General features: G+C 34.4%; 3 protein-coding genes across 16 annotated transcripts; all 3 read right to left on the bottom strand.

The window, feature by feature from the left end:
* Positions 1-17,620: 17,620 nt before the first annotated feature.
* Positions 17,621-18,259, bottom strand: LOC108325807 (protein SMALL AUXIN UP-REGULATED RNA 12-like). The gene has a single exon (XM_017558886.2). The coding sequence runs from the start codon at positions 18,201-18,203 to the stop codon at positions 17,835-17,837; it is 369 nt and encodes a 122-aa protein (XP_017414375.1). The 5' UTR covers positions 18,204-18,259; the 3' UTR covers positions 17,621-17,834.
* A 4,526-nt stretch (positions 18,260-22,785) lies between these two features.
* LOC108326325 (uncharacterized) lies at positions 22,786-29,792 on the bottom strand. 14 transcript variants are annotated; one of them, XM_052874620.1, is made up of 11 exons: positions 29,613-29,792; positions 29,433-29,475; positions 27,891-28,040; positions 27,585-27,658; positions 26,547-26,646; positions 25,928-25,980; positions 25,598-25,685; positions 24,416-25,014; positions 23,489-23,704; positions 23,364-23,417; positions 22,786-23,189 (listed from the first exon to the last, which is right to left on the bottom strand). In XM_052874620.1, exons 3-11 carry the CDS (start codon positions 27,943-27,945, stop codon positions 22,989-22,991), a joined length of 1,440 nt encoding a protein of 479 aa, XP_052730580.1. In that variant the 5' UTR covers positions 27,946-28,040; positions 29,433-29,475; positions 29,613-29,792; the 3' UTR covers positions 22,786-22,988. The 14 variants fall into 14 exon arrangements, with proteins under 14 accessions (XP_052730580.1, XP_052730579.1, XP_017415248.1 ...); XM_052874619.1 differs by having other exon boundaries at positions 23,489-23,713; positions 26,547-26,640; positions 29,613-29,791; XM_017559759.2 differs by having other exon boundaries at positions 23,489-23,713; positions 29,613-29,790.
* Positions 29,793-41,730: 11,938 nt separating this feature from the next.
* Positions 41,731-53,528, bottom strand: LOC108326517 (BRCT domain-containing protein At4g02110). Its single transcript, XM_017560069.2, has 10 exons — positions 53,349-53,528; positions 53,159-53,248; positions 52,969-53,073; positions 52,307-52,408; positions 52,125-52,209; positions 51,900-51,969; positions 51,723-51,767; positions 43,046-45,598; positions 42,659-42,875; positions 41,731-42,456 (listed from the first exon to the last, which is right to left on the bottom strand). The coding sequence occupies exons 1-10, from the start codon at positions 53,430-53,432 to the stop codon at positions 41,890-41,892; spliced, it is 3,918 nt and encodes a 1,305-aa protein (XP_017415558.2). The 5' UTR covers positions 53,433-53,528; the 3' UTR covers positions 41,731-41,889.
* Between the last annotated feature and the right edge of the window lie 7,226 nt (positions 53,529-60,754).

Raw genomic sequence — 60,754 nt, 5'->3', positions numbered from 1 at the left:
GGTAGAAGGCATGACCAAGACCGAATGGTAGAAGGCATGACCAAGACTAAACGGTAGAAGGCATGAATGAGACCGAGCGGTTGGAAGGTGAAGTGGTGGTAGAAAGAATTGAACCTGGCAACTGAGCAAAGGCATGCCTGAGACAGAAGAGACACTCATAGAACCGAACGGAGTTGAACATTGGCCAAACTCAGTTGAATATCGAATGGTCACTAACAATAAAGGTCGAACAACGTACATTAGTTAAAGGGTGAACACTATTCAAGACCGAATGGTAATCATTAGTTGAAGACCAAACAGTCGTATCAAAAAGGCTGAACGACGTATAGCATATGGAGGCCGAACATAGGCTAAACGCAGGTCGAACAGTTAATGACCAAATGGTGTCGAACACAAGCCTAACACAGTTACAAACCAAACGACTTTGTAAAGAAGCCGAACGATATTGAGTCCAAACACTAGAATAAAATGAAGTGTTGAAAGGTATACGAGACATAAGCCGAGCGGTGGAAATTTGTGTGAGAGAAGAAGAAGGTAACCGAACGATGGAAGGCAGTAAGGAATCAAACCAAGTGGTGGAAAGCTATGGGAAAGACCAAGCGAGGTATGACCAACGTCAAGCAGTTAGCACCGAACGCTGGAAAGTTGTAAAGAACCGAGCCGAACGGCAGAAGGTGATAAGGGGTTGAACCGAACGACATGAGGCTGTGTCGAATCAAACCGAGCGGCAGAAGGTGAAGAACTGGAGCCGACCGGTCGAAGAGTTAAATATCCTAACCGATTTTTACTTATAATAATCGATTATCACTGGCAGTTGGAATGCGTCTTTTCATTTTCAGACCAGTAGATTATAAATGGCTTTGCCAGAACCTTTCAAAGAGAAATTTGCGAATTTGAGAATATAATGTAATATGAGGAAGTTCTCAAGTGCTAGTTCTTGCTCTTGTCAAGTCTGGTGAATAGGAGAAGCTTGAGCTTTGTGTGTCAAAGGTCGGAGCAGTTCTCTTCAAGTTGGCTAAGATTTTGCTTCCGGTTCGTTTGTCGAAGGAAGCTCTTCCAGTTCGTTTGTCGAAGGAAGGTTCTTGCTGCATTCTTCCGGTTCGTTTGTCGAAGGAAGGTGTTTTTGTTATTGTTATTTTCTATTCACTTTCATTGTAATTGTGAAACTGTTTTAGTGAAAAAGTTAATCACTATTCATAGTGATTAACGACTGGACGTAGAATCTTTTGATTCGAACCAGGATAAAAATCATTGTGTGATTTTTCTACTCCCTACACTCGTATATTTTTTTCCCATCAACTGTTTGATAAAATTTTTATAAGAAAATTAAAGGAATCATTTTTTAAATTGACTGAATAAGCTATTTGCTTTTAACAATCTGTATTGTACTCTGTTTTAATATTTTCGATGTGCAAAATCAATACCTGTAAGATGTCGACAAGTGTACCGAATCTATCAAGTAATATAAAATGGTAAGACCAACTATCGTATCTCAATGACTCACGACACTAAACAGTTGTGTAATTGCTTAACTAATTAAGACTTAAGAAGAACAATTTGTGAGTTTTGAATGCAAAATAAGAAAGTAAATATGAATGCAAATTGATCAATTGAGGCTAAACACTAGAATGAATGAATGAAGTTGAAAATATGAGATGAGTATGTTGTTGGGGTTTAGATTTCACCTAGTTTACTCTCATGCATATAAGAATTCATCTTCTTCATTCAATTCTGAACGTCACTTTCTAAAGTACTTAAAACCCGATCCCTCGGCAAAGAAAGTCTATCCTTAATTACTAGACCAATATCCCTTGCATCCCTAATAATTAATTTTGCATTAAGATTAGAAGCTTAAGATGACCAATTCTCCTATCCCCATCTCTGGGCAATATTGCTCTTGGGAGAAATTCTCCAGAACCTGAATTGTAAGATACCTCCCGGTACTCATTAAAACCATACATCATGCCATGAATGAGTTAAACATAACAAGCATGGAGCGAAGAAGAATTACCCTAAAAATTAATGAAAGAAGCATATATAATTAAAACCAATTCAAATACATGAGAGTTTAAAGGTTACATCTTCCCCAACAACAAATTGAATTTAGTTCCCCCTTGTCACGGGGAAACTAGATGAATAATAGAATGAAAGAGATAGAAAAACCCTAAAAATTAAAGAGGAGAGCTCCCACATCCCCAAATCTGCCTCCAAGGGGTGAAAAATGTGTTTTTGTGCTCAAGCCATCAAGAGATACCATCCCTAGGACGTCCAAGTCCTTAAATAGAACAGAAAAATAACAGAAAATAGGTCCAAGTCCACGTCGCTGATGCTCAACGCCCTAAGTGGGGAGCCCGGGCGAAACTACGAGAAACCTGGCGCTCAGCGCCCCTGGAAGGACGCCCAGGCGTGATGCGGGAAAAAAAACTGGTACTCAGCCCTGGCGGTAGCATTCCAAAACTAAGTTTTTTTGCTGTTTTGCTTGCTTTTGTGACTGATTCAGCTCTATACAGCTCTATATATTGTTGGAGATTCTTCCAGGCACATTATTAGCTACAGAATAAAGGAAATTTAGTGATAAAATCATAAAGTATAACCTCTACTCACTTATTTGCAAAACTAAAGTAAAAAATGAGTTCAAGCAAGTTTCTAAGTCAAAAAGGGTTGATTTAATATCAAAATTGAATCACAGATAACAGTATATTTAACCGTTATAAGTACCGGTTGTTCCAACAGTTCTACCTATTGACTCTTGAACTACTAAATTAATTACAATACACAGATTACAAGTCTTCAAAGTATTTTCTGAAGCCAAGCACTTTTTTAATTCTTCAACACTTCTCGATGCAACATCATCATCAAATTCCTTTATTGAAGCAAGATGTCCATCTTCTTCTTTTTGCTAACAACTCTCAATATTTGTTAGCATATTCTCTAAATCAGAAACGAGTTCACATAGATGATCATGTTGAGTCACTTGAAGATCAAGAAACTCTTAGTGCCTTAATTGTAGAAGATTACACATCTCCTCCATTCTTCTTGTTAGATTGGCAAAATTTTCTTCCATAGAGGAAGAAGAACTTGTAGGAGCATGTGAGGGACCAACATGTGAAGGGCCAACTACATTGACAAAATCAATCATCTTAGTATCTTCATCATCTTCATCATCATCAACATCCTCTTTGTAAGATGTTCCCTCGTGGGATAAAACCCATCTGCTTCAAAGTACCTTGCCCAATCTTGTGTAAGGGCAAAACATGAGAGACCTTTCCTTCAATAGTATTTACGCCTTTGTATTCACAAATTCTAGAGACAAGTAAGGCATATGGAAGATTGTATAGCGGGTTTCTTTTAGCCTTCAGCCTTGTGTCGATGATCAAAGCAGGTCAGTCTATTGTGATGTTGTTTAGAAGCCCGTAGATGATGAGGAGGTCTTGCTCTTAGCACTAGACATGGTTGCTGGCCCAAGGGGAAAGAAGCCAATCAAAAAGATAGTGGATGAGGCATTCGTCCATCTTGAAACCACCCACAAGCAATTGCTTGCGTTCCTGTTGTTGTTGAGAATTGAAAAGGATTGGTAAGCTAGGATCTTGTTGAAGCCCTCTACTATAAGATGAACCTTCAAAACATCCTCCGTAATGGGCAAGCGAGCCACATTCGCTTAGATATCATTATCAAGGATGATATTTATGCCTTTTACCTTAATGCAAGCAATCTCATTACAAATTTTGAAATTGAAAAAGAAAACTTGCACCAAGTCTTGATAATAAACACTGCAAAGCTCCACAAAATGTTGAAGTCCTTCATTTTCAGGAGATTAGGAAACTGGAAGCCGTCGTTGGCAAACCAGTTTAGAGAAATCTATTTCAGAGCTACTAGCTTGTGCTCCTTCCAGAAATTTATGAATCCCTTATGCTTTTCAGAATCTGTGACCCAACCATCAAGATTTGTGAATCTTGGAACCGATAGAGGGGGTGCAGAAGAAGGAGCATTACTTCTCCTTCTTATGGACATTTTTCTTCTAAAAGGTTCAGCCATTGTTGAAAGAGAAGTGCAAAATGTAGAATTTCATAATCAAAACACTAATACAAAAACAACGTATAGCGTCACGCGTCCAATGTCAAACTACTGAATATCCAACGTTAAAAATGACCGGTATCATTTTTGTAAATAAATGCAATTATTAAACGTCGTTTAGAATTGTAATTCGACGTAAAAGGATATAAAACGTCGAATGCCCCAGCGTTAGACGTTAAAAGGTTAGTGAATTCAATAAAAAATTGAGCGGGAGATTGAAAATTCATTCACTCTATCTTAGCCTGCGAGACCCTCTTCTCTTCTCAAAATTTTCTCGAACGAAGTTTGGCGACCATCACATGTAATCTTTCTTTCATTTGATACAAATGCATGTTAATTAATTACTTTATGTATGATTTTCGTTTGTTTTGACCGATTATTTTCGTGCTCTTGTCCTTCATAGGCGCATTCTGCATTCTCTGTCACTGGTGACGACACTTTATTCCGACGAACCTATCTTTTGAAGGTTAGTTTTCGTTTTCGTTTTAAAGAACTTATTTGTTGAACTTGTTTGTTGTTTTTTTGAACTTGTTTGTTGTTGTTTGGTTGAACTTGTTTGTTGTTTTTTTGAACTTGTTTGTTGTTGTTTGGTTGAACTTGTTTGTTGTAGTTTGATTGAACTTATTTGTTGTTGGTTATTGTTGTTTGTTGTTGATACTACACTACATGTTCATAGTTCTTGCTTTATAAAATACCAAAAACTGAAATTTGTTGTTTTTCTGGTTTTCAAGTCTTGTAGAGTTGTAAAAAAGGATCACAATTAATTAAAAAAAACAAAAAAAATTATTAATGTCATATATTGACAAAATTCAACGTTAAGTTAACGTCGTATATTTACAAAATTCGACGTTAATTTAACATCAAATTTTTTAAATTCGACGTCAATTTAACATCTCCTGATATGATGTCGTTCGCGAATTCGCCATTAAAAGCTCAAAATATTCGACGTTGTACGAGATTTTTGTACTAGTGAAAGAAATGAATATAAAGACCACAAGTGTCCAGAATTTGGAGAAAGGGTGTAATAATCGATTAAAAGGTCATATATACACACCCAATGATCCATAACGACTCTTTTAAGAGGACTATAGTCGTTTATAGTCTTTACAACAACTAGTTTTTTTACTTATAGTCACCCAATGACTCGTGATAATCGATTATTACTAATGATAATCGATTATCGTTTCAAATTAAATGCCCAGAATTAAAAGATAATCAATTATCAGTTTAGGATAATCGATTATTACCTCAAGAAGAAGAGAGTGTTAGAGAAAAACTTAAGATAATCGATTATTATTGTGATAATCGATTATTTCATAAACGATTATTACTTTTTGTAAAATCTGGAGATAATCGATTATCATATGAGATAATCGATTATTCCAGAGCCGAAACCCACTTTCTTAAGGACTATGATAATTGATTATCAGCTTGAGATAATCGATTATTAAGCGTTAATTTCCGAAAAAAACGCAAAATTTGGCTAAGCTTTTATCCTAGAACATATCTAAAACTCCTAAGTCTTTTCTAAGCTCAAAAAATCTTTACTTAGGCAAGACTTTGGTGAATATATCTGCTAATTTATGGATAGTATCTATGTCCTCTATGACAATCACCCTTTTGTATGTGATCTCTTAGAAAGTGATGTTTAATTTCAATATGTTTAGTCGTAGAGTGCATTATGGAGTTCTTTATCAGGTTAATAGCATTAGTGTTATCACTTCATCAGTGTTTAGTCGTAGAGTGCATTAATGTTTAGTCATAGAGTGCATTAATGTAATTTCATAAGAGTTTTTATGATATATAATGCATTGATCGCTTTTGAAAGTTACCTTAAGGACCCTTGTTGCATAATTGACTTATGCTTAGGAGGTTGTGCTTTAAACCTTCAACATATAGAATGTCTTTGATGGTTAAAGTGTCCCCTCCTCCAATGTCTCTAATTCCAAGGATTTTTCCTTTATTGTTCTCCCCATATGTGACAACGCCTTGTTTCTTTTTCTGAAAATTGATGAACCTCTTCTTGTCACCCGTCATATGCCTTGAACATCTACTATTAAGATACCACATAGAATTTTTGGACATTGAAGATCACTACAAAACAAAGGAAACAAGCTTTTAGGTCCCCAATCATCTTATGGGTCCTTGGCATTAGTAATATGGGAAAAATCACTTCATCACTTGAACCCAAGCATGTTTTCCATAAGAAACACCATAGAGCTTTATATTGTACTTATTAGAGGTATGTCCCTGTTTCATACAATACAATTTTTAACCCAAACTCTACGAGTTATTCTAACTTGATTATTCCTTTTATACACATTTTTGTTTTTGGAAATGCTTTTCTCTAATCCATGTTTTTCAAAAGATGCACATTTTGTAGCCTCTAAGAGTAGATTTTCTAATATGTGATTGTCAAACATATGGCTTTTTCAAGAAAGACACTTAACAAGAGATTCAATAATTGTAGACTCTTTCATTTCTAAATTGTAGATTTTATTTCTCAAAATGAATTCTTCATCTAAAGCTTTTTCATACTTAATTTGAAATTCTTTAAAATTGTTCTTTAACTTTGGGGATTTTGGGATTTTTCAATGCCCAAAAGATGGAAGAAAGATCCAGCTGATTATGAACTTCCTTTTATTGCAGCGAAAGAAGACAAATTATGATGATGATAATGATCGAAGGAAGCAGAGACTCTAGAAACCACTCTTCAATTGGTGTTCGGTGGCTGGATTGGTGTAGATTAGATGACTCGGTGATGAAGATAAGGTTGAAACAGATGATGACTGAATCGAACAGTGATTCAATGAAGAGAAACGGATGAAGTGGTGATGGAGAAAATGGAATGAGGGAAGAGTGCGGATGGTGGATAAAGTTGCTAGGATTGGCAGCCTAGCTAGGGAGAGAGCTAGAGGAAACTCTCAAGCTCTCTCTCCGTGACTTTCAACAAGAAGAAAGTTCTGGACAGAATCAACAGAAAACAATTCTTCATTCAAATCAAAGGTCCTCGTTACAAGCAATGGAGCAAGGTATTTAAAGGAAACAAAACAAGCTCCTAGTTCACACCTAACATTTTGAATGCTAGCTACGCAAGGGTGAAGAAACGTGATTGGCTACGTAGGCAACAAGCTAGCAGCACGTGGACAACAAGCTTGGTGTAGCTTCAACCGCTGAGCTCAAACCCTCATCCGTTGGGAGCTAGGATTCTTCAACTTCAACCAAGCTGCTGGTTCGAATATGTCTCATGTGGGCTTCCAAAGCAGCTTGTTAGACAACTGGACAATGCCTTTATGCATCCAAGTGGAGATTCCAACATTCCTCCAAGTGAAGATTTGGCTTCCTTCTCCATTCTTGATGTTTCCTTGCTTCTTGATTTATCAAGCTTCTTGGCTAGTTGATCCATGATCTTCTAGCTTTATTAGACCCTACAAAACACATATAAACGTATTAAAGAGAATCTTTCTAAGACTTAGAGAAAGAAAATCAAGAAAGAGCTTCTAAAAGTCCTTCTCTAACTTCCCTTTCTTAGCCTTAGTTTAAGTTGGTACTCACTCCTTTAAATGGAATGCCCTAAATGGGTTTCCATCACCAAAAGTATGGAACAATATAAATGGGAAGTGGGCACGTACTTCCCTGGAAAAAAAGATTTTACAGAAGCTATAAGAACATATGGAGTAGAGAATGGTAGGAAATTAAAATTTTATGAAAATGACAAAAGAAGAGTGTGTGTTAAATGTTCTAGGGCAAAAGGAAAATTTTCATGGTGTGCATATTGTGCATATAAGGAAGCTGAAAATACATGGCAGCTAAGGAAGATTATACACAAGCACACATGCAGTAGCGAATTTAACATTCGTTTAATGACTTCAAAATGGTTAAGGGGGCACTACAAGAAATTAGTCAGTTATCTGCGGATCAGTATATACGGATTCAGATCCGTATATAATATATCTATTATATACGGATGTAATATACGAATGAGCTACATATGGAAAATTCCGTATATAATGAGAGAAAATATCTACATACGGAATTTCCGTATATAAGGTCCCTATGTAAGGTTGGCGCCTTTGAGCACGAAGCTTCCCAAGGATAAACCGTATGTATTGTCCGTATGAAAGGGGATAAAATCTTACGGGCTGATAATACATACGGATATAAGGAAAAAATAAATAAAAAAATTGAAACTGTGCCTAAAATGCTAAAATGTGCATCTCTCTCGAAATGTTTCCCCTTTCTTTCTCGACAAAACTCTTTCTCCAGAAAACCTAAAATGCTCCCTCTTGCTCCTCCTTCGATTCTCCCAATCACGAGATTGCTTTTCTTCGTTGAGCTCTCGCAACTGAGTTCCAGTGTGGCAGCTGCATTTTGATCGTTTCACCATCGCGATTTCGAAGCTTTGAGCTTGTTTGGTTGATTGCTTTCTTTGTCCAAGCCTGGAGCTGTGGTTGTCCCTGTCTCGAGCCCTCTTTCGTCTGGTTGTCCCTGTCTCGAGCCCTCTCCACTTTTGTTGTCCATCGCGCTTTGGTTCTTCATCCTCTCTCTCTCTCGAGCTGTCTCCTTCATCAAACACTGTTGTTGGGCGTCATTGTTTGGTTCGGTTCGGTGCTAAAAGAGTACCTTCATCTGGTAATTAAATCCTAATGTTGAGCAATCGATGAAATCCTTAAATAGTGAAATTGGCGAACCCTAATCTGGTTTTTTTTTTTTACATGGTTCAGCTCCCAAGCCGTGGTTGGAGTGTTAGGAAGCATCCATTGAGGCTACTGTGTGGCGGTTTAAGAAGATTCTTACTCGTATTAAGGACGAAGACATATACTATTTGGAGTTGTGAAGGCCCTTAGTGAAGGAAGCAAAGGTGAGTGAGTTCCTTTGGACTATTACAATTCTGTGTTTGTTTGATTCAGTGTTGTGTTGATCTGTATGTCTGTTATTAGTTTTCTTCAATTCACGTGTTGTTCATCGTTATCGTTTATTGTCTTGTGTTCTGAATTTTTAATCATTGTTTGTTTGAGTTTGTTTGATTAATTAGGTTTCCAAATCCTGTTCAATCTGTGTTGGGTCTATAGGAAAGTATTGTATGATTTGATTACATCAAGTAGGGTTACATGTTAGCAAATGTTTTTCTATTATTAGGTGTTGATTTTTGTTCCTTATTATTTAATCTCGACATTGTAAATAGAATCCTCATGTGTGTACAAAATACAAAATACACAGTTTCCTTTGTTTATATAAAATGTTTGAATTTTATGTCCTCTCTCAAGCTTACGTTAGTGTAAATCATATTATATTTGTTTAATTATTAATAGGTAGTATGAAACAATTGATTATTCTATCAATATATATTTCAAAATTATGGAAAGTGTGAGTGTAAAGTTGGCATATTGGAAATTATGGTTGATCCTGGCATAGACATTCCTTTAGCAAGACCACCTTCAGGTACCAAGGTTATACAATCATCTCCTAAAGATGTTTGAGGCAAAAAGAAACAAACATTCATGAATTTGATGTAGTAGCAAAAAGAAATATGACATAACCTCCTTTTTAAATCCAACACCCATATAGGAAATATTAGAAGACCGCTCCAACTGCTCCTCTGATATTGTTTAGGAGTCATTTCATTTAAGTATTAAAAGTTCAATTCTCCAATGTCGACCCATAGTGAAGAAATAATTGAGTGTAGAGGTTCAATCCATAAGTGTTGACTGTATTGTCAGAATATTAGGAAAAGATTTAACATCTTTCACCACTTGACCATATCATACCACATTATCCTTCTATGGTAAAGCCTCCTGTCCCATTAAACTTTAGTCAATATATTTCCCCTAAAATGTAGCATAAGAATAATGTAAGTGTCAATTATAAGAAACTAAAATTTTAGCGCTTAACAGTTTTGTTAACCATGAAAACTTATAAAAAAATATGACCGAAATAAGTACTTTTAATATGCAATGTACTTCCAAAAGGTATTCTCAGAGTAGTGTTAAGAAACTAGAATGCATGAATAATAAACACTACTAAAATATATAAACTGACTGGTAAAGAAATGCACAACTAGCTAAAACTTGGAGCACTCAACTTTCATACTGAAGAACCACTTTTCACAAGGTAACAACTCTCTAACTTCTGGCTTATGACAGTAGAAATCATAACTTTTTATAGAGATTTCACCCAGTTTACTATTTCAACTTCCCTCCTTTCCCATAGTCACGTTGAAACCTATTTCTACCAAGAGAAAACCGAGAGAGCACCTCTGTATAAAAACTCATCCCTCTGCATTTTCCCTTTTTACTTCCTAAAGAAAGTAAACAAATTAAATAAACATATCAGTGTATATATATATATATATATATATATATATATATATATATATATATATAATATGAGAGAGATATATAGATTGAGAGTAAAGATGTTACAGAAGAGGAGTTGAATTGATTTATTGGTTAGGTTTAGAATGAGAAGTAGTGGGAAGGAAAATATTGGTAGAAAAGAAGTAAACAGGAAGTGATATGGATTTTTATTGAAAATGATAAGTTAAGTATAATGGAGATAGTTATTACAGTTAGAGTAGTGTTAAGATAAAGATACGTTGGTGTGTTTAGTTCCCATCTTTATCTTCTTTTTCTCTCATCCCATCAAACTATAAAAAATAAATAAATTAAAATTAATACTATGTTGTTATATGATATCTCAAAGCAAAGAAAAGAGCCTGAGTAATGATTCGTCAAGATAATGCATCCATCTCTTCTCTTCACCTTGATTGTTTAACACAACTTAAACCTAAATTTTACAAAACCAAAACAATATATTCTGCATGACCAATATCTAAAATAAAATTAATATTACTTATATATATATATATATATATATATATATATATATATATATTCACCAAATGAAGACAAAAATAGCCATGAAATCCTTTAAAATTTGACCTTAGTATGAGCAGAGGATAATGTAGTACTGATATCTCAGGAGATAGAGTGCTATATACTGTTTCTTTTGTTAATCTGCAATGAAGAGATTAATAATTTTTTTTGGCATTTATTGAGTTGTTGTGAGATTCCATTTAGTTGTTTGAAATGATGTTCTATTTTCTCTCTAATGTTGCTTTCAATGTTCCTTTCAATGTTGTTAAACAAATCTCTCTGTCTCCCTTTCGTTTTTTATTTTAGAAAACCCTTTTAATTGTTGCTTTTCTTTCTTGCATTATTCTCTACCTATTATTCATCTGTACTTCATTTCTTTAGATGGTCCTCATTTCGGTTTCTCTCATTCCCATGGTGGCTATTCTGATTCTTGATCTTTTTCATGCTTTTGTGCTCTTGTTTTTCTTTAAATTTATGTTTTTGTTTTTAGAAGTTCAGAATCATGTTGTGTGTGTGTGAGTGTTTTTTATTTTATCAAAGCTACAAGGTGAAGTGCCCAAAATAATGTTGGAGTTGTGATGTTTCCTTGGACTTTAGTCAATGATTTTGTTTTCTTTAATTTATTTATGTTTCTTTTATTCTATTTTTTATATTTAGCTTTTATAGATATAGAAACTTCATGAATTTGAGAGACCTTCATCCATTTAGATAGTTCTCTCTTCTAAGTGAACCACAAAGGCTCCTCTGTTTGCTTTTTTCTTACATTCATTTTCAAATGTGATTTGGAGGTGGTAGTGCACGAAGGTGTGATTAGGGAAAAGGCAACAAGCAAAGAAGATTGTCCACAATTCCTGAAAGGTATGCTTAATGTTATAGTCCTACCATCTTTCAACTAATAAATAGTTTTGTCTGTCACCTCTCATGTGATAATGAACTTCTAAACACCTATATATTCATATTTACTGGACTTGTTTACAATTTTAGATTATTTTGGAAGGCATGCTGCAACTGTGGGATCTGTACTAGTTAGTAACCTTAAAATAAGATTTAGAAAAGGAGATTCAGATCGTGTGGAGGTATATTTCTTCCCTACCTTTGGTTTTGTTGATGATTATTATTTTAGTTAGTCTGTCATGTTTTGTCTTGACTCTGAACTATGTTAATCATCAGGTAAAAATTTCCACCAATTTGTAGTAAAACAGTGACATCAAAACTCAAGTAAGTGGTTCTAACCTTTTATTTGTATTTATTATGGGCAGGTAAATTTGCCTTGTGATTGTTTGATGTTCAATTGCATTGTGTCATTGTCGTTAGTCTCTGAAATTTGGTTATGGATGTAGTATGTTAGTTTTAACATGTGTTGTTTCTATTTTAGTTAATTTGTAGTTTGATGTTCTGTTTTAAATTGATATACGATTCTATAAACATATTCCATATCATAAAAACTTTTAATTAAAAGATGTTAAACACAGAATGATCATACTAATATTAGAGAGTGATATACAGAGTGAGAGTGATATTATAAGCGATGATAAGTAGAAAAAGGAATATATATATATATATATATATATATATATATATAGAAGATTTGAAAGGAAAGGTGGAAAAGAGAGGCATGTTGAGGTGTGGCGTGGTGGCTGCTATGGTACACTGTGGGTGGCTTCCCTTTGTGATGAACAATATATGCATCTTATCCTTATTTTATATTTTTTTTTTGGTTAATTTTTTCATCCTTCTTAGTCACTTGTTCTCTTCTTTTCTTCCTGCCACCCACAAAGGTTACTTCTCTTTTCTTTCTTTTTGTATGTGACGTATACATGTCTCATTTGTCCTTATGCTTTCTTCTGTTAACGTCACTGCTGCTCCAAACAATCCAATTCAAGGAATACAGATTAAACTTACCTAACCACTGAAACATTGCCTCTAAATTAATAATTTGCACAATTATTTTTTCATTCAATTTTTTGACCTCCTTGTAAATTTATTACAATGGTATTGAATCACTAAAAAGCTCGAACAGAAGGAAAAAAACCTAATTGGATGGGGGATATTGTTTGGAATGGTCTTTTGGAGAAGTGGAACATGCCACTTTATGGACAAAAATGTGAAACGGCCAAAAAGAACAGGACATCTGACAAGGGTGGTTGTTTGCACACTAGGGGATCCATTAGCGTGCATGAGCATGCAATTCGTCTGGTACATATAAATTTATTTTTACATTTCTACTCATAAACTTTACAAATATTTGATGTTAAAAACTTTCATCTTCTTTGCTTGCAGTCACAGGAGCTTGGTCGGTTAGTGCATGTTGATGAAATATTTCAACAGATCATGTATTCATTTAACAAGAAGAGTTTGAAGCAAAATTTTCTCAAATAAGATCTGAGACAGCATCTGTTGGTGCTTCAGCATGTGCTCCCCTAGACCCTGCAGATGAGGAAAGATTGAGGAACCAATGTTGGTTGGACGTTGCTGGTGGAAGGTACAAGGGACGTGTATACGGCATTGGAAATGTCAGTGCTCAAGATGACTGTGTCGATAGTTACATACAACAGACACAGGCATCTTCTTCTCAGCAACCGATTGTAGAGGACATTTTTAACCTCCACACACGAGTATCAACCCATGATGACCAACTTCGATAGATGAACTCTCAATTGCAAGGCTTTATTGGCGTCATAATGCAGTACCTTTCGCCTCCTACAATGGCAATTGCAGAACAATTTTTTCAATCCCAAAATCAGCCACAAACTAATGTTCAACTACAACAACCACAACAACCACATCAACCACAACAACCACAACAACCACAAGAACCACAACAACCACAGCAACCAACAGATCAACCACAAGATGAAAATGTTTATGGAGATTACTAGTTATGTTTTTAGAAGTATGGCATCTATGACTCAAACTTATTCCCTCAATGGCTTATTTCATGTTATTTGAACTTAGTATAAGATTAACAATTATGTAAAATTTCTTATTATGATTAATGTGAAATGCTTGTTTGTAGGTTTTAAGACTTAATTTATTTGTCAAATTTGTGAATGGATATAATGAGCAGGTCTTGTGAATTGTCTGTTTGGTATGTTTGGTATGGGCAGGTCTTGTAAATTATCTGTTTGGATGATCAGGTATGGTATTCACGTTAACTGATCAAAAACTGTTTCACTTATATACGGATAATCCGTATATAACTTATATACGGATAATTCGTATATAACTTATATACGAATAATCCGTATATAACTTATATACGGCTTAACCGTATATAACTTACATACAGCTTAACCGTATATAAGTTATATACGGATTATCCGTATATAAGTTATATACGGATTATCCGTATATAAATTACATACGGATTATCCGTATATAAGTTACATACGCATTATCCGTATGTAACTTATATACGGATTATCCGTATATAAGTTATATACGGATTATCCGTATATAAATTATATACGGATTATCCGTATATAAGTTACATACGAATTATCCGTATATAACTTATATACGAATAATCCGTATATAATGTTATCTACACCCTTTTTATATACGGATTTTTGGCCGTATGTAATCCGTATATAACACCATCTTTTATACGGATTTTGGAGGTTATATACGGATTTTGGCCGTATATAATTGCGATTTTTCTTATAGTGGGGAGGTTAGAGAAGACCATAAAGGAGAATCCCAATATTAATATGTATAACCTCCGAAACAAAGTTTCTAAGAAGTGGAACATTGGTGTTTCTCGGTCTACAACCTATAGGGCAAAAGCAATGGCTTTTAAACAAATAGAAGGTGATTTTAAAGAACAATATAAAAGAATGTATGATTATGCAAATGAGTTGCTTCAGTCAAATCCTGGTTCAACTGTCAAAGTTCATGTTGAACCTAATGAGGACAGTCTAATATTCAAGAGACTATATGTCTGTTTGAAGGCCTATAAGGACAGCTTCGTTTCATGTAGGCCTATTATAGGTTTGGATGAGTGTTTCTTAAAAGGAAAATATGGAGGTGAGTTTTTAACTACAGTTGCAAGAGATGGGAATGAGAAAATGTGTTATTTGGCATATGCTGTTGTGGAGGTGGAGAATAAGGACAGTTGGGCTTGGTTTTTACAATTGCTCATTGATTATCTTGGCAGTTGCAGAAAGTGGACTGTATCAGGAATCCCATATTGCAATGCACTGGCTGCCATGTCATTTTTTAACATCAATGGAGAAGAATACATCCCACATTGGTTTAGAAGGTCAACATATAAGAAACATACATTCCAATGATATGCCCTGTCAACGGTCCTCAGCTATGGGAAATGACTTCTCATCATGATATGCCATGTCAACAGTCACTGAATGCCAACTTCAACAAAGTCAGCCAAGTACAGCAAGAGTTTATAAGTTTTTAGAAGTCACTAAAATGTTTAGGTCAAGTCTATTACAGTCCACCAGTATTGGATATTTTGTAAACTTTTATATGTAATTTGAACTTCATTTTGAATCCTGGTTCAGTATGAATTCTGCCATGAACAAGAATGTTGTACATTTCAATGATTTCAATCTGAATTTGAATTCCAGTTTCTGTTTTGAATGTTCATTTAAAGTCCACATTTGATGAGTTATAATCATGATGAGTTCTTTGATGACTTGAAATGATGTATAATGAAAAGAGTATAGAAGGATCATATGATATTTCTTAGTTATCAATTGCTACTGTAGAGGCTTTCTTTGTTAAATAGTTGTCATGTACTTGTTAGGTATTGGATAGGTAATGTTTGATGACCCAGCTTATGTTTGATCTTTTTTCTCCTTTATAGGAGAGAAGATGGACTAACTATAATTTTAAGAAAAGGAGCTTCTGTAATCAACCTTTTTAGAATAGACAGTTAGGCATATGGTCTCTTTAACTAGGGTTAGCCAAATTTATGTGATGTAGATTGCTAAATGATTAACTATATTTTCTTTTCTCTCTTTATTTGAAGTTATAGACGGTCAAATGTTATATAGATGTCAACACAAGTTTTTTAATCCCTTTTTTGTATAAATATGACTTGAACCCAGTACATGTTACTATAATTTCAGCCTTCATAAAAAAACTATTCTTTTCTTCAAAGCATACAAATCATATAGTTTGATTTGTAAACAATAACATTGCGCATTTCATGTATATTGAAACCATAAATTTAGATGAAGAAATTGACATTTCTCATTCAATTCAAAACATCACATTACAATTCAAAACATCGCATTACAATATAGCCAATGTGTTGTTAACAACAACTTCCTAATACAACACATCATGGACTTTTAAAACAAATACAAACAAGGATGATGTTAATGAACCCCATAAAACATAGCATCCATATTAACATCTTCTCCCTTTTCTGACAACCCATAACAAATTTCTCCAGGCTATTAATCTTTCTTCTTTGCCTCGCAATAGTACTACCAGCATCATCTACATTATCTTCATTACGCTATTTAAAGTAATTTCATCCTTGAAGTTCTTCATTGCTTGTCTACTATTCAAATTATCCAATCATAAATAATTCATTAATCACCAAAATAATTTAACACAAAAATTAAACTACAAACCTTGTAATTAGGGCAGCCCCAAAATTGTTTCCCCTCGTTCTTCACTATTTTTGCCACTCTCAACACAGCAACCTCCCCACAATGGCATATTTGGCTTCCAACAAATCCTCTGGATGAACCACCACGAGAGCTTGCCCATGAGCAAGACGAACAACCTTGATTCAAAGACATTGCCAGTTCAAACCCAACTTCAAAATAAGATAACGACGACCATGAACCACCAACAACGGCCACGAACAACACTCACCACTGTACTGTGTTCGCAACTCTGTTCTCTGGCAGAAATCAAAATGTGTTGTCCCCTAACTCAATTTATCCCCAATTTGAATAACCCAATGTGTAGTATCCACCTCAACATCTAATTGCTTGCCACATCACCACGCAGACAACATAAAAATGACATGTTACCACTATGTACTGCCATATCATCAGACCATTAACTCCGTTTCTTTTTTTTAACAGAAGGGACGACGTTGCCACAAAATTTTCTAATTAAGGACTAACTAGACACAATTTGTAAACCAGAAACCTAATTGACACAACCGAGCAAAACTAGAGACAAAAGAAACTATTAAACCTTTAATTAATAAATTAAACACAATTTTTCACTATAATTAAAAAAATAATTTTTTTAATATATTACTCATAGAACTAATTTTAGAGCAAGGATGAACAATTTTCACTCGTTCCACTGAAATTACTTTTTTTCCCACTTCCTTTCTTGTTAAGAATATGATATATCCCCATACACCTTAGTTAGCTTTATTTATTTATCTCTCATTGCTTACTCTTTTGATTATTTCTTACAAATAAGAAAGAGGAAAGGGACAAATCATATGATACACATACACTGCTTCATTACAAGCCTTCTGACTTCCTCCATTCTTAAATGTGTCATACCTCCTCTTTCTCAAACAGTATGTTGCTACCAACTCTTCACCACTACAAAGCTCATTTTTCTTTCCTCAATTCACAAGTTCCCTCTAAATAAATCAATAAAATGTAAGAAGTTATATGAATTAAACTTTATTTTATTTTATTTTTTTCTACAAGACATGTTGTAAAATTTATGCGAATAAGGACTAGAAGAACACTCTCTCTTCTTGAATTGACGAAGAATAATGACATCAGTGAGCTAAATGATGACACTTAATCGTGCCCCAACCTACTTACAACACATTATGATATATAAGGTGGCTACTGATATTATATGAACATGGTTAGAACTAAGAATTTGAACAACATGGAAACTAAAGAATGTTTCAGAAGCGATTTCTGTTTCTCAGAGACACAGACAGACTGGTTGATTCTGTGGGGAGGTAGCACATCGAAGGACACTGAGAAAGAGGTGTTCATCGCAGGGAATGCAGAGTTTTGAGTCAGCAATGAAATCGTACTCTTCCTGAGCTTGATCCAACAACGCCCTGAAGAGGGGATGATGGAGCAAACCAATCTTGATCACATATCTCTTGTGCTTCTCTCCCACATACACAACCAAGTGACCCTTTGGAACATCACTTGGAATATCTGAACAACCTTCATGCAAACAACACCACCAAGCCCGTTCACAGCATTCCTCACAAGATATGCACTTGTTCAGGCACATTTTCTTGCACTTGTTCAGACACCCTCTGAGAAATCTTGACTTCATAGTTTCCTGCAAGATGGAGAGGGAGAGAGAGAGAGAGAGAAAGAGATATATAGAGAGAGAGAGAGATGATTAAAAGTGCAGTGAGTGTTTGAGGTGGTAAGTGATAAGGTATATATAATTGTGGCATGGGAAGAACCAATGATCTGAAGCATTAAATGGTTGATATGATTGGTAGCCTATGCTATTTGCTACTAATATAATTATGGGGATCAACATTTATATTTATTCAACTGTACCACTTATTGATATATAGTTGCTGACTTTGTTGCTTACCAATGTATATACGAAACTGTACGAACATGCATGGCAATTCTCGATATATATATATATATATATATATATATATATATATATATATATATATATATATATATATATGTGTGTGTGTGTGTATGTGTGTATAAAATATGATCATATATATGGGTGATTAATTAACATGAATCTTAGGAAGTAAAGGTTCTGTCCTTCTCTGCAATTCTCGAAGGGGTGTTCTTAATCACAGTTGTTTCTTGCTTTCGAATTTCTAAGTGTTACATATGTAAGAGACCCCACAAAGATAAGATAAGTTTCTTGGACGAAGTGCGAGGCCACTTATTTCTTATACACAGGTATGGATAAAAGATACAGGCACTTTCTTTAGATTCAGAGAAAAGCTTCAACTTTTGGGAGTCGTAATCGTTGAAAACTTTTGTACTGTCAAGTATTTTTGTACTGTGGAGTGTTAAAAGACAACTGGTTCAGTGCCACAAAGTGGATCGTACATATAATATGATAATGTGATTGTGTACAAACTGGTGTTAATGGATTGAGATCTGCTCAGGAAGTGGAGCTACATGGTTATCAGCAATTCCAATGAGTTAATTTGTAATTAATCAGCCACTTTTTTTTGGTGTATAATGCAGTAATGCTGGTGTCCCTTTCACTTTGTCAGTGGCTTTTTTCTTGTTCGGATGTGAATTTATTATTTCCTTTTGGATTGGTCTTAGCTCACTACTTATACATGTTGAATTATCTTAAATTAGTGTGCATGCTGGCTAAACCATTGTTTTTGTAAGGACTATAGAGGATACTGTCCGTACAAAACATCGTATATGAAATTCCCTAGCAAGTAGCTACATTCTGCATATGGATTTGGGATAAGTCGCACTGTTCCCTCCATAGCTCGCAGAATTTCAGGAAATGGGCTACACATTACAAAAGGGATGGAAGCAAATATCTTTGGTTGCAGAGAAGAGAATGGAAGTCACAGTTTTTAAACTTGAAACTCTGACATTGTGTAGATGTGACAATTTTGATTTGATTCCCTTCCCATGTTTCCTCATAATGGACCTTTGCAAAACTTAACCATGATATCAAATTTAGTTGGATTTTATCAGTGTAACAAAACCGTTATCATTGTTTGCCTAAGAATTTCCATGTCTAACAAAATTTTCTGGTGAAGGGAAACCAATCACACAAATAATTTACTCCAATAATCAACTATATCAGCTATGAAAAGCTTGGAGTCGAAGACAGATAGAAAGTGTCCATATCTAAGTATCATTGAGTAGAGTTGAAAGAGTTATGTTATAAGACTTATAAATTTATTGCTTTAAGGATTTTGGTCCAAAATAATGAGTTCAACTTAGGTCTTATTAATGTTGTCTTTTTGTCCATAAACCTATGATTTAAGGTTTTGAATTAAAGGTAATTTAAATTACATGAACTAAACTGATCTTATTGATATTGTATTTCTAGCAAATCCTCTTACAAAGGTCCATCAAGGAGGAGTATTTTTGAGGTCCTTGTTTGCATTGGGAAATAATTGATGAATCTTAGGTAGAGGGAGAATTCTACAGTAGAAGAAGAAGACAGAGTTTGAGGTTGCCCTATTTTCATGGATCTGTTATCTTACACAGATGGTCAGAAAGATGATTGAGAGCCAGCACATTGATTCATCCCCTTTAAGACAAATGTCGGTTGTGCTTGGTTGGTTGAAAAGAATAGTACGTTCAGTTTCACACATGATTATTTTCAGAAAACTGCCAACAGTTTTCAAGATGAGACAAATGTTTAATGATTTAAAATACCAAATGCAGATACTGGTTAACAAATTATAACTCATTATTTTATTGCACGCCATAATAACATCACAATTTTAAAGAATTCAAATCCTTCAATTACGGGTCAGAGACTCTTCAATAGAAGCCCTTCAAGGATTTTTACAAGTGACCTTTCTTGAACCCATAAAAATTTGTTCTTTTGTAATGTCTAATACAGTATTCATAATTCAATAAAAATCTTCACCTTATCATTCAGTATGTACTTGAAATTCCATTCATTTCATTTGGTATTAAAATGCAATAAAATTCCTTCTGCATCATTTGATCTCGCTGTCACATGTCCAAACTCTGATATAGACCAACCTCTAATCATGCAGCAGGCAGAGGGCAGTCAAAATCATAGTTACAGAATTTTTAGTCTGTTTGCTTACACATATGAGACCTGTTTTCTCACGTCCAAAAATAAGCTAAAAGTCTTAACCGACGTGGTTGCTCAAGTGACATATATCTAAACAAACACTTTTAAATGTAAGTGATAAATTTCACCGGTTTTTCAAAAAATCACAGCAGCTCAATAATCCTGTACCCGATCTGGAATTCAACGTACCAATACCAGATTTTTTTAAGAAAGTTTTGTAATAATATAAAAATGATGAATCACGTACATACACGAACCGGGTATCCGTATCTATACCATGTACCTACTAACTATAGTCAAAATGAATAGAGACTCGTTGAGCAACGAACACAAACAAGCACTCTTTTTCATAACAATTTCCAAAGTCGCAAAATCATATCTGTTCCTGATTGTAAAGAGTCACATGGCTCATAAATAAAGTTCAAACATAGTTTATAAATGTATTTATGATCAAAATTGTAAAACTCAGACTAACATCAAAAGGATGTCTTAACTGATGTCATGTGATCAAAATATTTATCAAAGAAGAACATGGGAATCACACCGTTTAACTCCTTAGCCTTGACAAAAAGGTTGACTTGCAGTTGAAATACCATATCTGAAAAGAGAATCTAAGTAACATCATCTGATAGGCTTTATGTCTTTAAAAACTAACTTATATTCATATTGATTAATATACTATAAATTGATTTTATTTCTAAGATTTTCAAGGATATTTGCGTTGCAAGTGCAGATACAGAAAAGGGTATGCTAGATAAGGTTCACTTCAGGGAGCAAGGAAAAGACGTGGTGCACATGAGGTTTGGGCCACGGTGCTCACTGGTGGGTGAGGGTGTTATGTGCCATAACTCTCGAAAGAGGAAATGGTTGCTGACACCTCAAGACTCAAGGAACTACCACACTCTATGGTTCGCAGTCATTTTATGCATCTAAATTATTTGATTAGACACGCTTTGTTTGCTTCCCTTTCACGTGCATTCCTCTGTTTTTTTGAGCTGTCACATTATCATTTTGTTCCCACTTCTCCCTAACTGTCCCATTTCCTCATCCCTTTATTTAACACCTCTCCATGCTTCCTTCTGGGAAGCAAACTCCTCTTCTTTCTTATTTTGGAACTTGTTCTACGCGTCAACTAAAAAAATCGTACTTTAGCGTCGGTAGAGTACTGATTTCAGAACCTGATTTTATATCATGTGACAGCTGAACACAAAAGTGCATTCTGAGTTTTCATCTCATGGGTCTCTTAAATATATGATGCTCTCGTCGAGAATTTTGTTTTACATGATGCAAAATCTAACTAATGATGAAAGTTTGATCTTTGCATGTCGCAGTATTAATGGGTTTGAAAAGATACATGTTACAATAAAGATTATTTAGATAAAAATATCTTCAGGAAACATTTTCCTAGAATCTACTTTTTCATTTTGATTTCATTTTTTAGTGTGATTGTTATAAACAAAAGTAGTTGAAAATATAATTATCATAATTTTAATTAATACTCTTTCCAAGTATACAGTCCCCTTTTTTCTTTAGAATGAAGAAAGCATATTGGTGCTACGATGGATTGGTAAACCTTTGCATAAGTAAAAGTCTGTTCTCAGCAAAAGTAAACTTCATTCCATGTTTAATAAAAAAATCATCAGATTTATACTATTATGACACGAGACACCACGAGGAAAGAAAGGAGATAGAAGTGTATTATAACATAGATAACGTGATGAAAAGACATGGCAGATTGTGAAAAATATTATAAAACATAGGTAATGAATAGTATACCAGTAGAAAGCACAAGCACTAAAATACTGCAAGAGGAAGGCCACAGCTTAGTTTATCACAATCATGATGAGTCAGACGTTGAAAATCAAGGGCCATATGATAGGGCAATGAGTCATCATCCCGAGATGCTTCCAGCTCTACTCCCCAAATAAAGATATAATATCCTTTTAAAAATAGTGACTGTAGAATGTCGAGAAACTTTTATTTGTAATGCATTATCAATTATCAATTATCAACTCCCTTCACCCACCCAACCATTCATTTGCAACATTGAGTCAGACGCAACTCTAAACACATTAGTCAGGCATAAAGACCAGGTTCTAGCACACTATGAAAATCACAGAACTGAAGCGGTTAGAGATGTATGCATCATCCCAATCTATTGTAGGATCACAAATGATTTCTTCATGTTTAAAATTCAAAATTTCTATGCCTTTGTAGATACACATGCAGGAATTTCTTGACAGTATAAAATTGTGCAAATATGATACCTAAACAACATCCTTTGGACTATAGATTTCCCTGGACTGTTTTACACATGGACTTCTTCTAAGTAAACTTTCTACGTACATTTCTTTTGCTAAGACTAACGGGAGGAGAATCTGCGACGACAGAGGGACCAGCTTGGCTAACACGTAACTTCTCTGACCCACGTTGCCTTGGGTATGGGTGAATTTTAGCCAATTCTCGCACACGGTGTACCACATTAAATGGTAAGGGACGCAGGGCTAACTCGTCATTTTGCTCAACCTGTAATCACCACATGACCATTTACATTATTAACTAGTCCCCATTCTCTCCAAACTAAATCTTGTCAGGGATAGCATATTAAAAAACTACTTTGGTACACCAATTTAAGTTTCTGAGACATGCATATGAAACATCAATGAATAACGTTCCAAAAAGGAAAAAAAGAAAGTTAACCTCTTTCTTGTTTTTCTGCACAGAACTGGCTCTCAAAAGGTTTCGCCACTTGTCCTGCAGAATTCACTTTTAGAAAACAGGTTTGGAAGAATGTGAAATTGAACGAGTAAAGCTTTGTGAAGTACCCTGAGATCTATGGGAGTTCTGTAGCTTGAAGAAGAAAACAAAAACTTCTTAATATCAGTCCAACGACCAACTCCATATTCAGATATGCCTTCAACCAACTTCAACACTTCAGGGAGAGTCCACATCTTCTGATGCTTTCTTCTATCTTTTCTTCTAGACCTTTTTGTGGTTGAACATCCATCCTCAGATTCCGAGGGAAATGATTCATACTCATACTGAAGTTTCTAGAAAAGAAATACGCTTGTTAAATGCATGAGAACAGGAGGCTATATCAATCTGCAGTAATTGTCTCACAAATTTACAAATTTCCCACTAACACAAGGGTATCTTAATTTCAGATGACAAATACTAAATCTCAACCATAGGAACAATTCTGCTACCAAAGCCCGGTTAACAGTTATGGGCCTTAATAACAACATCAATAAAAAATACATGAATACCATGATTTGGTATAAATATATATATATATATATATATATATATATATATATATATATATATAAATGTAGAGAACCATAAAGACCATGCTGTAGGCTATAAATTATCAATGTACATGAAATCAAGCATCACTCTCTTAGAGCCAAGAAAAGAGGGAAGCATGACGAAGCACTTTCATATCATTAGCACACATGTTGAACTAAACATCACACTTCAATAAATTAAGAGTCAGAGGTCTACTTCTCAAATGATACAATTTGAGAGCATAAACAGGTCACATAATAATCTAACATTGATAGTCAAAATCAATAATAATTATCCAAAACCAGATGGTAAATGAAACAGATCCTAAAGAAATACATTCCATTCACAATGATACAATTAATACCAAAGAAAGAATCTGTCTCTCAACCCAAGGGCATGTTATATCCTCGTCTACTAAAGAAAATATACAAAAAGGGATACAATGCCCTTAATGAAAACAGTACCTCTTTCTTCTGATGCCCTTTGCTAACTTGCAACTCAGGAAGCATCACCTCACTATTTTCATTACTAGACTTCTCGCTTGGACTCCTTTTCGATGATTTAATTCTTATATGAAGTACATTACATGATGAGTTACTCGAATGTTTAGTTTTTGTACCAGCAGGTGGTACCTTTTCCTTTGACCTCGCATTTGAAAATTCTTCAATATACCTTTGCGTAGGCTTCCGGAACCTTTTCTCTCTAAGTGCAGCAGGTTGGCCTTTCTCGACAGGACCCTTGTCCTTCTTACAAGTCAGTATACCACCAGCTAAATGACGATAGTTATCCAACTCTTGCAGATGCTGTATATCAAGTGAAATGTTGTACCTGCAATTTCCTTGTGATGGTTGACTAGGATTGTTGCTGAAGGCACCATGTGATTCATAGGTTACTGTCTCATCCAGAGAATCATTTTTGCTTTCAGAGTGTGCAATAGGTACTTCTGTTGATTCTAAAACCCCACCAACAATGCTACTTCTACTTAATCCTGACGAATGACTTTCCGAACCTTCAAAAGGACCAGAACCCAGTACCTCCTCAAATTTGTCAGCAAATCCAAAATCTGTAGATTGCAAATGAGAAAAACATAAAGAAGTGTTAAAAAAGGAAGCAAACACGGATTTTTTTTTCTTCCTTTCTATCGAAACACTAGCAGAAGAATACATCTTAATAGTTGTCAAATATCATCAACAGTTAAAGTTAGGCAAGCTGAAAACACACCAATAGTTTCATATTACATCTCTAAGAAATTCAATCAAGGAAGGATCTTTTGGGTTTAAAGCAAAAAAAATATGCGGGCTCACAATCAACGTTTTTTATTGGAGAATAGCAGCAATGGATCAATTTCGACCTTGATCATTTAGTCATAAAGACTGCCGTACAGGAGGATAAATATATGCACAGACAGTATACAACAGTGTTTCAGTGTCATCCAATCACAAATTACCAGGTATGATAAGTTTGTTGGCTTTTAGAATAAGTACCTTAAAAGTCATACCAACATGATTTGTAACTGAATGACAGTGTATACTATTTTACACAATTCATCATATAATGTCATGAACCAATTATTTCAAAAGCATAATTCTTAAGGGGAATACAAAAGAGTTATTGTGTTACATCTCTAAGAACAGTTAATATTTTACCAAAAAAATATTCTTCACATGCACCCGGGAAACCATCAGCTCCTTCAAGATCATCAATTTCCACATCATCTAGCAATCCATCAAGTACCTCAAAAAATTAAAGATAATGTTCATATCAATAAAACAAGAACATAAGCAATTTAGCAGTTAAGTAACTAACTAGTAACGTTATGCAATTTGAATTGACGTTAAACAAGGTGATATATAAACCTGAGATGACAGACTCAGGAAGTCAAAAAAATCAATAACAAGCACCGTAAATATAAAAAATCTATGAATTGCTAGCTTCAATATTACCCCAACAACAACTGAGAGATTGAAGACAAATACCTCCAGTTCCAAATCATCCTTGCTGTTCAAAGTTGTATGAGAATTCAAGCTACCTGATGAAAGTAAACACACTACTACTATTAGATATATTGCCCCCATAAAAAGTTTGAAAGCAAAAGTTATTGTTATGCTCTGAATATAAGACACTGTCAATACACAGCTTTATCAACCATTAAATTTATCTAATTGAGCCAAGTGGACTAAGAGAAACCCCTGACAAAGCTAAAAAAAGGTTCCAATCAATGGTGACGTCTCAAGTATAAAATGTTTGGTTTCCTTACAATGCAACATCAATTCTAAGCTTCTAAGCAGCCTCTGTCAAACCAAGCTCAAGTTCTTATACAGCTTGTTTCTCGTTTCATTCTCCATTCTTTCACCACATCATTTTACTTCATTTATTCCAGTTTTTCAGGAACAACGTGCAAACCCAGAATAATAGCTTCTTACCAGTTGTCAGTGTAAAATGTCATTTTGGATTTCAAGCAATAGAATCAGAAAGAACAGCTTTAATGCATTTAAGAGTAACTGCTAATTGATTTAAAACCAAATTCAAATCCAGAGGAAATATTTTCAGCAAAATGGCATTTCCCCATACTCTACTCATTAAAATGGAATATACCATCCTGGGGAGCAAGATTGTTTCTAGGTTCTGCAAGCAAATGCTCAACTTCCATTACTCCATCTTGAAGAGCAGGTACATATGATTCATCCACCTGAACCTAGGGAAAATTAAAACAGAGATAACACAAGTAATACGTTTTAGGCAAACCACATTGCTACTTTGTTTATTTAAATAGTAGAGAGAATTATGAAACAACGAAGTAAATCCAAGAACGCATTCACAGAGAAATAGCCTTAAAAATTCTTCTGTCGAAATATTAAGCTTGCAAGGACCAAATATATGGTAGACCAAGAGAACCTTCCAATCAAAGGTTAAGTTGACTTACACTTACTAAGAAAAATGCAATCTATTCTTCAAAGAAAACAAAGTTGAACTGTTTGAGAAAACAACCAATCAGTAATAACAAGATAAAAATAATAATACATTTATCACCTTCAACACTAAGTAGGAAAATGATAAAAATATTTATCACCTTATTACAAACTCTTGTTATCACTATCAATGTAAAGTTTTTTCACATCCCAATCAACCATTTATTGTCAATTAATCAAAATATTTATGACCGGCACAATAACTAGCTATAAGGTTAAATTCTTTTTGATGATATTGAGTTCAACACATCATATGGTAATAAAAGCAAAAACTTTGCACTCCTATAGATTTTCTCAGCTAATCATTTTGGATGGAAGGATTGTGCTTCATCCTCATATCTATATTGCTGTTAGAATAGTTTAATTTATCTTCTGACCAACTTTGGAAAAGCTAAATTGTTTTTTTTTTTTGTACTGATTTGTATTATCTAAAGTAATTTAACACTAGGAGCTAGGTGTCAAAGTATTTCCAACCATGAAATATAATTAGAACAATTACAATCATGATCTGAAATATTTAATTAGGTGCAACAAATACGAGATAATCAAATACACTAAATAGATACTTTTTTAGATGCTACAAAATGCAGAAAAATGCAATTGGAGAAATAACATGATAGATTGAACTCAATATTTGTGATTAAAACATGACCAGAATCCTTACTCTTTGGCATTTCATATTGGAACACTTCCGCAAATAGTCTTCACGATCCATCTCATGTTGTGTTGAATAGCATCCTACAATTTTAACATACATACGATTAATCATTTTATTCTCATTTATATCCACATATATAAATATATTCACACACACATTCTTATGAAGAGAAGAACAAAAGCATATATAATATAACATTTATGTGTGTGACTTGTGTAATAAGCACCCAAGTACTTGGGGAAGTCACCATCAAAAAAGAGATATTAAAGAGGGAGAACCAAACATTTAAATATTTCACCAAACAATCCATACTACTCGATGTAAGCCTTAAGCACCTCATCCTGCCCACGTCTCTACCAGTGTACATTGTCACTAACGCAAGATCTTCACTCGTAAACTATACATACATATATTGAAAAGACAAATTTCAGGTACAGTAGCATAGGTGCTTTTAGCATTGTTCTGCAATAAAAATTGAAGTTTTACCTCAGTAAATTGCAAAATAAAGATCAGTACACGTTAACATGATAAAACCAGTTTTAATTGGAAAAATAACACTAAAAGCACCAATCGTCCTACAACTATGTTTTTCCCATGTTGAAATTGTAAGACTACAACAAGGAAAGAACAACCACTATGTCAACACTGCAACTATTTATGTAAACATAAATCAAAGAAAAACGAAAAATGATATTCATCCATCAATATAAGTGTTTGGATGCATGTGTAGGTTGAAAGCAAGGAATCATTTGTCTGTTGGTGACAATACTTTATGTGTACTAATTTCATATACAATGCATTTACGCAGAAAATATTATGCATAAGCAATATTGTGAACTCATTCATTCCAAATAAAAGTGCCTATGACCAAAAGGATACATATATGCCCAACCAAACAAAAAGTTCATCATTTTCCATCAATAAGAATTCCCAAAAGTCCAGCATTGATTGTCCATTAACAACTTCCATAACTCAGATTATTCAAATTTTTAGTCATTGTTCTTGTATCAGTATATAACAAATAAAAACCAATGGTTTCAAACGCATGATTGTCAAAATTTAAAATAAATTCTTTCACAAGGCGGAGAAGAGAAAACAAGTGGGAGGCCATATGTCTCTCTTAAGAGAGAAACAGAACAAATAAAATCTATAAACAAAACACAAGACTACAAAGCCCTCCCATCGTATATATATCCTTTAGAGAACTAAAAGGCCTAGAACATACCGAGGCTACAAAAACACTCCCACTGATACAAAGCTCATTGAAAATCCATACATTTCTAAATTCACAAGAACCAAACCACAGCCAGAAAACCAGAACCACACCAACTACAAAATATTCCCTCTCTTTGTCCAATCATAAATTTTTTTACCTTTAAACCACACAATCACACACTCAACCACAGTAACCAAAATTACGTCCACCATTGCTGCTCATCCTAAATTATATCAATACCAGTGAACAATTATATTTAATTACATATAAAGACAAAAAAAAAAGCATCCCTAAACGTCGTCAGACGACGTAACAATATGAAAAGCAATCCTAATACAGATAGTTAATAATTACGAAGACAACTCATATCGCCGTGAAGCTGTCAATTAACAGCATTATGTAAAGCACAGATTAAAACACGCTATAACTATTTAAGTCTTTTACAATTAAATAAATAAAGAGTAAAAATATAGCAGTTCCGATTAAAAGCTAAAAGATATAAATAAAAAACGCAATCCAACTATTTCGCCCGTAATTTTCTGCTTCATTTTATCGGCAAAATCGAGCTACTTAAGACAACAAGTTTGATCGAGAAATTCGAAACGAAGAAATGAACTATGCAAATTGAAAACCCCAACCTCGCTCATTCATCGGCCATAGCAATCCCGAACTAGCCTATCCCTAACCTTGGCAATCAGAGAGTGAAAACAGAATTAAATTAAAATAAGAAGAATTAAAAACGAAACCAGAAAACACTAAGATCTAACTACAGAAGAAAGTAGAGAGAAAAATAGCGAGGACTATGTCGAAGATCGAACCTCGAAGTGTTGAATTGAAGAGAGAGAGAGATGGAGAGTGAGAGTTAGAGAGAAATTCGAGCGAATGTTCGAAACCGAAAAAAGCTAAAACCGCCAAAAAGCGACACGAAACGGAGTGATGGGAGGTGCGCTGTTTTTATTCGACGGCATCCCAAAGTTTTTTTTTCTTAATTTTGTATTTTATTTTTTCCGACGCGGGTTGTCATCCAAATTGTGCGTTCCGAGTTTGCTCAGACCAGACACGTGTGCCACATTCATTGGTTCTGTTTGTGGTCGCTTTCTTACTCTTGACGCTGTCACATCTTAACGCTGTCAGCAAACCCGTTACTCTCCCACTTGCTTTTACTCTTTGCTTTACCACAGCGTCGACCAGGACGTCGTTTTGGTTCCGTCCATCCATCACTCGAAGCTACTACTCAACTGAACTCACTCATCCGTCCCTCGCGTTTTTCTCGTGTAATTCTGTATTAGCTGTACACAATTTTTTTAAAATTTAATTATAATATGGTACATCAAACAAATTAGTAAAATCATATAAATTATTTTTTTTTCTACACCACTTATCATCTTAATATATTTAATTCAAATAAAACATAAATCTAATGAAAAATTAATACAATTAGTATCAATTGCAACACTATCCAATTAAAATTTAATAAAATTAAAAATTTATCTTATTGGTATTGTAAGATGCAACATCATCCAAAATTTATCTTGAATGAATTTCAATTAAAATAAAATACAATTAAAGCTGGTAAATGAGATTTTAATTAAAACAAAATTTAAGTCCAATTGAAAATAAAGGGTATTTTTTGTTACGTCATTCACATGCATTGAATTTCAATCAATTAAAATAAAACACTTTTACACTCTTAGAACTCTTATAGTTAAGATTCTAAGAGGTTTAAAAAAGTGATTCATTTTATAAGTTTAAGTTTAATGAATTATTGACACATCCTTAAAACTCTTATAATTAGGATTCTAAGAGGTTAAAAAAGTGATTAATTTTGTAAACTTAAATTTGATGAAATATTTATAGAGGAACTGATTTTATTTTAATAATTTTTTATTTTTATAATAAAATAAAATTTACAAATCGTGTTACGATTTTACGATGTACAATTTTATGAGTGATTCTATCTATAATTTTGATTTTAAATACCTAGAATCTAACCGTCAGTATTATAACATAGGCCAAGAATCCAATTTCCACCAGAACAATTTTTAAGAGATTATTATAGGTTCTACAATTACTTCATGGCTTAGCTTAAGTGGGGCCAAGTCATTATACGTCTTCCGACTAAGTTTGTTTGTTTTTTTTAATGTTATTGTTTTGGAAGTTTATAGATTTATTTTTAAAATTATATTAAGCAATTAACATTTTCAAATAGTATACTCTTTTCCTTTCGAATCTGTTTACTTTAGTATTTTACCCAACTAACCACTTAGTTATTAGTCTAAATTTATACAGCCAGAAGGATTTATTAATAAAATTATTCAACATTCTTTGGTTAGTATATGGTTAGAAGAACTTTGCAATAATTCTAGACATTACCATTAAAAAAAAGTATTCTGTTTTCTAATTCTTTTCTCGAGAAGTTAATTCTAAATTTTCAACCACTGATTAAAATGTTCATCCAAGTTCGTCTTTATTAATTAGATAAGTATTATAATAAAATTTAAAAAAATATATTGATCAAAAAGGTCTGAAATAATAACTTACTTGAAATAAAAAATGTCTTTAACACTTACAAACTTAACGTATATAAATAGAAGTAGTTTTCTCTCGTATTTAAATCGTGGTTACATAATTAATTATACTAATTAATCTGTTTTTGAATTATATCAATTAATAATTATTTTTATTTAGCATTTATTAAGACAATAAAGGTTTATATTTATATTATATACTCCCTCTATACATTTTGCTTGTTAGAATTTGGTTTCATGTTGTGACACTTTATCAATAATTGAATTATTGTTTATTTTTTATTACTTTTCATTTAACTAAATATGAAGTTGGGGAAATACCATTAACTTATATCTCAATTTCATTACATGTAGAACTAACTCTTGAATATGAGATTTTTACACAAATGAGTGCATAAGTCTAGAATCAAATAGCATGTACAAACTTCTACAAACTATCATACAACTTCCAATGATAAGATTATTTGAACCAACTGGTTATGCTCCCGTCATAGTATACACTTACCCTGAAATCTGGGGTCTGTCACCCCTCTTATGTGGTTGCACGTGTTGTTGCTACTAAGTTTTAACTCTTCTATTAGAAGGACAATCTTTAATAATTTGTCCATCTTTTCTACAACTGAAGCACTTTTAACCACTCTCAACTAAGGACACACATTTCTCATATGTGGTCCTCCATAGTGAAAGCACTTAATTGTAGATGGATGATACTAATGATGGGAAGAAAACCCCTTGTCCTTGAGATTGTTGTCTAGAATATGATTTCTTCCTCTCCTCTTGTCTAGACTTTGACCCGGATGATCCTATCACCTTCTACAATTGCCTTTAGTGACTCTCCACCTCAACTTTCATCTTCTCCACTAAAAGATGAAATTCCTTAATAAAAAGTGCACCTATAATCAACTTAACATCTTCCCTCAAACCATTATCAAAAGTTTAAAAAAGGTTTAAGCCCTCGGATCGTCCTTGTAGTTGTTGAGAATATCAAGTAGGTCCTCTAGTTTTCAATTGTCTCAATTGGGTCCAAATTTTTGAAAAATTGAGTCAATTAAGCCTTGTCTGTTAAGTTTTCACAGACGACATTAAACTGTGATGACGTGATGCACACTTAAAATGCTGATGTAGCAGTATTATATTACATGGAATATTTTTTAGGTTAACAGTTTATGACATGGCACAAAATTTAATTGGAAATGTTAGGGATTTAGAGTCTTCATCATCCTCCAACGTCTTCATCTTTCCTTTTGAGCCTTAGGTATTCTCCATCATTTTTAATTCTCGTTCTTGGCGGCAGAGGCATAATTTCGGTGTGTGCCCAGGGAGAGTTTTCTCTCCTCCATTCCAAAGGGGTCGTAGGGGGCAGAATAGGAGATACCCTTCTCCTTTCTCTTTCTAGTTTTGGTCTACTTGCAGGGGAACCCTTCTTCTCTTCTCGGGTAAGGGCGCGATTCAACACAAAACCCTTCTTCTCCCTTTTCTCGCGAACAAGATCACTAAGGGGTGACGAAGGCGCGGAGGGGGCGCGACGAAGGCATGATGGAGACGCGACGATGGTGCAAGGGCGCGTTGGCAGTTATTGTTCTACTTCCATTCGTTCTGATTCGCGGCGCAAGCTTCCTTTCCCCTCCATCTTTCTCTAATTTTCTATTAGGTTCTTTTGGGATTTCTTGTTACTGTATTGCAGCCTTGAAATTGGGATTTTTGGGATGGTTCATTAGATTTTCTATGCAGGTTTTTTATCACATTTTTGGAGGTTGGAGTTGAATTGGAATTTTGAGTCTATGTTCACGTTTTTAAGCTTGAAACTGTTAGGTTTAATTGAATTTGTGAGTTTGTGTTGTTGGGGTTTAATCTTGTGTCTATTTCGGTGGACGGTGGTGGTTGTTGGTGGTGGCGCTGGTGGAGCAGCGGTGGGGGAGGACGCAGAGGGGGAAGGAGGAAAAGATATGGTGAAGTGTGTCGTGCGGGAGACGGTAGATCGGAGGCTCCTCCTCCACCACACCACGACGGTAGGGTAGTTGGGTGGTGGTTGGGTTGGTTCCAGTCAGAAATTTCTCACACCTCTTTAAATGTTAGGTGGAATTGAGATTGTAAAACGCATCACTCACTAAATTTAATCACAATGACACGTCCTCTTAAAAATAATTACAGCTCAGCATATGTTAACACCGTTTGAGAATATTTAACGGAAAGGGAAAAATTAGCTTAAATTTTCAAAAATTTGAACCCAATTGAGACACTTGAAAACTAGAAGACCCACTTGAGATTACTCAACAAATACGAGGACGATCCGAAGGTTTAAACGTTTAAAAATAGTGTAGTTTTAGATAAAGAAACTCATTTATATAAACTTCTATTTATATTTATACTTTTAACATTAAATATTTGAATCTCATTTATTTAAAACATGTTATCACTTTTAAAACATTATTTTCTAGGTTTTAGTTTAGCTTTTTATTAAAATTTATATGAACTAATATAAAAATTAAATATCATTCAATTTAATTTAATTTTAATATAATATATAATTTGGATAAAACTATTAAATACTTTACAATAAAATTTGTTAAATAAAGGACATATTTTGAATTAACTTTTACAATTTTTATTATTATAAAATTATTAAATATTTTATAATGAATTTTTTATATAAAAAAACATGATGTGGTTTTTTATTTTTATAATTGTTGTCTTATATTTGTAATAAAAACTTTCCTTCATTTTTATAAATAAATTACATAGTATCATAATCGAAAATTAAAATGTAAAATTGTTATCTTAATTTTATAACTATAAATGTATAACAAATAGAATTAAACCGTAAGACACATTTATATTCTTAATTTAAAAATGAAACTAAAAATGCAGAAACATACGGAAGAAAATATTTATAAAATTTTAATATTTATCGATTTTTTATTTTTTAATTAGTTATCAATTATTAAAATTAATATAAAAAATATGTTAAGATTGTGATAATTTCGAAAAATTATTTAAAAGAAATTATATATATGTTATTTGAACTCAATATATTGTAAGAGTATAATAGATTAAGATAACTTTCAACTCAAAATATAAAATAATTGATTTATGAATTTTTTATATAATATTTATTTAATTTTATTTTATGTGAAACTTATACTTAATTTTTAATGTATTGATGACGTGTTACCTATGCACGTAATAGCAGCCTCTTTTATTTTCTGCGTTTTGATGTCAGCTCGTTGTTTCTGGTAGAAAAGTTAGACATATTAAATGACACTTGATGTTACTGAAGATGATTCTTTGGAGAGTGATTCTTCCTACACCTCACTGCCTTCATCCTGCACCTCTAATTTTACTTCTTTACCCTTCATTAACAAAAGTCAAAAATTAATACCGCACTTCGAAGTGCGTTTTAATTAATTTTTTCCTAACCACACTTCGAAGTGCGTTTCCTATAATTAATTGTTTCTTTCCTAACCGCACTTCGAAGTGCGTTTCCTATCTATTTAATTGTTTCCTAACCGCACTTCGAAGTGCGTTTCCTATTTTAAATAATTGTTTCTTTCCTAACCGCACTTCGAAGTGCGTTTCCTATCTATTTAATTGTTTCCTAACCACACTTGGAAGTGCGTTTCCTATTTTAATTAATTGTTTTCTAACCGCACTTCGAAGTGCGTTTTAATTAATTGTTGCACTTTAAATCCAAAATAATATTTAACATTACATATAATAATTATTATTTAATTCAATAAACAATTTAATAATTATTTCAATTTCATAAAAAATTAAAAAACTTAAATAAAATTAAATACATAATAAATAATATATTAAGAAAATAATAATATGTTGAAAAATAACAAATTCAACAAAATTTAACAAACAAATAAAATAATTCAAAATATATTAAAACAAAACATTTTATTTAACAACTAACATAAAAAATTAAATTTATTATACTAACCTAATAAAAATAAAACCTAATAAAATAAATATATACTAACCTAATAAAAAAATTAAAAAACTAAACCCTAAAAATCTAACGCACTTCGAAGTGCGGTTTGTCTCAGCCGCAGATCGAAATGCGGTGGGTTTGTGCTTTCCGCTTTTGGAGGTGCAGGAGGAAGTTGCCGCAGTTCGAAATGCGGTGTGCAGGAGGAAATTGCCGCAGTTCGAAATGCGGTTTCTCTGTGAAGGATATCATTGGAATTAAAATATGTTTTGGAAGTGCAGGAGGAAGACCATGAGGTGTAGGGAGAATAGGTCTTCTTTGGAAGCCACATATGAAAAACGTTTGTGGCGGCAAGTAGATCTAATTCGTATGTCACTTAACCAATGCAGTCGTTGGGAGATTTGGGGTCTGAGATTTCTAACTATAAACTAAATTATCAACTAATGAGTATTTATGCATGGAGAATACTTTCAAATGAGTCACTTGATAAATTTTGTATTACGTTAACAAAAATTTCTATTAAAAAGATCATCAAAATACAGTATATATTTTATAAATTAATTTTATAAAATTAAATTAGATTTAAAATCTAATTTTTAATATATTATAATAATAGACGGTGAAACTAATTGATCCATAAAGTTGTTTATTCAATCTCTGATGGTTGAGGGTGGTAAACTGTGGACTTAAGGAATTTTTTTTATTTTTTTTAGAAATAATATTTTAACCTACATAAATTTTTTACATTTATTTAATAATATTTTTTTTTTAAAATATAAAAATTTATATTTTTTTATCATTTTATTTGTAAGAACTTAGAAAATAGAGTATTAGAATAGATATGTGTACTAAAATAATGAGACGAGTTTTTTACTTTAAAAATAATCTTATAAAATAAATAGAACTTTTTAAAGCTCGGTTCATTATCTAAAACACTTCATCTCTCTAAAATCTCCGTTCTTTATTTCTTCTCTGCATTCTCTCTAGGATTTCTCTCAACTGAGTTGCTGGATTGACGATCAGAAGCTGCCCAGACGTCCACGGTGTAGAGGGCTACATAATTGACCGATCAATTTCTGGATTTCTAGTAGTAAGTTGTTCTTCCCTTTTCTCCACTGTTTTGGAACCTAGATCATGCAATTCTGCTGGTTGCATGTACCTTGTGTTGTTCCTCTTCAATTCTCTGTCCAATTCTAGCTCTAAGAGCTGTTCTTGATCACCAATTGGTGATTTGTAGGTTCTGTCGAGTTTCCTTGCAGTGCAAGGTACTGTGGGAGTAATCTTGTGAGCTGGGCAGTTATCTTTGAGGTAAGGAGAGTTAGATACTGTTTTTAAATTATTGTATAAGATGTGTATATGCTGAGTTATGTGTTATTCTGTTGTTTATAGCATAATTTGTATTTTTGGAGTGGATTGAATTGGATGTATGTGAATGTCTAAATGTAAAACTGTGAATTGATGTTTGTGAATTGATTTGGATAAGATATATTGTTGTAATTGAGTTATTAGAGATGTTAAAACTGTTATGATAGTTATTAGGTAGATGGTTAAGTGAATTATGGTTTTGGGGGGCATTTTTAGAGGAAGTGAGGTAGTGAATTTGAGAGTTATAGGTCAAGGGCTCTTTTGGTCGTTTGGGGGAGTCTAGGTAGGTTTATTGTGACTTGTTAGAGTCATCAAAATAGTCAGAAATAGGTGAAAAGTGGTAGAATTGAAGTTGGGTCCTTAAGTTATTGAATTTAGAGTTTTAGAGTAGGAATTGAGTCTTAATTACTTTAGATTGATAGTAGAAAGGTTTAGAATCACTTATATAAGTCTAATTAGGTATAAAATACAATTTATGGGTGTTAGAAGTTGGGAAAATTAGTTAGAATTGGTATGTTGTGGTTGAGTTGCATAAATCTGCAGAATTTCGTTCTGCAGATTATGCAGACTCGTTGTGCGAATAGTTTCGCATAGCGAGTCGCTATGGCGAGCTGCTCTCTACCAAGGGCATTCGTACAGCGAGTTGGTGCGCTGTGCGAATGACTTGAGAGGTTGTTCTCTGTCTGAACATTCGCACAACGAGTTTGAGTGTTGTGCGAATGGTTGGAGAGGGTTGCTCTCTGTCTAGTGGTTCGCATGGCGAATCAGGGCGCTATGCGCCTGGTTGGGGTCTGGAGTTATTTCTAATTTTATTCGAATAGCGAAAAAGGAAGCATAGCGAGTGGTTTGGGAAGGTTGGTCTCTGTCTGGGTTCTTGCATAGCAACCTGGGGCGTTATGCTAGAGGTTGAGGTCTGGTACCTCTGCGAGTTAATTCGAATAGCGAGACAAGTCGCTGTGCGAGGGACTCCTGATTTTGCCTTGCAAGTTGGGTGCGCGGAGCGTAAGGTCTGGAACAATTTACTCTTTATTACTTTGTATTGAGTTTGATTAAATTACTTGTGGTATGTATTGTGAATTATGTTTGAAGGTGGATGTTTGTATATAATTGAGAAGTATTGTGGGTTCAATTACAAATAAAAGTATGTGATTCAAAGGGGTGAATATAAGATTCATTGTAGAATCTCTTGGTGAGATTCCAAGTTGTTTAGAATGAATGCAGGAGCTCAGCCTTGATGGTTATCCTGAAACTCCAATGGTCTTTCATTCTCAAGTAGAGAGGATTGAACCATGTCGTGAGGAGTAGCAGGAGGTCTTAGTCTTGATGGCTTCCAGTATGCCTCAAGGCCCGGAAGAGACTAACCTCGTAAGTGTGGTAGGGTGAAACCCATTGGCAACGACTTTGCAAAGCAGTAGAGGTCACCACGAGTGCATGACCCGCCATAGCTCGACAATCATTCTAAGTCCAAACGAGTCAAGTCTAGAATATAATATATTAGGATGTGTGATCTAGTATACTTTGTTTTGAATGAACTTTGCATGTTTTAGGCTATTATTATTGTATGATCTTTGTATATTTAGCTCACCCTTCTACTTGTGTTTGTATGTTGTTCATGTGGTGTTTTCTTTTGCGATGATCATCCATTTGGATGTGAGCAGAGGTAGACGAGGTGCCCCTAGAGCAGGCCTTGGAGGGTGATGACGCTGCTGTTTAGTTTAGTTAGGATTTCTGAGTTGTTTTGTATAGATTTGAAATACTCTATTGTATATAAAGTTTCAAATTTTATAGTCATTGTGGATGGACTGTAAGATTAACTCTTTATCTGCAAGTCTTTAACTGTTCTATCATATTATAATGCTGACTACTATTTATATAGTTTACACTATATATTTTCGGATGTTACATTATTTTTATAGTATATATCAAATAATATTTTTTACATTTATTTAATAATATCTTCTTTTTTATTTTTTTATATTTTAAAAATATATAAAAATTTATATTTTTATGACCAATTTATTCTTATAGTATGTGTCAAATAAATGTAAATGTGTGTTACTTTACTATTAATTTTTATTTTTATTTTATAAAATAATTTATATCAGGAGATATTGATGGAATTAGGAAAATGTAAGAAAGTGAGTGTTTTTATCAAATTTATCAATAGACGTTTTGCATTCAAGACATGATAATTCTTCATCAAAAAAGACATATCATCTAAAGCTAAATTTGATGCAAGATCTTGATTTAGTCAATGACATGATAAATATGCAAGATTAATAGGAAGTTATGATCGATTAGAAGAACCAATGAAGTATTTCCTAGTCGACTCAAAATTAAGGGTACGTGTTGCTATACTTTATACTTTACTTATTATGTCTTACCTTTTTCTTTCATAACAATTTGTTTCATTAATTACATGCTAATATAAATAAATGGATGATTATACCATACATGGATTACGCTATTGCTAATCAACAAATGTCATCTAGTTTGTTTGTCATCGGTTCAAAATAATACACTCTTCTCACTATGTAGTAGACCACCTTCTAATATAAGATAATATCGACTAATAAGTATAGGACATGTTCACGGTTCTCATTTTATGCAAGTAAATTATTAGTATTTTGTACCAGTATAAAGTAATTTCCATTTAATAATTTTATCTTTACACGTTCACTTATAAGAAGGTTGTCCTTTACTGATGGTGGATATCATATCGTCTACCCATTGTTACTCAGAGGTTCGGGCATGACCATCTTTTTATCTTAGGAGGTTGCAAAGGCGTGAATACTAGTTATGTAGACTTGCATCAACTCTAATATTTATATTATATAAACAAATTATATAAATGAAAATAATAAATACGAGGTTCTTTAATTTCAAACATTAATTTGAAGTTCAAAACAACATAAGACATAATTCAAACGCTAGTATTACATGTAAATTAACATAAGTCAAGATATCATCAAATAAACATGTTGCTAACTAGATGCAAATAAACGTTTGTTGCATACATTGCGACCTCCTCAATTGTTAAGGGCATGTTCTTCGGACGCCTCACGAGCTATCTATATTTCCTTGTTAGTATGGCCACAGGTTATTATTTCCTCACATCACGAAAATCAATCATCGTTTGTAAGATGGTCACAACACATTTGATAATATTAATTTTAATTCATTTATTTTAATATAATTTTTTGAATTGAAATTTATTTAAAATCCTTTTATTATAAAATTTCAAAATATTTAATTTATTTTAATAAAATTTAATATATTTTATTGTTTTAATATTATAATGTAATTAAAATAATAATAAAAATAATAATATATTTTAACATACTAAATCTTATTAAAGTATTAAAATAATATATTTATTATTATTTTAAATTTTAAAATAAAATTTTAAAAAATCTGTTGAATGTTTTCAAAAACTGTTAACATATGTTATTTTTTCAAATTTTATTTTTTAATTTAAATTTAATAAATAATAAAATTATTTTATTATTTTAATATAATTTAGTTTGTTAAAATATATTAAATCAGATTTTATGTTATTATTTTTATTATTATCATTTTTAGTTTTACTATTAGAATTATAATTATCATAATAATTATTAAAGTAATCAAATATATTAAATTATATTAAAATGAATTAATATTTTTAAATTTTATAATAAAAATAATTTAAAAAATTTGTTAAGTTGAAAAAATTATATTAAATTATGAAGATAGATGAATTATTTATTAAAATTTTAAATAAAAAGTATAATTTAAAAATTTATGTCAAACCCTAACATGTTAACTTATTTCAAAAACCGTTTAACATATTTTTTAATTTTAATTTTATTAAATATTTAATTTATTTTAATATTTTAATACATATTTTTAAAATTAGGTGTTTAACATATTTTTTAATTTTTGAGATATGATTTTTTTTTTATTATAATATATTACTGTAAGTTTTTTGGAATTTAACAAAATTTTGAAATTATTTTTATATGAAATTTAAAATTATTTAGTTTATTTTTCATATTTTATTATTTTATAAATTATTATGAAATTAATAATAATAATAATAATAATGTAAAAATTACGGAAGAAATTAGTTATTTATTAATTTTAACATATTAAAATAAATTAGTTATTTATTAATTTTAATTTAAAAATAGAATTTTAAAAAAATGTTAAAGAAAACCGTTTAACATATCTTTTTAAATTTTGTTTTTTAATTTAAATTTTGATAAATGATTATGTTATTTTAATATTTTAATATAATTTTTTTGAATTTATAAATAATTTTAAATTATTTTATTATAAAATTTAAAAATATTTAGTTTATTTTAATATTATTAAAATATTTTTTAAATTTTATAAAAGTAATTTAAAACATTTATTAAATTTAAAAAATTATATTAAAATATTAAAAGAAATGAATTATTTATTAATATTTAAATTAAAAATTAAAATTTTTAAAATGTGGTAAACGATTTTCGAGCGTTAATACAATTTTCGAAAATTGTTAACATAATTTTCACTGGTTTTTGAAAATTATTTTAGCTTTCAACGGTCAAAAAACGTTTTCAACTATTTTCGAAAACTGTTTAAATCTTTGATAAAATTAGATTTCGGTTTTTCAAAACTAAATTTTAATATACTTTTTGTGAAAATTATTGAAATAAAATTCAGAATTTGATTGTGTAAATATTGGTTACTGTGTACTGTGGTAAATAAAAAAAATTATGCTATGTGAGAAAAAAAAATCCGTATTTTGTTAACTATTTTAACAAATTACTTTCCCAAATACTGGTAAGAAACTTTCAACTTACTTTTTCATCTTTCGTTCATGTACTTTGTATATTGAAAAGATCCAGTTTATCCTCTTCAACATGTTTTTAATCAATCAATTATTATGACTATTTATGGCATATGAGAACTATCGTACACTTTTCAATAGTAGCTACATGTAAAACTGTGTACCTTTTCTAAATTAAAATATCTAAATTCAAAATTTAATATCTTGAAAAATTACTAATAAAATTAATTAGAAAGAAAAATTACCGTTTTTACACAAACTATGTTCAGAATATGTAACACTTTGACTGGTTAGAACCTCTTGCCATTCAACCCCAAGTCGATAAAAACATGTTTGAAATAAGTTAATTTTGTTAATTACAAATGATTATACATTAGCATTATTGTTGTGTAGATGACAACTAAAGACATAGAAAGGAAGGTACAAAGGTAAAACAATCACTTGGTCTTAGCTTATGATAAAACATTCTTTTTCCTTTTAGTGGGATTGTTTGAGGAGTTTCGGGTGGTACTGCATTTTGAACAAAACCAGTCGTCCTCAGGGACGTCTGTTAGCGGAGGATCGCAGCAATCGATGTGGGTACCCACTCCACACCCAACAGAACCACTTTCATCACCACAAATCAGCATTACATCTCCTCTGTCGCGGGATCCACACACTTGGCAAGTTATATCATTATCATTATCATCATCATCATCATCACTACTCAAATCCTCAGGAGCAACAATCTCTTCTGCTTTGCTTTTAAGTTTATCAAAGGATTTCTCTGCCCAAACATGAGAGCCGTATAACACATGCTTCCCGAGGGAGAACCCGGGCTTGCAAACATACTCAACCAAATAGTCCGCTACAACACAAGGTATCTCATGTTTTAAGAACTCTTGGACCCAGATATCAACATGTGGCATGCCAGGGCTAACTACAGCATAGTCGACTCCGGTCCCAATGAATTTTGTATAAGGAGGAGAAGTCGCTAATATTGTTCCATCGCCAGCTTTGATGACACGTTTAAGAGTATCCTGTAAAACAATTGTGTTGGAGCAGAAATACAAGTCATCGTCAATAAAACGCAGTTGAAATGGTTGGAAACTCGTTTTCATTGATTGATTATACAAACAAAAACTGCATTAAAAATAGAGACCATCCCTAAAGTCTATTACAATTCGGATGAAAGTCAGGGTAGCATTGGCAAGTAGTAAAAGAACATTAAACAAAACATACCAAAGGCGGAGCAATGCAATCACCGTATACAACAATACGCATTCCATAGAAGGCGCCATGACCTGTTTTTTCTTTAACTAGCCGCCACTTTCTCGGAGCCTCCATATTGATTGCTCCATCCTCACTGAGACCATTCCTGTGCCACTCATACGGCTCCTCCGCCAAGAGTCTTCCTTCCTGACTGCTGGCAGTTAGGTAATCCGTATTCAGAATCCACCTGCATTCCACCAAAAGATTGAATTTTTATTTATAATCAAAGAAAGCCAAACTACATTGTTATACTAACAATAAAAGATTTCCTTCCCGGCTTGCTTTGGTTTGAACACACCGTGTTTAAGCAGGGACATTGTATATGAACTTTATTTTAGTTTGTCTGATATTCCTTACCTTCCTGATGCAGCCGCGGCAAAGAATTTCTCAGTCCTGCGTAAGGGGTCTGGAGCTATGAAGTGTGTCGCCTGATATGACCACTTGTGAGAAGAAACCCCGCAAACCCTTCCACTTAAGCGCTTGATTACTTGCTCAAACTCTTTTCTCTGTAGACGGTGACCGCTTAATATAAAATATGCCGCTTCAGTTTTTACTCTCGTGTTAGATTCTGATATAGATGGAATGGGCCCCACTTTAGTCGACTTGATATTTGTTCGCCTTACATTACATTTATTGGTTGATTTGCCATTGCTTCTGCCCTTCACAGGATCCTGCATTAAATCAATTGGTCTATTCTCCTTCTCTTCTTCAGCTAAAGTCTCTGACTTATTTCTTGCTAAGGCCGACTTGTCACGTTTATCAGCAGAAGAGGGCATTTCTTCCACAGTTTCTATCTCTGCCTCGTGCCCCGTTTCATTAGGAATCTTCTCCGTAGATACTACAACTTTAGGTTTCGATAAATGCTTGGCAACTGTGGCCTTGGCTTTACCAGCAGGACGTTTCCTTACTACCAGTGAAGATGGCTTCTGTTTTTCGGTTTTATTTGTGACACCTTGAGGAGGCATTGCCTCGTCACATTTTGGCGCGGGACAAATTGCTTCTGGCTTCTCTTCTGTAGATTTATCTTGTTTTCTTGAAGGGTGAACCTTAGTGGATTTATCTCGTTTTTTGGAAGGATGAACCAATTCTTCTTCAGGTGCCACTCCTAACACATTTTTAAGTTTGTCATCTGGATCTTCGGTTTCATCATCCAAAGTCTCAGTTCTGTCACCAGCATCGCCTGCGTATTTATTAACTGTGGCATTGGCTTTACCAGCAGCACATTCTCTTGCTTGAGTCTTTACTAACAGCGAAGACGTTTTCTGTATTTCTGCTTTATTTGTGCCTCTCTTAGGACGATTTGCCTCTTCACATTTTGTTGCAGGGAAAATTGCTTCTGACTTCTCTTTTGTTGCTCTATTCGGCTTTTCCGAAGCATGGACTGATTCTTTATTTAGTGCCATTCCAAACTCAAATTCATATTTATCATCTGGAGCCTCTGTTTCATCCGTCAAGAACTCAGCTCTGTCAGAAGCATCATTTGCATTTTTACTTACTGCATCTTGCTCCATCGTTTTGTTAATATCCCGGTTTTGGTGACAACCCTGATGCATCTTCGCATCACAAATCTCTTCGCTTTCGCTGCATAAAGCTACACCTTCACCAAGGTTAGTTTTATTCAAGGAAAGTGATCTTTTATGTGTAGCAGTGGCACCTACTCTAGGTTTAGAACCCGAAATTCCCTTGACAACTGACTTCTTTGTGGGTGATTTTCTAACCAGTTTATTACATTCTTCATTGCTTAAATCCAAGTTAGTACAACCACCGGATTCCACATTATGTGAGATTTTGTTTCCCTTTGATGAAGAATCAAGACTTTTGGTAATATGCAGCCCGATTTCATTACCACCAACTTCTCGCATTCCAGAACTTGTGACATCAGGCTTGCCACTAATTTTAGACTCACTTAAGCTCCGAATAGCTGTCTGTGGACTATTCTGATAGACACTATCACACTGTGCAGATTCTGGGCTGGGATTTCTTGAGAAATGCTCATCAAATGCCAGTGAGTTGGTGTTAGGACCGGCTTTGGGTGGCTCATCAACCTGAGACGTCACTTTTAATCCTTGAGGTTTACCATTTGCCGATTGGATGGAGACTTTTGCATCAGAAGACACCTTTCTTGATTTTAATTTCGTAAAAGAAGGTTCATTTATCCTCTTTTGAGACAATAAACTAATTGGTTCATCCTCTTTAGTAAAATCATTTCCTCTCCCAGAAATTTCAAAACTGGTAGATTTCATAAACCCAATTGCCTCGTCAACCTTACTGTTTTCACATTTGTTGCCTTCTATGCCGGAGCTTCCGTCTAATATCCTTGGGACAGAAAATTCACTTTGGTTCTTTCTAGAATAACTTGTGGTTCTAAGCTTTTCATTTGAATGTGCAACTCCAGCTGCACTTGCAGATGTTGATGTCAATTCACTTATCAACTTCTTAGACTCCGTAGTGTTACCATGCAGACCGGACTGCTGAACAGATGATTTAGTATTTGCCGTATTGCCAGGGTCCTGGCAGCCAAGTGCCTTTGGAAAATCAGCATTCTTAGACTCAGTGGTGTTTGTATATTTGTCAGGTAATTTAGAAATATCAGGAGTCTGATAGCGTATCCTTGAGTCATCAACATTATAAAAGCTAGAGGCTTGATCAGATTTTCTCTTGTTTCCGGGAATGGTTAAAGAGTCTTCACCATTATTGAAATTTGGCAAAACCCGTGGACCAGTAGAATCTGGTAAGTTGCTCGATGCCTCTTTTACTGATTTCAACAATCCATGAGTTCCAGCATGCCCAAATTTTGAACCAAGGGAGCTTTGTTGTATATTTCTCCCACCTGATTGTCCCAGCTTAGAATCTTCACCCTCTTCCTCAGAATCCTTGGCCTCTTCCTCCGTCATTTCTAGTTCGTAACCACTATTGAAAAGGAACAAAGCTTCAGTAATTAGTTGCAAAGATAAGATCTTTTAAAAGCTTATAGAAAGTAATCTAATCTTAGGAAGAACAAGTGATTTAATCACAAATCTTCAACTATAAGCTGAAATGCCTCTTACAATAAGCCGCGTTTTCATTTTCTATATTGTATGACTAAGTAGTTCATCCACAAGACTCGATGACAGTTAGTTTAAAGTAAAACTTAATGAATTTTCCTTATTATGTGACACTATTTGAACATGGAAAGTGCATAAGTGTAAGTCATAAATCATCAAGGAATGCTAAAGAATGCGAGTACTAACGACGACGTGGTGCATTATTCTTATTGGCAATAAGATGTTGAGTAGAGCAAATGACATCTTATAGTCTACCCAAGTACAGTTGAGCTATATTTTCCTTGAGTAATGAGATCATATCCCGCAATCATTATCAAGGTCGTTGTTAGGAAACCACAGAACAAGCAATGAACTAAGAGGAAAAGATAGTATGAGAAAGGATCATAGATCCTGTTTCATTGAAATAAAGGCCAAAAACAGAAGGAATAACCTACTGTCCAGAGCTAGGCTCCTTAAGAGACCAAAACGGTACTCTCCAATCTATATTTCATTCAACAACCCAATGCCCTCCCCACACACACTGTCCTGACAATATAAAGGTAATAACAATATAAAGGTAATAACGAAAAGGTAAAACTTCCTAGGATCCTCCAATTCTCTCTCTCTATCTAATTTTGTCCACCTCAGCCTCTTTATTTTGTTTTCTCCTGCTATAAACTTGTCCCCACCTCTTTTGCTCTTTTGTTTCTTTGTCGAATATATTGTGTGGCCCAACAGGTATTTGGGCTGTATCAATACCGCCCTCTTGAAAGATAGTCTTGTCCTCAAGACTAAAAGTTGGAAATTGGACCTTCATTGACATCTCATCCTCCCACGTTGCTTCTTCTACTGTTTTTCCTAGCCAATGCACCAACCATTGGTTAACCCTTTCTCCCCCCTTGAGTATGCTTCTAGTAGCCAACACTTTCTGGGGTAACCATACCTCTGATTGGTCCTCTTCTAGCCCTGTGGGCAGTCCTTCTGCTGTTTTATACTCCCCAATGGCCTTCTTGAGCAGCGAAACATGAAACACAGGGTGGATTTTTGAATTAGGTGGTAACTGCAACCGATAAGCTACCTCTCCGATCCTTTCAATGACTTCAAAAGGTCCGTAGTACCTTGCACTAAGCTTAGGACTAATGCGCGAAATAACCGAGTGTTGCCTGTGAGGTTTCAGTTTGAGAAACACCATGTCCCCTATCTCAAAACTTCTCTCCTTTCGATGTTTGTTTGCTTGTGCCTTCATACGATCCTGGGAACGCACCAAGTGTCCCTTCAGCTGACGAATAGCTTCATCTCTATCAACTAATTCACGCTGAACTGCCTCTACTTTCACCTCTCCTCTTACAACTGGAATAATCCTTGGGGGAGGCCTCCCATAAACCGCCTCAAAGGGTGTAGTTCCTATAGATTCATGGTAAGTGGTGTTCAACCACAATTCTGCCCACGGCAGCCAATTAATCCACACTTTCGGTTGATCAGTGATGAAACAACGTAGGTATGTCTCTAGGCATCGATTGGTTACTTCTGTTTGACCATCGGTTTGTGGATGATACGCTGAACTCATCCTTAACTTAGTCCCCTGTAGCCTGAAAAATTCCCTCCAAAAAGCACTTATGAATGTAGGATCTCTGTCACTTACCACTGATTTAGGTACCCCATGTAAGCGAACTACCTCTCTGATAAAAATCTCAGCGATGCTCTTAGCAGTAAAAGGATGTTTTACTGGAATGAAATGGCTATATTTTGTAAGTCTATCAACAACCACCAACACCGTATCAAATCCCTTGGATTTTGGTAAGTTTGTAATAAAATCTAAGCTTATGTCCTCCCAAACTTCTTCCGGAATTGGCATGGGTTGTAACAATCCTCCTGGGGCAGCAGTTATATATTTTTGACGTTGACATGTGTCACATTCTTGAACAAATTTCATGATATCCCCCTTCATCCCTTTCCAATATAAGTTCGCCGTAGCCCGTCTATATGTTCGGTAGAAACCAAAATGTCCGGATTGGGGAGATGCATGCAACTCTTTCAACAATTCAGGAATCCAAGGTGATTGAGATGAAATGACTAACCTGCCTTTATACTGCAGTACACCTTGTTGATAGCTGAATCCTGTATACTTACCCTCAACTCTTCCCTCTTTCAGTGCTGTAATAATCTCCACCAGCTCCCCATCCTTATGCGCCTCATCAACTATTGCAGGATAATCCATCCAAATTGGCTCTGTGACCAGTTTTCTTAAAGCTGCAGCGTCCTTACTCCGCGACAGTGCATCCGCACCTTTATTCCCACAACCCGGCTTGTACACTATTTCAAAGTTATACCCCAATAACTTTGCTACCCAATTTTGTTGGCTCCCTGTTGTGATGCGCTGCTGCAATAGTTGTTTAAGGCTTTTCTGATCAGAAAAAACCTTAAATTTTCGCCCGAGCAAATATGGTCTCCAATGTTGGATGGATAAAACTACGGCCATCAATTCTTTCTCATACGCTGATTTGGACAGATTCTTTGGGCTTAGAGCCTTGCTATAGTAGGCGATTGGTTGCCTGTCCTGCATCAGAATGGCCCCAACCCCAGTACCTGATGCATCACACTCAAGTTCAAATTCCTTCTCAAAGTTGGGCAAACAAAGACATGGAGCAGTTGTTATCAATCTCTTCAACTCATCAAAAGCTTTGTGGGCATTTTCATTCCAACTAAAGTTATCTTTCTTCGTCAATTCAGTTAAGGGGCGCGCCACGTTTCCATAGTTCTTCACAAATTTCCTATAATAACCTGTGAGGCCCAAGAAGCCCCTCACGCCTTTTACATTCTTTGGCACGGGCCAGTCAACCACACTTGTTACCTTCTCAGGGTCTACAAAAACTCCTTTCTCTGATATCACATGTCCCAGGTAGTTAACACTACTACTCCCGAAACTACATTTCTCTTTATTTGCAAATAAAATATTCTCCCTTAACAGCTGTAATACCTTAGTGAGGTTTGTTAGATGCTCTTCCCAATCCTTTCCATATATCAATATGTCATCGAAAAATACCAGGACTCCCTTTCTCAACATCTTCTTAAAAACTTCATTCATTAAAGCTTGAAATGTTGAAGGTGCGTTCATGAGTCCGAAGGGCATTACCAAGTACTCGTAATGTCCCTCATGGGTTCAGAAGGTCGTCTTCTCTATGTCTTGGTCCCTCATCCTGACTTGATGATACCCGGAAGTGAGATCTAATTTTGAAAAATACTTAGCTCCATGCAACTCGTCCAAGAGCTCTTCAATTACGAGAATTGGGAATTTGTCAGGTACCGTCACCTTGTTCAACGCTCTATAATCTACACACATTCGCCAACGCTTGTTTTTCTTTTTCACCAGGATTACCGGGCTTGAGAAAGCACTTTGACTATGCCGAACATGCCCCACTTCCAGCAAGGAACGAACCTGATTCTCTATCTCATTTTCCTGGTGAAACGGATACCGGTAAGGTCTCACGTTAACTGGTGCACTTCCGGGAAGCAAGTTGATGTAGTGCTCCTTTTGGCATTTTGGAGGTAGACCTTCTGGGTCCTTGAACACATCTTCATATTGACCCATCGTCTGTTTTAATTTTTCCAACAGAGTTTGATTAGTTTCCTCTTCCTTCTTAGCCTCCCCTTCGATTTCGAACTTGTAAAGATTAGCACTCAAAGATTCACTTTGCTCTGTCCCTCGCAGTACTTTAATTCCTTGGGTCAAATTAAGCTTCATGATTTGCTTCTTCCAATCTACCCGCATCTCTCCCAACGACTCCAACCATGCCATGCCAAGGATAAGATCAATATCCTCAAGTTCGAATAAAAACGCATCCACTACGAACTCCCCTGTTTCAAGAACAATCTTCAACCCCCGACAAACCCCAGCTGTTTCTGTTTGATGCCCATCTCCCATCAAAATACGCATTTTCCGCGTATTTTGCCACTCCCATTCCATTGCTTTCACTAACCTTCTCGAAATGAAGTTGTGAGACGCTCCGGAATCTATCAAAATGAGAAGAGGTACTCCTTTGATCATCCCTTTTAGTTTCATCGTTCTGGGCGCATCTCGAGTCTCTTTCTCCAGCACGAAGAGACTGATTGCACTACAAACTCCATCGGCTTCCTCCGTTTCGCCCTCGTCGTCACTTTTTTGGGTTCCTTCTTCATCTTCATATTCAATCTGAATTTCATTCTCGGCTACTATGGCCCTTAATTGTTTAATTGGGCATTGATGATTTGGCCCATACGGCCCACCACACTTGAAACACAGCCCTTTCTTTTTCCTATCCACCAAATCCTGATAAGATAAGTGACGCACGCCCCTTTCACGTGCTCCCCCTGATCCCTTATCATTTGCACCACTCTTCCAGTTTGGGCCTGACCCATTACTCCAACCCTTAGACCCATACCCTTTTTGACCCACTCGTCCTATTACGTTGGATCCAGTTTTGTGACCCGAATTGTCACCTCCTATTACCTGTGCTTCGTTCCGCCTATGCCACCCTCTGCTTCGTCCCGACACCTCCAGGTCAATAGCACGAGCAACGTTCATCAAACGTCCCCTGGTTAGAGGGTTTGCGATATGTAAGCTTCGCACCTTCGCTCGGACCTCCTCCCTGAGCCCATGGGTAAAATATGAAAAATATTGTTCATCGTGGAGCTTAGGAATTTGGGCGATCAGGCATTCAAATCGTCCAATATATTCATCCATGTTCCCTGTTTGGTTCAGCGTCGTCAGTTGATCATATACACTCCCTTCCCCTATTCCTCCGTAACGTTCAAGCAACTCCCTCTTCAAATTATCCCATGACAACACCTCATAATCGTTTAACAACGAATTGAAAAAATGGATTGTCCCTCCTTCCATGCACAAATGAGCCAGATGTACTTTCACCGTCTCGCTGGTCTCCTGGACCTTGAAGTAAATCTCCGCTCTCGAAATCCACCCAGCCGGATCCTCGCCCGTGAATGCTGGTAATTCAATCCTTTTTATTGATTGTTGAAACTCTGCCAAAGCATCCCCTTCTAGAGCTGTAAAACTCGCTCCACCCTTGGTATTTTCCTTAGTCTCTGTTTTTTTGTTTCCCACAGAACCTTCACCCTCTTCATATATTCTCTTTTCAAAACTCCTCGTCATCAACTCCATCATTTTTGTTTGATTTTCTGCAGCTTCTTTTCTCATCTCTTCTAGTGCTGAGTAATTTTGAGTTGCTTGCAGACGCAACTCTTCCATGATTGCTTTCATTCGAATAACTTCTTCTACATACCCTACCCTCTCCTCCATTTTTCCTGAAACCACTGGTTCTCCTTGTTTTTTGCTGTCTGCTCGAGTGTTAACCATTCACCCTCTAATGAAGTTATCTGGCAGGTCGGACCAGAATTGTTAGGAAACCACAGAACAAGCAATGAACTAAGAGGAAAAGATAGTATGAGAAAGGATCATAGATCCTGTTTCATTGAAATAAAGGCCAAAAAAAAAGGAATAACCTACTGTCCAAAGCTAGGCTCCTTAAGAGACCAAAACGGTACTCTCCAATCTATATTTCATTCAACAACCCAATGCCCTCCCCACACACACTGTCGTGACAATATAAAGGTAATAACAATATAAAGGTAATAACGAAAAGGTAAAACTTCCTAGGATCCTCCAATTCTCTCTCTCTAACTAATTCTGTCCACCTCAGCCTCTTTATATTGTTTTCTCTTGCTATAAACTTGTCCCCGCCTCTTTTGCTCTTTTGTTTCTTTGTCGAATATATTGTGTGGCCCAACAGGTATTTGGGCTGTATCAGTCGTCGAATAACACGAAACAAAGTGTGGCATGTAGACAATCTCTAAATATACAAGAGTATGATAAATATGCGAGCATAGAAAGAAGAATACTGCTCCCATTCAGCTTTCATGAACATAATATCCGAAATGCTACACTTGCATTGCATGCTAGGATGTGGATAAAAATTTATTGTGAAATATTTGCACTTGTAAGTGATATAACGCCTAACCTCTTGCTATATTTGTCTTCAGGAAGAAGCACCCATTCCTTCAAGCTGAAAAAATAAACAGAACTTCATTTGAAGAAAACTTAAAACTTATATAATCCCAACAAGTCAAATGAAAAAGTGTCAAATAGATGAGATTCATTCACATCCTTGTAAAGGTAGCAGGATACACATACATACCAATCTTCCAACCAACGATGATTGACTAGCTTTATTGTGCCCAATCTCTTGGCAAGCAGATACTTCTCTCCTATATTGAAAGTTGAATTTTAAAACAGAATTAACAAACAAAACGAAATAATCATAAGCATTGAATAGTCTGTAATATGAAGCAATTAGGAGAACAATGAAAGCATACACACGCAGTTACAAGTGAATGGCAGGATTTACTAAAATGAGACAAACCTTCAAATTTATAGCATATGAGATGAGTAACCTTGTTTGCTACCAATGGTTTAGAAAACTTGGCACCCATCAGGCCGACCATGGTCTAAAAGGGAAAATAAGGCGAATTCAAGTAAACTCACAAAACAAAGCGCACAACCTTCTCCGAATAAATCACACGGTAAAGTATAACAGATACCCACCATAATGTCATCCCGATCCTGGCGTAGATAACCAGTCAAGCACATTATCAAATCTTTTGCACCTGGTATTCCATCCAAGTCTTTAGGAGGTCTATACATAACCTGCCAAATGGGGAAAACTCAATTTGTTCAGTTAAAGGTTAAAATTACTACAAATTCATCCAACAGAGCAGAACAAGAAAAAGAACCACCCACTGGCTCTCAAAGTGACTCGGAAGTCAAAAGATGTCTAGACACAGTGCAAACAATACCAATTAACTAATTGGTCGGAATTTCTAATCTTTTTTTAAATTTTTATAATGTGGAACTAACATAATCTTTCCACCGCGTTGAGTTTACTACACATCACGAAGAGAAAGTAAACAGCTGAATCAAGTACTTACTAAATAAATGCTTATAATATAAAGATTTATACATAAGTTATTTCAAAACATAAAAAAAGAATGACTGAATTATTTCCACAAAAACTATAAGTTATTATCTTATACTACCCAGAGGACTCAGGTTGAAAACACCTTATGGACACAGCATTAGGTAGTTTCCTAATCTGTAAGTGCTTCTACCATAAGAGAAGTCCAAATAAGTTGTTCCAAGCGGACTCAAGTCAACATTTCATGCTAAAGAAAGGTACTCCAACTAAGGGAATGGAAGAAGAAACTAACCGAAGAAGCATCAATGGGCATTCCAATATCAGCACTGTGATCAACCCAGAGTGCAGTGACGAGCGTCTTCCGATCCTTTCTAGCAGCAACACACAGAGGATCGTCCTACGCGCACAACACATAATTCTCCCTCTCTTTAAAATGAAGGCCGATGATAGGGTTAAAGAAAAGCAAATCGTACTGAACTCACATAAGCAATCTTATCGACAATGACATGCGTGCAACTCCCACCGTACTGCCCTGCTTCAAGTCCACCGCCTTCCTCAAGCTTAAACCGGATCTACAAAATCACAAGCAGCAATTCAAGGGATAAATAAAAAAACCTTACGGAAGAAGAGAAACCCTCTCGGGAAACATAATAGAGAAGGATATAGAGAAACCTGGCTTTCGGCGGCGGGATTGAAGCCACGGAGAACAAAACGAACACCGCGAAACACTCGCGATACGTAATTAGCTTCCATCATGCGAAGCGGAAACGGAAGAAACCAGCGGCAAAATGAGAAACAAACTTGTGGAGGAAGACTTGATATGGTAACTAGTTACTTATTATTTTATTTGAAAAATAAATAAAAGCGAGGGAATTTTTATTTGTCTCGCCATTTTGATTTTGGAGGCGGGATGAATCATGAAAAGGCCAACATGGGCTTATTCTGCCCATAGATAATTGGCCCGGGGCGACAATTTCATATAGAAAGGAAAAGCAATTTCTTTCTGCACCCCTTTTTTCTTCCTGCACCTCCCCATTAACCCTCTTAAGAATCTTAATGTCATGTTCTCTCTCATCTTCCCCTTTCATAACGATGTTGCATTCCATCTATCTCCTTGCACCGTATCTTCTTGTTTGTTCTCTAGGTCATTGTTACATCATATCTCTCTACACCCATCTCCACTACTCTAACCAACAAACATTGTGCATCAACCTTTGTTCACAGTTGAACTTTCAAGGACGAGGACACACCTCCACACATGTAGAAGACAGAACTTATAATTTCACTCTCTTTTTCTATTTGGTGCAAAAGAATAAGTACATCAAATAATGTTTACATTTTGTGATAGTTGGATTTCAAGTGAAAATGACGGTTGGTGAAGAGAAGAAAAAAAGAATAAAGTTCCAATACCAATTAGATTGTCCAGTTCAAAAGTTACTATCAAATTTGGAAACTTTTTCTGGATTGATTAACTTGTAAAATTTTACCAAATTACCCAATCCATAATGGATTTCCAAATTCGATAGTGACTTTCGGATTAGGTAGTCCGATTTGAATTGGATTTTTTTTCCTTGCATTTGCTGATTTTGTTGGTTGGGTTTGGTGTTACCATTTGAGTTATGTAAGTAGTATGTCAAATTTAGTATCATGATGTTATAATTATTTTTTATGCATTGATTTTGATATGATGATTTTCATATAGAGAAATGGTTATGACAAAACGTGATGGTTCTACCCATGTCCCAAGTAGCAAAGATACTACAAGACAAAAAGACCCACGACATGTTTATAGGAGGAACCATGGTGAAGCTCTAAATGTGAACCTTGTTGTTGTAGTTAAGATGATTGGTGATGGTGAAAAATGTGAATAAGGGTTTCTTGAAGGCCCATTTGACACATGTTTGCTTATATACTATGTTGATCACGTGGCTTTGAAACTATGGAATAATGAGGTAGGTATACAAAATTTAAGTTCTTAATTTGATGATGAATTTGTGATTTATATAATATGATAACATATATGTTATACGTAGGACCGAGGAGAATTGAAACTAATATCTTATGGTTGTAAGCTAAATAAAGTAGGGGTTCCTCATGCAAATGTTAAGCAATTTGTTTCAAATTATGGGTTATTGCCTTTGTGCAACATAAGTTATGCGGTGGTAGATAGGGGATTACTATCTACCTTTGTGGAAAGGTGGCATAAGGACACAAATTCATTTCATTTACCGATAGGTAAGATGAGCATTACTCTTGATTATGTGTATGTACTACTTCATCCCCCTATTATGGGCCAATTTTGTCTAGTTGTATGATTGGAGATTGCACCATCTCTCTCAGCTTTGGTTGAATTATTATTCTATGACAGTCAAATGCCACTACAAAAATGAGCAAATGTCGTGGACAACATGTAAGATTGAGTTGGTTGACAAAAGTGCACTAGGGATTATTCTTGGAAGGCGTTGGGAGTTTGTTGCACATGCATTCTTGTTACATCTTGTCGGATGCACTATCTATGCAAACAATATTTGTACTTATATTATTGTGTCATATATGAGGTTGTTTAGGGACCTTGAGGGTTATGGCAGATATAGTTAGGGAACTACTACATTAACCTACATGTATGAACAACTAAGTAATGTAAGCTTTTCCCACATAGTCATCCACTTCTCCACACTAGCCTGCAAACAATTGACCTGTTGTGTATGAATGAACATTATTTTTTCATGAAATTATTGAAATGGGTATTCAAATGAGACACTTACTAATAACCTTCGATCTACTAGCAAAGACCTTTTCATTTCTTTGACTCGTTCATGGCTTCCTAATAATATTGTGTATTCATCATGACATTGGCTAAGTTCTTTAAATAGTTCCACTCGGACAAAAGGCCATGACTCCTTATCCATCCCTCACAAAGTTCAATGCATCGATACTCACAGTGACCATCGACCTTTACACCAACAACATCAAGAATATAGGGGTTACAACTTGGATGGAATTGATCTAACATCAGTATTTGTGATCATCAATAAGGAGCCTACAACTTTGCCCATGGATATGTGACTTTATGTGTACAACAACTTCCTCACATATACTGAAAGGTATCAACATGCTTAAAATATGATGGTTCATGCTTGGTTTGACCTCTCAAATCTAGATGTTTTATTCTTTTGTGAGCCTTTGGTCTTCACTTTATGGATTAGGGCCACCATATATGTCAAATTTAGACATGCAATTTCTCCTGCCTTTTGTTTAATTGTCACATTCCCTATAATGTCAACTTCTTTGATGCGATGCAATATTAGATTAATATATTGCTCAGTTGTGGATTAAGGTGATAAATATAAAAAAAGCTCAATTTAGTCCACATTATGTGAACTTCATATAAAAGAAAAACACTTGGGATCATATTTGGCTAATTCATAAGCACATGGTAAACTATGTGTATGCCTTAATACACAACCATAATGTTCATTATCAAACCCAACATGTTTGACACCATCAAACTCTTTTGCAATTTGAAGCAAAACATATTTAAACACATTTTCCACTAGTCTTTTATACATATTCACCTTAAAAGCGCGACTCATGACATATAGACTTTGGTCAAATGATGTATTTATCTCATTATGTTTGTAGTATGATAACATTGTGTATTGCATCTCAACATAAGCACAAGTCTCCTATACTATTTTGCAAGAGTTACTTCATATTCCAATGGACAGACTCAACCATGTACAAAAAAAAAGTAGAAAAAAAATCATAATAATACAAAGCATTACAAATATATTACTACCAACCATAATAGAACTTAACCATATCGATTTGACATTGTGTTCCCTAAATGCATAACTTGGCCAATCCATAATTTCACAAATTTTTCCTTGTGAGGAATGATCTACCTATTATTCACATATAAAAGAATAAAGGTTATGGAGTACAAAGTTGTTGAAATCGAAAAACACAACCATAAAATGATTCATAATTTTCACAATCCATGAGAATGTCTCGTGCATCCATCATAACATATTGTTGCAAAATCGACAAGTGTACCAAATCGTATAAGTAATAAAGTAGATAAGTTCATATTTCATTTCCCGCAGAGACTTGCATTGTTTAGAAAAATTATGTTTATTTACTAATTAAGGTTAACAACTTTAAGAGAATGAAAATTGTTAATGTGTATGAAATAAATCTAAAACCGATAAAACAATGAAATTTATGAACTTACTATATGATAAAGACTTCACCAATGTTAAAATTCATGTATCAAATCAATATGAAAAACACTAAACAACATACTTCTAATTCTAACTTTACCATTCACACCACATGTAAACAAGTCACAATTTCTTAAAGATAAGACTAAATTTATTAATAAGAACCCTAATCTCTTTGACATTTTCTTATTAAAAGTTCACATTAAACATTAAATTTAGATGTTAGGAATGACCAAAGATAAACTCTATGTCTAGATGTTCAATCAATTAATTGTTTTATTTTGGTACAGGTTATGACATCATGTCTAACAATCAAATATCCACAAATATGAAATCAATCATTTTATGCAGTTAAGATTAAGAATACAACACACGAGTAATGGAAAATAAATATATTGAATAATAAAAATCACAAATATTAAAGATACATTATGTCTACTCCCGTGAATAAGGGATTTAGTTACTCCATTACATTATAAACACTAGAAAAGAATGATGAAAAATGCCTTCAGAATAAGCATGTGCCGTACCTCTATTAGAGTTATTTTCTTATGCTCCAATGATGTGTTTTCTAACTTTGTCGAGCCTCATATTTATAGGATACAGGTGAGCTTGCTCAAATTAGACTAGGCCTGAAATTTGTACTCGATTTTTTTAATTGAAGTAACAAAATTGTTGATAACTGATTTTGTTGAGATAGTCTTCAATCTTTAGTGATTTCCATTTATTTGATTTTTGTAATTGAAGTAACTCAATTTGTTTAAGAACTGATTTTGTTGAGATATTTTTTAATCTTCAAGTGATTTCTAAGTTATCCACACAATATTTTCACAAATAAGAACTAAATATTTCTATTCCCTAATTTATTAAATAAAAACCTTAATTATATAAAATAATAAAAAATACCAATAAAAGACAAAAATAAACAACATAAAAACAATGATAATGTCAATTATCACTTCTCGTATCTCATTATAATCCACTAACATCTTGAACTTTGCTTTAACATTTTTATTGATGTGGATACAATGCTTATAACATTGAGTGAAGTGAGGTCTTTATCATTAACAACAACTTTTCGCAATGCATTAAATCTCAATAACAATCCTCATAGTCTTTAAAGAGCCTAGATGAAGTTGTTCTCTCGTTCACTTAATAGCAACACAAAACCCACAATGAAACTTAACCTTGTTGATGTCAAACCTACAATCTCAAGTAATGACAATATATATTTGTTGGTCTTGTAGGTGTTGTCTGTTAACTTTTTGGCAAGCGTACAAAATCGTGCAAGTAATATAGATTGTAAGTCTAGATATTGTCTCCCAAAGGATTTGCAATTGTTTAGGTAATTATGCTTACTTACTAATTTGGGAAATGAATATAAATGATGATTGGTTCAAGTGTATTACGAACATAAGAAAATTACTGAAAATAATGATTATAAAGCAATATGGGTAAAGACTCATTGAGGTTGGATTTCATGACCCAAGCTCTAATAACTCAACCATACAATAACTTTAACATCTTCACTCATTCACATCATAAGTAAACAAGCCCTAATTCCTTAAAAACAAGTCCTAAATCTTCATGTGAAAAATACTAATCCATTAGATATTCAAACATAAGATTTGCATTAAGGAAAGATGTCAAGAATGATCAAGAGCCTTAGTCTATATCTAGAACCAAGTCTCTTGGTTGTTTTATCCTCGTCTAGGTTCCAAAACACTTTCCAATTATTAGAGAGTGCAACACTCTAATGGAATGCCACATGTAAAAATAATAAAGTTGATAGCAACCTCCTTGGCTAGGTTGGGCCAAAGCTAGGAGACGTGCATGGAGGGGTGTTTCCTTGGATGAATGGTGAGGAAATGTGACGGTAAATGGTCCAAGGATGATGAGCTAAGGTGTGGATAGGGTAGAAGCTCACGACCTTTAGGAGATATGGTGGTGGTGGTGTAGTGTTTGATGGCTCCAAGAGAGGTTAGGCCAACTCAAGGAGGAAGGTGACTAGATGGATCTTATGGGTTGCTCTAGTCTTGATCTAAGATGAGTAGTATGACCAAAAATGGACAGTGTAACATTACTCAACATCAAAGATGAAATACAAAGGTGGATACACCTTTATTTATAGGCCAATGGTGTTTCCTTCTAACCATAAAAGCATGATACATTTGGTTTCATTGGCAAAAAATGAGGTCTTCTAAGTAGTAAAGTGCCCACAAATCCTTTGCAATGATGGGAAGACATGTGACCACTCACAAAAGACAATCATCTTCATTCCTAGAGTGTCATGTGGCCACTACTAAAAGTAAATCTTCTCCATTGGTGGAGGGACATGTTGCCACTACCAAAATGAAATCCTCTCTACTCCTAGGGTGTCATGTGACCACTTCTAAAAAGCAAATTCTCTTCAATGGGAGCATGACACATGACACACTTCCTACTTGGTTTGGATATCTAACTTAAGGAAAATCCTATGCTACTTAGGACTTAATTCAAGCCTTAAACAAACCTACACTACATGGTCAAATACAATGGCCTAAATTCCTACACTACTCTTTAATTCATGCTCCATGGTGGCTTCAAAGGTGGTCCACAAGGTAAAGCTGACACCATCTTCAAGAATGACTTTCACTCTCTTGAAAGTGCTTGACCATGGCTAAGGGATTTGCCATCAAAAGTACAAACTGTAAAAAATATTCTTGTCAATTTTTTACTTTTTTTATTTAAAATCACAGAAGCAAACCACAAAACATATCATATGTCCATACACCACAACAAAACAAATATTAATTGTCTTTTACAACACTAAAACCCCGACAAATTATTATTCTTCGTCTCTCTTATCGAGCTACTCCAAACCAGCCTCATCTACTCCCGCATAAGTACGATCATTATAGGTGGAACCACAACCATAACATGCAAGAGTGAGAAACCAAAAATATCATATTATATAACACAACATAAACACATTACACATAAACTATAACAATTCATAATATCATATTTCGACGCAAAACAAAACATCACAATCAAGCCTTTCATAAACCATTGTCATTTTCTTGTAATTTGTTGTCATAACTTATCCTCAAAATAGACGATTCAAGTCATCTTTCATCGCAACTTCAGAACTATATCCCTGACTTCTCAAGGACTAACGAGTAAAAACACTAATACTACGCGCACTGGTGCACTATAGTCAACACAATTCGAAGTCATTGGACGAGACATCCACTCTTTTATTTCCTCGCGCATAAGGAAAGGTGACACTCAAATATTTGTCTCACGCGAGACTCAACCCATTATCGTATCGATATATTCAAACATCCGACGAAATTACAAGCAAATAACATAGTTTACATGCACAAGACGAACTCATACATATTCTCAATAACATGTATAAAACCAACCAAAAACATAAACCAAACAAAACAATTGTGCTCAATCACAAACTCATACATATTCTCAATAACATGTATAAACCAATCAAAAGCAAGCTAAACTAAATAACCAACAATTCTCAATAATTATTTAAAATAATTTTTTTTACTGAAGCCCCCCCTGAAATTACCAAGTTCACACCCCTCGCCACTAAAATAGAATTTTTGACATGAGATTATATCAACCTTAAACAACTTCCCCACACACAATAGTAAAAACAATAGAGTTTCTAATCCTCTAACATAACAATTCAATCATAATAAATTAGTCAATTCTCAATTCATGATCATTCATCATTTACTCTAAGCCAAGACCACCGGTCTATCCATTCATCAACACCTATGCTAACTACACCACATGATATCATCACTATCAACTAGTATTTCCTAGAGTATCATCGTCATTACGATCATT

Source organism: Vigna angularis, chromosome 3 (genome assembly GCF_016808095.1).
Source record: "Vigna angularis cultivar LongXiaoDou No.4 chromosome 3, ASM1680809v1, whole genome shotgun sequence".
Classification (NCBI taxonomy): Eukaryota; Viridiplantae; Streptophyta; class Magnoliopsida; order Fabales; family Fabaceae; genus Vigna; species Vigna angularis.
Note: the sequence above shows the minus strand (reverse complement) of the source record. Positions and strands in the feature narration are given on the sequence as shown.

What these genes read in the sequence shown, in the direction of transcription:
- LOC108325807 (XM_017558886.2), bottom strand. Translation starts at nt 18,203, where the DNA reads ATGAAGTCAAGATTTCTCAGAGGGTGTCTGAACAAGTGCAAGAAAATG.
- LOC108326325 (XM_017559759.2), bottom strand. Translation starts at nt 27,945, where the DNA reads ATGTACACTGGTAGAGACGTGGGCAGGATGAGGTGCTTAAGGCTTACA. An exon ending in AGGATGATTTGGAACTGGAG is followed by an intron (nt 25,686 to 25,927) that starts GTATTTGTCTTC and finishes TAATTTTTTGAG; the next exon opens with GTACTTGATGGATTGCTAGA. An exon ending in ATGTGAAGAATATTTTTTTG is followed by an intron (nt 25,015 to 25,597) that starts GTAAAATATTAA and finishes TGCAATCTACAG; the next exon opens with ATTTTGGATTTGCTGACAAA.
- LOC108326517 (XM_017560069.2), bottom strand. Translation starts at nt 53,432, where the DNA reads ATGATGGAAGCTAATTACGTATCGCGAGTGTTTCGCGGTGTTCGTTTT. An exon ending in TTGTCGATAAGATTGCTTAT is followed by an intron (nt 53,074 to 53,158) that starts GTGAGTTCAGTA and finishes TTGTGCGCGTAG; the next exon opens with GACGATCCTCTGTGTGTTGC. An exon ending in GCCGCGGCTGCATCAGGAAG is followed by an intron (nt 42,876 to 43,045) that starts GTAAGGAATATC and finishes GGTGGAATGCAG; the next exon opens with GTGGATTCTGAATACGGATT.